The following is a 72,089-nucleotide window of genomic DNA, read 5'->3' on the forward strand; positions in this document are numbered from 1 at the left end:
AGTATGAGGTTTTGTGTTGAGTGTAGTATAGTGGCAATGTTGATGCTATACTTGGGACAGATAGGAAATTAAACTGATCCCAGGGATAGCAGTAAAGAACTTGGTAGTAGTTCTGTCACCAAATAAAATCAAGAATTTTATTTTGTCTGACATCTCCTTTAACCTTTCTGTGAATGCTGTAGAGCTCAGTCTGTAAATCACACCTACTTTTTAAAAAATCATCCTTTAACTGCAACAGTATAGTTTTCAAAATGAAAAGATGAAGAGGTGTGACCCTGTAAACACAGTTGATTTTGTTTAAGGTTTTGACAACAATACTATCAACAGCCATTCTAAGGTGTTATAGTGGCCTTCAGCACTTTAACAGTCACACTTACACAGATCACTGAATAAAGGGTGGTGGGTTCTGTTTATATCATTGTCCTGTGTGGTTTCTGTCATTATCGCTATTCAATTCAATTCAATTCAAAAGTAATCTTGGGATCATAAGATAGTAAGATCAAGATCTCATCATATCAAGTAATAACCGAACCAATTTCATTAGAACAAGCATGTGGCGACTGCAGGGACAAACACTCCCATTAAATAAATAGAAACCTCCAACAGAACCTGGCTTTGTGTGGGTGGCCAGTTGGACCACGGGGAGAGCAGAGGGTGAAACATGCACCTCTGGATTCAGAAAATATACATGAAGAGAGGACTGGGAGGAAAAGAGAAAAAGAGAGAAAACACAATGTTACTCACAGGCAATGGAGAATAGAAATTCATGGGTAAAAAGAGGAGAGGTGAGGAACAGGACTCACCTATGGTTCTTTGGCTGCCTGGCCTTAGGCAGTGCAACTAAGGGATAGTCCTGGATTACCTAAACCAGTCATAACTATAAGCTTTGTCAGAAAGGAAAGTTTGCAGACTAGTCTTAAAAATAGAAGGGCCTCTCCTTCTCAAACCTAAAGCTGGTAGCTGGTTGCATTGTAAGAGTACAGGCTGAAGGTTACTTTTGGGGGCAGTAGGTGCCACATGTAAATGTGCAGTCTGAGAGCAATGTGTTCTATTCACACAATATAGTCATAGGTGGTATTATCATGGAGCTTAGTCATTAATGGCTATTGAGAAGAATTATTAAATTACACTGTGGATTTTATGAGAACCAAGCGAAGAGAAGATAATATGGTAAAAAGTCAATTAAATTAAGCAAATTAAAATGCCTTTATTGCATGATGAAGCCACTTTCCGAATGTACTGATAATATGAAATTGTTAAAACTTATAGTGACCAGCAGAGGGCAGTAAAGCAGCATTTAACGGGAAATAACACCGGTAATCTCGCGTTACTTACGCCATCACGTCAGTCCATGATGGCAGAAGATCCTGGCGGAACAATTTTCAATTTGTCTGTTATTTTTCTTTCTTTCTCTCTACCTCAGCTTGCCATAGAGACATGGCAGGACTCACTGCCCTGCTAAGCGTCCGCAGATCACTTGTGTCGACATGCCCAAGAAAGGGAACCGAAAACGGCTGAAATTTAAGGCCGGGGACGTTTGTTCGGAATCAGGTAGGTTGCCTTACGTTAGCATTCATGCTAGCCAACTAGCTAGCCCACCCACTGTTCTTTAGTAGCCTGTTTCAATATTGTGCTGGAATTTAATTAATTTACAGCCTAAATCACTATCATCAAGTATGAGTTGTGTCGTTAAGGAAATGATTGCGTTTGCGGCCATGCTCAGTTTTTGGTTCGGTTTGTATGTGTCGTTTTTTCTTGCAGTAACTGTTGCTGATTATGCTGACGCCGACCCAGCCGTTGTGAAGTCAGGGAGGGTAAAAAAGGCAGTTGTAAATGCAGTGGAAAAAGAAGGTAAATTAATGATTACACACACCCTTCCTGCATGTTGAACGACTCGTTTGACCTTGTCTGAAAAGGTCACCGAAGGACTTCACTCTGTGTTCCAGTAAAATTGCTTTGCGGCTTGGAAGCCTCTCAGGGTGCGGTGGAAGAGGTGCTCTCATCTGCACTTAGTGTCCAAGGTGAAGCCCTGGACAGCAGTGATGAGCTGGAACCTGAAGAAGATGGAGAAAATGAAACTAAAGTAGCCCGCAAGAAGAAAAACAAAAGAAGAAAGGGTACTGCTTTTAATTTTTCACTAAGAATATATTAAATAAATTGAGTTAGGTGTATTGGCTTGTTCAGTTTTGGAATATATTTATCTTTTTGTGTTATGTTTGAATTGACCCTCACAGAAAACAGTGAGAGCAGTGATGGTGAGGATTATCCTGTAGACATCTGGTTGGTGCTTTCCTCCTATATTCGACCTGAAGATGTTTGCAGGTTTGCATTGATTTGTAGGAATGCCTGGACTGTCACCTGCACTGCAGCATTTTGGACCAGGCTCTATAGAAGGTAAGAGGACTTTATAAAGGCTTGTTTTCATTCAAAGATGGAAATATTGATGCAGCAGAATTAGTGGCGTTGCTTAGCATAGCATTGGACTGACTCAATTCATGATGTGTCATCAATTTCAGATAAAAGCTTTTGTTAAGCAGAGGAATAGGAGAAAATGTCATGTGATCCAATAAATATACTAAAAAGTGTAAGCTTACAGATTGTATAGTAAATATAGCTTATTTTCACCTTCCTTTTGTCTCATCCAAAGGCACTACAAGATCGACACTGATCTACCATTTCGTCTACAGCCTGACTCTGTTGAAAAGATGCGCTGTCTACGGGCTTGTGTAATTCGCTCCCTTTTCCATTTGTATGAGCCATTCAGCTTGCGTGTCTCAAAACTCCCTGCCCTTCCAGAATCTACACCCACAACTTTGTTGAACTCCAAGGTAAAGTTAGTCACCAGCTACAGTGTTTCAAGGCTTAAGTTATCTTTTATTATCTCAGACTTTTTTAATGGTTCAGGTGAATTAGAGGTAAAAAAAAGAAAAAAAAGAAATAAGTAGAAGTTTTTATTATGTTGAACTTTTTTGCTACCTTGAAATCAAAGAAATGCAGTTATATACAGGTACATTGTCATTTTTATCCTGTGACATGTTACAGTATAATTATTATTTTTATTATAATTTTTTTTTTCTGTTGTGTCTACAGTGTTTACTGTTCTGGGTCAAAAAGGTGTCAGGGACTCGACCAGAGCCTTTGTGGGAGTTTAACTTTAAATTTTTAAAGCAGGTAAAAAGGGGTATTTTTACCCCCCACACATGAGTCTTACAAAATTACTAATGGATTGTTTTAGCTGCTTTAATGACTATCTTGGTGATTATTTCCTCTCCAGCAGGGACATACAAAGAATGGTAGTGCCAAACCCTTGTGCATGCCCAGGCAATACGAAGACGTTCACAAAAACCCAGACTCTGACTGCTACATGCTTCAAGTCACCACCCTCAACTTCATCTTCATTCCTGTGGTCATGGGCATGACACTTGCACTGGTTCGTACCTTTATTCATTTATTTATTTATTCAGGAAGATCTTGTTGAGATACAGGATCTCTTCTTCTAGAAAGTCCTTGTTGGCTGCTATTACATGTCACAGAGAACAGTGTCCTTAAAAGTGCTTGCATATGCTAAGGCCTTTACACTTGGGGGGGCATGATGCATAAATGACAAAAAAATGTGAAATGGAGCTTGTAAATATTTTGCATCAAAACTATTTATGCCAGTAGTTATTTAGCAAAACCAGCTCATTCTTGAGAAAAATGATGGCATCAGCATCTCCAGTGATTATTTTCTCCTCCTTTAATGTACGTTAGTAGAATCTGCTTCGACACTGTTGCCTTACTGCCAACTCTTTCTTCCAAACTAAAACATATGTAAGATGCTCACTGTCTAGATAGTCTAGTTGTTTGCTGATGCTTCTCCACTTTATCCTTCCCTTTATAATTGTCATGTTTTTGGCCTTATAATCAGATAGGTTAAAATGAAAAGTGAAAGAAAAGAGCAGTAGGTTAGCTCTTTTTTTTGATGTGATGTCTGTTCTGCACAACTTAATTGGTTTGTGTTTTATTTGCAGTGTGAAAGCAAAAAAATGAAGAAAAAAAAGTTGGATACAAAAAATATATGCTTATGTCTTTGACATGAAAGTACTCGTGACATAAAGAACAGTTCTGAAAGTATTGTTAATTACATGAAATAATTCCTTTAATTTAATATAACTGTTTCTGTTTCTAACTGGGCATCTGTTTCGGATGCCTCCTGGACGCCTCCCTGGGGAGGTGTTCTGGGCATGTCCCACCGGGAGGAGACCTCGGGGAAGACCCAGGACACGTTGGAGAGACTATGTCTCTCAGGTGGCCTGGGAACGCCTCGGGGTCCCCCCGGAAGAGCTGGAGGAGGTGTTGGGGAGAGGGAAGTCTGGGCATCCCTGGTTAGACTGTTACCCCCGCGACCCGGCCCGGATAAGTGGTGGATAATGGATGGATGGATTAATATAACTTTACTGTGTAGAGCTCTACTCTCTGTGGATATTTATTGTTGGTTATTCTAATTACTGTTGAGCTTTGCCTGTGTTCTGTCTTCTGTGCCAAATAACTTGGTTTCAGTTTTGGTCTGATTGGAGTTTGTCTTCACTCTTTTTCCTCATAGTTCACAATCAACGTTAGCACAGACATGCGTCACCACCGTGTTCGCCTAGTGTTCCAGGACTCACCGCTCCAGCGGGGGAAGAAGAGAGGGGATCAAGTTGGAACTCAAGTGGTGCTGGATCCTGTTCAGAGTGTACGACTTATGGACTGGTGGCATCCACAGTACCCCTCCTCTCCCTGCACATGAGAGCCCCCTATAGCCGAACATCACTTCAAAAGTCCTGCTGTAATTTCATCATTTCACTCAAACAAAAGTATGATGTTGGATATTTCTGCACAACTTATGAGAACATGCAGTATTTTTGCAAACATTTGTGCTCACTTATCTGGTTAATGTTTGCTTGAAGGAGGAGAAAGTTAGGGAAGATAGGACTTTTTCAAGAAGAACACAAACTGAACATCATAATTCCTCCTGCATTGACATTAAATTTATGTTGTGTACTGCAGAATTGTCCAACATGACTGTTTTCTCTATAGATCTGCTGATGTCAAAAGTACCTCCTCATCCCTCTGAGAGACCTGTAGTCCATTCACTCGTGCAACACGTTTCAGCTTCAGCAGTTCCTCACTGTTTATGAACACATGCAGAAGCAGGGCTGGGTTATATATCAACCACACACATAAAAGTTTCATGATTACTCCATGGTCATTTGAAACCTGTTCAGTGTGTAACATTTAGGGAGATTCAAGCTGTAAATGCAGAAATGGAAAAATATTCACAACAATGTTTAATCTATAATGAGAAAATAATTGTTTATTTTCTTTTTACCTTTAGACTGAGCCTTTTTAAATCTAGCCCGATTCCTCTGAATCGGGCTGCTTCACTGGAATCAACCATTTTACACCACCATATTTCTACAGTAGCTCAGAACAGACTACTTATGTTTTGTAGTAGGTTGCATTACCCGCATCTATTATCCTTTAATGTAGACTGGAAGGGCATTTGTGGTATTTGCAGCCACTGTATGGGAGAGTGACTTGCATATTCACTAGGTTGTAATCTGGAACTTCACATCTAGATGGCTCGAAATTTTACTGTATTAAAATTAATTGTCAAATTTAGATATCTGGGAAAAATTCTACCCTAGATTTGATTGGCAGAAGTACATTACAAGAAAAAAACACTAAACATTGAAATCATTATAGCTGGGCTAATTTCATGACCTTTGTTGCAGTCCACAGTGTACAAAAATATTGTGATAGTTAATTTTAATAAATGCTGATATATTACCCAGCCCTTATAGCTCTCACGGAGTTAATAGTATTGTATGTTCAACCTACATGTGACAAAAGTTTCTGGAAAGTCAAGGATTAACAGGGTGGATCATTTGTGTTATCCTCTACTTCTTTGAAGATTTTTTTTTTTTTAATTTGTCCTTTGACAATGTTTCATCAACAGACTGGCATTATCCTGTTAAAACAGCATTTTTCTTTTGTGTGTTAAGGCAGCCTCTCATAGTATTGTGTGGTTATCAATAACACTGCTGTAGACTGAAGGGGCCAAAGAGGCGATTTACCTCAGATGTCATCCACTCAACTGCCGCTTTGGGTAGTATTTATTTTCTGTCAAATGTTTCTTGGAACAAAAACACCTTGTCTTGCTGATTATGTGACTGGTGCCTCCCACTGCAACCTGTTCCTGAATGGCTAAACATGATTTATGTGATCTGTCTAAAGGCAAAATGGTTGTTGGGAAAATTGCACAAGTCGCTTGCTTGATTAGGATGTGCTATGGAAGGAGAGTGACAGTATAACTGAAACTAGTTTATTCTCCTTCCATCATGCACAGTAAAAATGACAAAACCTGATTTGGTGTGCACATATACATATTATGTAACTACATATTCTTCTGTTCACAAGACGGACTCAAAAGTTTAGTCTAGAGAGTAAAAGCTAGTTGACTGCAGTCCCTTTCCACAGAGGACAATTGGATGTTTACATTAGCAGCAGTTGATTGTGTAAGTGGGTGGTCTAGTTTCATCAGACAAGAGATGCAGTGATGCACTTGTGCACTGAAATAAAAACTAAAACTGCCCATTCACAAGTCTCCAGTCAGTTGTTTTAAGTGTGTGTATAATTTAAGATACAGAATACTTTTGTTTTAGGTAAGGCACATTTATTTATGTAGCACATTTCATGTACAAGACAATTCAAAGTGCTTTACATAAAGCATTACAGCAGGGAAGCAATAAAAACTATAGGCATGAGAAAAACAAAAGAAATAGATAAAACATAAAAACTTTAAGCTTAAAAGAAAGTGCAGATCTGAACTGATGAATAAAAACTATTTGAATGCAGCTGAAAACAGGTGGGTCTTTAACCTGGATTTAGATAAACAGTGTTTCAGCTGATGTGAGGCTTTCTGGGAGTTTGTTCCAGACGTGTGGAGCATAGAAGCTGAACGGAGCTTCTCCATGTCTGGTTCTGACTCTAGGAACTGACAACAGACCGGATCCAGATGACCTGAGGGGTCCGGTGGGTTCGTACTGGGTCAGGAGGTCACTGATGTATTTTGGTCCTAAACCATTCAGCGCTTTATAGACCAGCAACAGAACTTTAAAGTCTATCCTCTGACGGACAGGTAGCCAGTGTAAGGACCTCAGAGTTAGACTAATTTGGTCCGCTTTTTTGTTTTAAATAGAAGGAGCAACTATCAGGTGCAGGCTATTTTTAAACTGGTGATAAAAATTGTATGGCCCTATGCAAATTTTTTCAGGAGTGTATGTATCTCCAAAATAGTTTGGTATAGTTACATATACTAAATTCACAAATATTTAAACTTACCAAGTCCTGGGTATTGTTCTTTAGTACATCCATAGGTTAAAATATAATTTTAAAAATTTGTTTTGTGTATATATATATATATATATATATATATATATATATATATATATATATATATATATATATATATATATACACACACACATATATATACATATATACATATATACATATATATACACATATATACATATATATATGTATGTATGTACACTCACACACACACACACATATATATATATATATATATATATATTTTTTTTTTTTTTTTTTTTTTTTTTTTTAAATTATTATACCTTTGTGCATATCAGTGTTGTTAACTGGGATCACAATGGGCTCTATGCACAGCCCCACTACTTCCTGAACTTCAGGTGGCTCCTTTATTTCCTGTCTTTCATTATTGGACACACTCATTAGTCCAGGTGTGTCTGCTACTTCTTGTTGTAACTACTGATTAATTAGGCACACTTAGATTAATCAGTGTGTCCAATTATGAAAGACAGGAAATAAAGGAGCCACTTGAAGTTCAGGAAGTAGTGGGGCTGTGTAAAGAGCCCATTAAAGTAGAATACAAAAAATAAAAATAAAAAAGCAGAATTAGGTGTTGAGTGAGTACAAATTTCTCGCTCATTTCCCATCTTGTCCAATTTATCAAGATTAGATTTTTTCCCACTGAAACTGCATTGAATTAGTAACTAATTGGAATGTTTCAAGTTAATATGTGTATTAGTCTATTTTTATTATGTAAATGTTTCTTTTATGTATCGACTTACCATGACTTTACGGTGTTTCTTTTCACAGTTCTTATCCTGTACAGACACATATCTCCAAACAGTAGGCTTTGTGCCTCCCTCTTGTGGCCATTGTCGGTACTACCTTAACACGCAACGCTCTACGTGATTGAGTGTAAACCAGAGAAAACAGGTTTTCCTTCTCTTTTGGTGCATGTTGCTTGTCATGTTGCTCGTGTGGTTGACCCAGTGAACAGGCTGTGCAGAGACTCGACACCAGGCAGAACAAACACACAAGCTAAAGCTCCGCTGTTTGTCTTCACTGTATTTTGGCCAAATAAGTTAAAGGACCTTCTCAAACTCAGCAGTCAACATGCATCACGTCATCTCCTCAAAATAGTGGCGGGACGTGTTTTGAGGACACGAAACTACACTACCCACAAGCCCCTGTGCGCTTTTCCATTGGTGGTGGCACAGGTGACCGCAGACGCTCAGAGTTGTGACAACATCTCGACGGTCAAAACGAAAACAAATTTGCCAGCAGAGTATCTGCGGTTTTACGTCCTGTTGCTTGTTTGTGGAAATAATAAAAAAAACTTACTTCCAGTTCTTCTTCACTCGGTTTTTGACTTTGACAACACAGCTTTGGTTTTGTTTTTTTGTTTTTTTACCAGATCGGTTCAGAGAAGTGGGCACGCACTTTTCCTCAACCTGACTCTTCACTTCGCTCTGTCTGACCTTCACAGCGGGTAAGTGATATTTCCCCACCGCCACTGAACTACACATTCTGCAAAAACACCACCGCTTCTGGAAAACCCACCAAGTTAACATTTTTTCTGCAAGTTTAGCTCTTTACACTGCTGTTAGTTTGTTATATATTTGAAGTCAAAACGCACATGTCAAGAGCAGAACATTCGCCATTTGTCTTTTAAAATACATAAAACATAAGCTGCACTTGAATTCAGATAAATTGCTGCAATTAAAGCAAAAATATTTCTGCATTTCTGTGCATTCATTCTAAAGTTTTAATGCAAGCTGCTCAAGCATCACAAGCAACACATGGCAGTTTGGTGTAAAAACACAGAGAGGATGATGAACAGAAAAGAAAACATGGTTGACACACTATTGCTGTTTCTATTTGACAGAACATGGATTTGCACAGAAAAGTGTAAACGAAGGGCATTTGACTGCTATTTTGGATTTAAAGTCTGCTGCTGTTGTTGCCTGGGTACCACTTTGGGTCTCTGAGCACCACTCCCCCTCTTTTACTGTCATCAGTGAGTGTCTGCACAGACCTGCCCCTTCTGCCATTTATAAGCAGTGGCCAGGCTGGTGTCAGTAACAACACCTCAGCCTTGGGGTATGCTGCTATGTATAAGCTGGGGCTGTATAAACTGAACCCACTGTAACACTGATTATTCAGATACCGCGTGGTGCCAACACAAAAATAATGAACACACAGCTGGCCATTTATGTTCCTTTTGTCCCTGTAATGGCACAGTGGACTTTATTTACATACCGTCATATTATTAATAGTGCGTACGTGTAGAGTGGAAAATGCACGTTTTCATTCTAATAATAGGATATATCTGTAGGGTTTTGCTGTGAGTTTAATTCCGTCTTGTTTTTCTGACTCCACTGATGAAAATAACTTATTCTAACCATATTTTTGCTTTTGTGAGAGTAACAGCGGTGCTTAAACTTTACATTCTTGACTGTGATTGTCATTTGAAGTGCGGATTATTCCCTTCTAGTCTAGTGCAGATACAGTATGTGCACGATCTTAGATCAAACATCTGACATTTGGCCCTGAGTCCTGACCCATGATCTCACCGCCTTCGCCACGGTGATTATCCACACCATTTCCCTCAGAAACAGTAGGGTTCAAAGGTTATATCAGGAAGGTCTGGTAGCTTATAGTCAGTGAGTACCCATGTGTAATCCTGTGATCATGACTCACCAGAATCAGAGAATAGAACAACTTCTGTTATGATACAGATTTGTGATGATTAGGGAAAATCCTAAAGGAGAAATATTGGCTCAACTGGCACTTCTACTAACCCTCTAACTTCTAATAAATCATATGATGGTATATATGTGGGTGTTCTAAATTCTGTTTTGCTTTCGATCACTTCTCGTAAAACACGGTTATTTAGGGAAGTGACAGAAGATCGCTGAGGTCACCCAACTATTCTGACAGCCTTGTGTTTGTGTTTTTAGCCATTATAGCAGTGTGGCTCGAGGAATTGCAAGTGCATTGGAGGGACAGCCTGATCAGTACGATTGATTACATATACAGTCAGTCAGCCAATACTGAATCATCAACATATTTCCTATAGAAGTTTATGCCTCTTAGTTCTATAGGTTGCAATCGTAAGATCAAATTTAATCGCCTGGCAAAGCTTCTTCCATTGCTGTAGTGGCTTTGTCGTTTTAGTCATATATTGATTAAAAACAGAAATGTGATACTAACGGGCTGTAGAAGGTCCACCTCTTTGTTGTGACTGAGACACTGATGAACACAGATGGACATGAACATGCATGGGAGTGGAGTGAGCTACAGCTGTGACGAAACCGTGTTTTCATACGTCAGAGTAATTGGTCAGTCCTGTTGGTTATATTCAGCGTGAACATATTCACACTTTTCTATTCATGTAAACATGCATAAACCCAGAGGGTATTGTTATTGTACTGTGGTTTAGAGTTGTATATCGTCACACCTTTGTCTCAGTGCCTCAGTAACTCTGTCACATATTCATTTGCTGTCTGTCTCTGCCTCATTTCTTTGACTCCGACAATAAAAAAACATTTCCATTGTGTAGTCAGATTAGATAGATATAGCTCCAGCACTGGCACACAGCAGTAACTACAAAACAGAGGCCCTGGCACCACATGTCCATAAATGCATTTATTGAATTATTGTCTTGTAGTTGGGTCATGTGCCTCTTGGAGAGTTGATACAATTTCCTAAGAATGCCTTTGAACTGAAATTCTGTCAGAGGAAGAGAGAACTGAGAGAAGGCACCAAACAGGATTTCACAAATATGCCACTACTGACATGACACACTGTCAGATAATTTGAACCGATAAGGCCGACGAAAGTTGTTTTGACCAGTTGTGTAAGAAAGGAATAAATGAAAGGTGTGTGTTTTGCTGTGCTAGGACTTCACTTTCACCTAGGTGCACTGACTACCCTCTCGAAACAAGCATATGTGCGACGCAAAAGCTCAGTGTAGAAGGGGACACATGCACACGGAGGAGTCAGCGGGGTTATGAAGTGCAAACACTATGCAAGGTCAGAGGTTAGTGAGCACACTGTGCAGTGAGGTCACTGTCACCAAGGTCAAAGGTCGCTGGACAGAATGCAGAGCAGCAGTGATGCCTGGCAGACAGATCACTCTCTTTCCAATAGCACAGCTGCACTGACAAGATCAGGGCAAGTAAAAAACACTGAGAATGAAGCACTGAAACCTCTGAGGAGAGGTGATTGTAGTGACCGATTGTTCTAAAATCTGCCTTTGTGTGTTTCTGTTCTCTTACTTGGGTTTTTTGTCTCTGTGTGTTTCAGTGTTGGACACAACTGTTCATCTTGCCACAGTGCACAAATTAGATCTAACATTACATCCTGGATGCTGTGTATAAGGAAAAATGTGTGTGTTTGTGTGCAGAGGTCATATTTTCAGCCTCATTGGATTCATGTCCGCTTGTAAGTGTCGGTGATGGGGTTAATTTTCTGTAGGTAAACAGAGGTGGAGGTGCACGCTCACGCACGCACACACCAACACACACAAGTAAAGTGGCCTAGATCCATGGATGTACTCTAGTGTGAAAGAGCATCAGGTGTGTGTAAACAAAGATTCATCCGTTTGCCATATGGACTGATCTCCTAGGAAGGCTTTCTGTCCCCTTCGTGACTGGAACAGGTAAACATATATGAGGAACTGTCTCTATAATATACTGAATTTCCTTTAAAACTAAATAAAACTGTAAACACACAACCCACAATATATTTGGTCACTAAAAACTGGAGTTTTTCTTGAAAATCACAAGCGTGACATCTTGGCATGTGATTTGTGACAACATGACCCATGATACATCAGAGGCGAGTGTGGGTGGGCCATGTAGAGTATATGCTGAATGTGTGACTCCACTTCCTCATCTTAGCTTCATTCCACTGTTTCATATCCTCTTTTGACAGACAATAGCGGGGATCTTATGCAGCCTTTTTTATATGTAAGAATGGCGTCCAGCTGTATCTTTAAAGCACACACTGCAGCTGTTGGATCAGTTTGCTTGTTAGTCTAAACCTCAGGGGTCGTCTGTTTTCTGCAAGTTTAGCCCTCACAAGATGATCAGTCACTTCTACTGTAAAATGAAAATAACTGTTCGCAAACACTACTGTAGAACACTTAGGGAACAAGAGCATCATTCTACCAATTTACCAGTGTGTCAGACCTCAGTTTGAGGCTTAAAAGATGATAATTTTAATGAATTAAAAACAACATTTAAGTAGCAAGTATGTAGTTAAGAAGTCCTTTCCTCCAAGTCTGCTGTAAGATGCACTGAAATACTTTGTAATATGGGTTTAATCCAGACTGACCAACGTTATGTGTCCATAAAATGAGGTCAGCTGACCTCACTTGGCATTTCTCTAGTGGATTGTTTTGTTGTTGCTGATGACACAGACATATGCCATGATGACCACGCATAGATTAATCAGACTCAGATGGTGAAATAGTGGTTCAGGAGCATGAGACATCATTTTCACACATGGATTGGCCACCACAGAGTCCAGACCTGAACCACATTGAGAATCTTTGGGATGTGATGGAGAAGACTTTACACATCATTAATATAGGATCTTGGCCAAAAAAAGTTATCCAACTATGGGTGGAATTTAATGTAATGACATTTATTCTGCTATTGCTTAAGTGTTGCATGGCATAAATGATGTTAGCATGTGTCAAGATGAAAGCTAAAAGTAGTTCAAAGAAATACTGAGTATATGGTGCAGTTTTGCTTTTTTTTTTTTTTTTTTTTTTAGGTTGTGTAACAATGTAAGTGTTGTCACTGAATGTTTAACATTTCCTAATTTATTGTCTGGAGCTGTGAGGCCCTTAATATGTTGCTCTCTATACTCCTCAGACAGGTTTACTGAAGTGTTGGCTCTAGTGTTCAGCACTTCCAGAATACTGTCAATGGAAAGAAAAACAGACATAATTTTTACCAAATGGCTCCTGCAGTTTCAATCAATTAATGTTTGGTTGTATAACTTTGTACACATCAAACTCAGTTGTTTGGGAGCATTTAAATGACCTGCTGTTGACTTGGATATCATGGCTACATTTGATTTAAGTTGTTTTAACTCTCCAATGGCACAAAAATATTTTTCCACCCATGTATAAATAACATTTATTTAATTCCATATTAATGTTTCAAGTAACATTTTTCTACTTGCTTATCCATTTATGAACTTCAGATGCTAGTAGTAGTGGTAGTAATAGTTTTGGCAGTTTACCATGTTCCAAAATATTAAAAGAATTAGAAGAGAAGTGTCTGCATCCACATCTGTTATGTGTTTGGTTATTTTCTCTTCAGACTGATGTTCATTAAAGTGGGATTAAAGGTGAAGTGACACGAGATCAGCATTGTGTATTGTAAGAATATTGTGGTATCGTAATTGCTTTAAGGTGAGATTTTTTTTGTATTTAACCCTTTGTGATATCACTGCCCAGCTGTGGTTTTGTCCTGTCAATAGTATTCTTATCTCTTTGTGTACTTTTGCAAGGGTTTTCATTTGTTGGTAACAGTAACGTTAAAAATCAAGTTGTATAATTATTAATCTGTCCCAGTTTAGTGGTATATTAAAAAAGTCCCTTCCTCGTAATTGTTTCATAGTCTAGGGATGAACAGTTTTTGCTGGAAATTCAGTAATATACAGTACATGAGTGATTGTTGAACACATCTTTCCAAATCACTAGAATTTAATTGCTGTTATTTAAAGTTCCTCATTTCTGGTTCTAGGTTTTTGGCCAGATTTCACCCATTTTAACCACAGATGCTTATGAAAAGTCTTGGCTTCCTGTGAGCATTCTAGTTCATTCCAAAGGTGATGGATGAAGGTGAAGACAGTTCACTTGTTCTTCTTCAGACATAACTGAGAAAACAATTTCCCTGTGCACAGAGGCAATGCCATGTTGAACAAGAACAATATTTTTGTTAAAATGTTGGAGAAAAATTGGAGGCATACTGTTGTCAATACACACTACAGCATTCAGACTCCTCTAAAATTAAACTAAGTGATCCAGAGTTGGCAATATTTTGTATAAAACTTTGTTGGCGCTGTGTATAAAGACACAGGATTCCTTTGTCTGCACTGTTTAATCAAAGAATGCCCCCATATTTGGTCAGAGGACGAGAAATGGATGTTGGCACATGAATATAAACACACACACTCACAGAGAAGGTTCACTTGTAATTGTATCTTACTATCAGCCTCTTAACCCCAATGTGACCTCTGCCGTGGTTTTCAGATGTTTCTGTCCTCCCTTTTTTAACCCTTCCCCTGCCTTTACTCTATATGTGTCTTTTTTCCCCTCCTTTTCCCCTTAAGTGTCTGAAGGGGCCAAAAGCAGCTACATTTTTCATCCCAATGGGAGTGGAGGTGGTGGAAAGCTTCATCCAGGATTGGGTTTTAGTGTCTGATCACCATATTTAAATTACTTTTGTGTAAGCGCGTACTTTATCTGCTAAAACATCTCCAAATTCCTTCCATTCTATCTCACTGAACATGGTGACTCTCACCCATGCAAAAAGAAATGCTGTACAGCTGGTTACTGCACACAGACCACTCTGTCTTGCAGAAAAAACACCCATTATAGATGCCCTGCTTTTGTTTACTCAGTATTAATAACTGGGAAATTCTGCCCTAAATAGAAAAAGGGTGCGCTGCCAAAGGAAATGCGGCCTAATTGGGTTATGATCAGGAAATCCAGCTGTAGCAGATCATGTAATATGACCTGCAGACAATAATGCACGTAAGATAATTCCTTTTATTTATTATCTAATGATGACATGTACTCATGCTTTTAAAGTTAACAGAAAGGTTATATGTCATCAAACCTCATAAGCAGGATTGCAATGCACACAATGTTAGTTCATTTCAGGTCATATGAGGTAGCATGTATGATAGCATGGAGAAGGAAACAACTAAAAACAAGCCTAAATTGTTTGATGAACAAAGAACATATTTCAGCTTCTGTCATACTGGTTTATCCCTCATATACTTCAGAGGTATGTTACTTGGCATCAGATGTGTCAGAGTTAGTGTTTTGTCACATATGATGGAAGGACCTCATATTGTTGTAAAAGTGGCCTTGTCATTGTACTGCTGGATATTGACAACACTGTCCTGACTATCCGAGGAGGGTAGCCTTAGGCAAGCCAATCTAGGTCAAACTTCACTTCGACATATCATTGCAATCAACCAACGCTTTCAATAGACTACAAAGCTGGGTAGTGTATGTAGTTAGCAACATTTTTGCAACCATGGTGACTGAGGGAGTAAATAATGGGAAGCTTGCCCGCCAGTCAAGTATAGAGGGGCAAGAGTGGTGGTGTATATGTGTGTGTGGGTACTGCGTCTCTACTGGCTATTGTTAAAAGAGTACAAGGCTGTCTTGGTCAATGATTTCCCCTCCTACATGAATCCCTTATGATTGGCCAGACTTGACAGGAACGCTGCTTTCCTGACCAATAAGCCGAGGGCCTGGAGGGGTCCTGCCCCAGGACCAAAATAACCCAGTAAATACACTGCAGGCACTATGAGAAGTGGAGCTGGCCCACTGGTGAATGCTTTGTGTACAAACAAGGCATGCTTGTCAGACGGGTACTGCTGAACCACGCCGGCCAGTGTTCTCCTCTGTTGTGATAGGCACAACTAGCCGAGTGGCACTTTGATACCGATGTTTGTGTTCCTACATTCAGAGACATGAGATCGAGGAGTATGAATAGTGTATAGAAATAATTGTCAGACTCTCGGGCTGACTGATAAATCATATTTTCGTTGTCATCACAATGTCAATACTCGCAATAAATGTATCACAAACGTCTGACTGAAACATGATTTATAACAGAAATCATTTTATCCACTCACAAATAAAGCCACAGCTAGATGTCAGCTATCCTCAGAATGACTAGTGTCGGTTTTTAGTGGCAACTGTGTGGTTAGTTTACTTTTCAAGTCATATAAATAGATACTTAATCTCAGTGAGTCATTTTTCATGGTTAAATAAAGGTCAAGTAAAATAAACAAAAAGTATCATATTTAAAAACTTGGACAATATAGCACTGCAGATTTTCATGATCCACATAAATAAAAGCCCGATAAACTTATTATTTACCACTTAACCTTCTTGCATATGGTCTTGCTTATGTCATAATTATGTCAGTGACCTGCATTTTACTTCACCAAAGCAAATGCATATTAAGTTCCTCATTTTAATCAAGGTTTGTTGTGGTTTGGTGAGTTGAGCTTATGATGTTGTCACTTGACTGACCTTTTTCAGGTTTTGTCCTCTTAAATTTTTGGTGTGTCTGTTGTGAAAAACAAGTGTCTACATTAACAGCATGTACATATTCAGTAGCCTAAAGCAGGGTACACACATAGAGATAATCGGGCTGTTTTTGTCCCGATTTTCCCCCTTCCCGGCCAAGGACGGCAAATGCCATTTTATCTTATGTCTTATATGATTATCCTATGGTCTGAGGTGTGTTAAGAGTGAATTTGTCCTGACAATCGGCTCCGAAACGGGTCAGGGCCAACAATCATAAATATTAAACTTGTTCAATATTAACAACCAAAAATGTTCATGTGAATTGTGACGTGAAACAGAATGTAGCCAATCAAGAAGTGAGCTGACTGCGGAACAATGAAGCAGGTGTTAATGGTCAAAAATAATCCCAATAACACCATCATTCGCCTCTCTTGCATGTCCTCTTCCATGTTGCGTGTTCCAGGTGTTGTTATGTTTCTTCTTCAGTTTTGTTAGATCACGTTTGATTAAGCAAGATTTCTGGCTTGGAGGACTAGAATCTAGATCAGTGGTGGGACAGAATGGTTATGTGTGTGGTGTGTTGAGATTACTAGAGCACACCACACACAGTACGATCAAAACTGTTCAGTGCCTGATTTTTTATCTTAATGCGTGGGGTCTGTAACAGATAAAAAATCCCTCCAGATTTAGAAAATCCTTATGTGTGTACCCCGCTTAACATGATACAGAGTGACATTACAATGTGTTTCTGCACAAATTCACTACTAGGAGGCTCCTTGAATGGTTCTACCTGCAAATATTTGACATCCAGGTGCTTGCTTTGTTGTTCCATATGTTGTTGGAGTTTGTTGGCGTATGATATTAATCTGTGTGCTTGTCAGAGTGAATGCACAAGTATGGAGTTAGGAGAAGCAGAAGTGGTTCAAGATCACTGTTTCTTGTAAACAAATCTCTTTCAGGGCTCACACCGGTGTTTATGATTAGCTATAACTGGAGTACAGCTATTGTGACCATTGCAAAGATTTAGAGTTTTCTAGGTCACTGTAAGGCCTCATTGACTTATGATTTACTATGTAACTCATAATGTAACTCTCACCTCTTAAATGTTATGCTAGTTTCATTTTTGACCTTGATCTTCTACTATGCAGTATGTCAGAAGGCATTTGCGATTCTCAGTGATATCCTTGAAAGCTGTTTAGTGATTTGCATTGTTTGTTATTAGCTGTCTGTTGTCATTCAATCACTGTGTGGGTTCACCTTTCAACAAGGACCATTTTTTACTATTACACATTAAATCAGCCATTAATGATGCACATTCAGTAATAAAAAAACTATTTATAGCATAGAAACACTACATTTTATTATGGTAAAGCAAAAGTAGGTGATCATTCAGTTAACCTATGATATGATGATTGTGTAGTTGTTGTTGTTTTTTTATTTAATCATCTAACCAGGCAGGTTTATGTGCATATTTGTGTGTGTGTGGCAGGGGGTCAGTGCATGAGTGTAATTAAAGAAGTAAATTTGCTTATTCACTGCCTCCTGTTTCTCACATTCACAATGATCTGGCAGATGACTTGCGTCAACGGGTTGTGTGTTTGCAGGCACACACATGTGTTGGTGTTGTGCATATGCTGCGCTTTGCTCTAGGAAGGAGGCTGGGCTGAAGGAGGAGGAGTTCCACATGAGAAAGAAACAGAGAAGAAGTGAGAGATGAGTTTAGTGGACACAGGGCTCTCCTTGTTGTTGAACCAGACTACAGCATTCAGACTAATTTAGGGGAAGAGGCGGAGTGGAGGAAGAGGAGGAGGACAAATAGAGGCAGAGCTGCTGGTTAGAGAGACGGAGGCAGGAATAGTGACTAATAGTGACAGTTACTCACCCTAATGTAACTCGGCTGGTGGAGGAAGAGTGGTGTCACATCCAGTGAACCGGCATATGTATACAGCAGTTGGTCGGGCCCAGCCAACGATCGCAGATTTCACTTGGATACACTATGTTGTCTTTGGGATAGCTGGAGAGTTGCTGGTAAGAACCTTGAGTTTATAAAGGCTGCATTACTTGAAAATCCGTTTATTTTTTTTTATCAGGTTGGCATCATTGTCAGTTCTCAGTACATGCTGATTTGCTGTTGAATTAGAAATGAAACTGAGTGAATTGTAATACAGTGTGTTTGTGCGCACTAAGTATCTATGTGCAATTCCCTGTAAACCTGAGGTTATGATAATAAACTATATGTATGGCAACTTCCTTGTACAAATGCAGCTTTAGAAAAAGAAAAAAGATTATATACACAAATGTTTATATGTATATGTAAAGTGTCATGAGATAACTTTTGCTATGATCTGGTACTGCATAAATAAAATGTGATTGATTAATTGATTGATTGCTTCACATGAAATAGACACAAGTAGAACATACAAAACATCATAATTAAACATAACATGAAGTTAAATAAAACCCATTATATATCTATATCTGAAATTCACAACATGAGACCACTATTAAAAAAAACTTCATGAAATCAATCAGCTTATGCAACAGAAGCCAGAGTTTACACACATTAAACTGATTGTCATGTGTTGTATTTTAGGAATTAAGTAGCATTATTTAGCAGTGGTTGTAAATATTGAAGTGAAACAAACACTGACAAATATAGACTGTCTGCCAGTGAAGAAGATAAATTTGACTATTTTATTTTTGAGCAAAAATGTGTGCAAGAAATGAAAAGGCTAAACTGAGGCCACATAGTTTAGTTGTGGTGTGTTTGGACCACTCCTACCCTAGATGATAAGAAACCAGCTCTACACCTGCACTCTAACTTGTTGGGTGTACAGTATCTCTAGATCAGAATGTGAATATGTGTTTGTGTCACCACATATTCTGCGTAGGACTTCTGTAGTGATTTTGCTCATGTCTAACCAGTTTGGTTAGACACGGAACAGCTTTACTGACATCATACAAGACAAGTTCACTTTAAGGTTTTTTTTTAATTGTTATTTATTGTGGACTTGTACATGAGTTCTACTATCACCTGGTTACAATGCCCTCAGTTAAAGGAAATGTGGTACAAAAACAGCTTCTGTTCGTTCCCTGGGTTGCCTGCACAGGAAGTTGCACCACTGACAAAAGTAGGAGTTGTGAAAACCAATGGAGTAAAAAGGGAAGTGATGCATTGTGGTTATTATCGATGATGCAGCTCTGTTGTCCTTGGTGTGTGGTGCTTTGATTAGATATGGCTGATAACTTCGTGTTGTCCTCACTATTTTCACATCTATCTTCTCTATTTGATCTGTGTAGCTATTTTTAGACTCTATTTAGAAGGTGATAAGCTTTGTGATTCACACATTGAACAGGAGTTACCGTGATTCATTTCACTGACCTTCAAAAGTTGGTTACAGAACAGAAAATTGCATAATGATTGTAATTCACGTCAAAGAATTTTTCAACATAGAGGGCAGTTCCTCACTGTCTGTAAATCACAGTGAAGCTTCTGTCCACCTACAGCTGACAACAGTCCAAGGACACTGACTAACACTAACTCCATCCATGATAAAATGTGCAACAGGAGGTGGAAGATGCTTGTTGTGAATAACTCCATCAGTCACGACTCTCATCACTTAAAAAACAGGGTTAAAAGGTACATGTGAGAAGCAGTGAGGGCTGAGCAATATATTTAATCAGTTCAGTAAATTTAGTTTAAGTCTTTTTATTGCTCAACATCACTGAATCAATTTGTTATAATGGATTCAATGTTATGTTTAAGTCATCGTTCATCTGTGTTTTTATATTAATATTTTCATTCTTTAACTAATATTGTATACTCACAACTTCATTGATATTACATATATATAACAAACAGTTTTAGTAAAGAAAACATGTTTTGTTTTGTGTTGATGATGACAAAAAAAAATTTAAATCATGAATCATCCATATTACTGAAGATAAAATGAGAACTGCTCACTGAATCATTAGTGTTTCTTGCAACAGAATCAGAATTAAAGTATAATAAAACCGTTAATTATAGCCTGCATAGACCTTTTAATATATTTACATTTTCAAAGCATCTTTTACACGTATGTACACACACACGCACACACGCACACACTCACCAAGTTTAACCACGGTCTATTGCTTCTTCTTGCTTCCGCTGTGGAAAGTCTTCACTTTTCTTAGTTTTGATGTTTGTGAGTGTGTGTTGCACACCTGCTGCTCACCACTTCACTGCCTCCTCTGCTGCATTTTCACATCTATCACAGAGGCACATTATGTGTTATAACTATTTAATCTCTTCACTTGTGCAGTTTAACATTTTATAACTAATGAATCATCTTCATTTCTGTTCTCTTTTGTTTGTTTGTTTCTTTCATCACGCTCAATCCCTGCAGATTTCCATCCATTTCCTCCAGTTTCCAGACATGTAGTCAGAAGCATAAGGAGAACCTCTTCGCCTTTGTGATCATTTTCCTCTCTAACAGGTAATTTTATGTCTTCAAGTGTCTTACTGTGCGTGCTGATGTGCTTCTCTGTATTTGTTACAGGAGGCCTTCACACTTGAAATGGTTGTGCATCTTCTCCATGTTTTACAAGGACTTTTCTGACTAAGAGGGCTGAAGTAAATCATTATTAGTAGCATCCTAAGGTAGCGTCATCCCTAGCAGCGTGCATCCTACACAGCCCTGTGTGCTGTAACATAATCCCCACTGTCAGTTGTAAGCCTTACAGATGTGAGGTGGTAACAGGGAAGTTTTTCTTGCTAAAAGTGGCATTGGTTCCCTCAACAGAATACCAGTGTTTAATGTTTGAAAATGATCTGTCTGTTGGCCGCGCTGCCAGTCTCTCTGTCTGCGTTTCCACACCGAACAGTTCGGAGTGTTCTGTCGCTAAGGGATACAGCTGTTTATGTATGTGTGAGACCAAAGAGGAAGGGGTAAGGACCCCATACTTGCCATGCCAGCCTTGTCACATAATCCTACTAACTTTACTCGTTCAGTATGTGCGGGGTGATTTTGACACTATGTGTCTTTTTACATGTGCTGAAAGAGTCGACTCAAGCTAACAGAGCGTCCCTCTCAAATATTGTCACCTACATGTACCCGTGCCTGTACACATGTTAACAAACAAAACATAAAACACACCGGGCTCAGGGGAACAGTGTGTTCCTGAAAAGGAGAACAGAGAGCAGGGGGGTTATTTTAGTCATTAGAGCAGGCAGGCAGACAGATAGCTTAATGTGGAAAGGGCGTGTATCTGTGTTGGTGTGTGAATGTGTAGTGATGGACAGGTTGATGTAAGGTGAACACAGTGGTATCATATGTAGGACCTTTGTGTTGTTTATTTGGACAAAGCTCTTATTAACAATAAATGTATCAGTAATAAAAACTACCAAAAATAAATGCTGGATCACTGACTCTGGAAAGACCACAAAATAAAACTTTTTACATAAATAATCTGAATTAAATGCCTCTGATTTATGAGTTTGAAAAGGGTTAAAACATTAACAGTAGCAGTACTTTTAATACATTTGTGTGTTGGAGCCTGACCTACCCAGCACAGTGCTGTTAAGAAATGATCATTCATTAGAAGCATTTCCATAAATGTAATTAATGCGCATTTTTAAATGGTGCTGTGGAAAATTTCGGAAACAGCAAAAAATTTTGAAAACCTCCTGAATTTTTTTCACAGGTTTAATTTTTTTGTTATTGTTGCCCAGATATTAATGTACACAGAGGAAATAAAATCAACCTTTTTTGAATAAATTCAGAAGTAGCAAACATTAAGGTCATGTGACAGATAATCATTTGCTGTGTATTTCCAGATACTCAGGTAAAGTGCAATTACATGTCTAGCACAACAAGTTGTGTGTGCACTGGTCAGGAAACCAGATTATTCCTCTTTCTCATCTCTGAAAAAAGACATCACAGCTATTTAAGATGAAGAAACAACAACAGAATGCTCTGCTTCATCCACTCTGTTTATCACAGCTATGTGTAACTTAACCTACAGCACCGCCTGCTCACAACACAATACAGCCTAATGGATTGGGCCCTAAACCAGTTTGTTGAAATGCACATAATTAGCATTTTCATTTTTAAGACTTTCCAAAAGTTTGCTTGAAATTCTCTTGACAACACAGCTGTTGTGAGATTTTAGGAGAGCATCCCTTTTAATACTATATATAACAACCATGACTGTAAATTATGTTTGAGTTTCACTGTTCAGCTCCAGCTGCATATGTGTGAATGTGCATTCTTTGTTATTAGAAGGCAGCTCAGTGTATTTGTGTGTCTTCACATCCCACATTTAGTGTTGGCTGTTGAAAAGGCCTTCATAGCATTGCACAGTGATTTCCAAAAATACACACACCAACAAATTAACAGCACATCTCTGACCACAGGTGCCATGTTCCCATACTGCCCCCAAGTGTGTATATGCTTGTGTGTAAATTTCTATTAGTGTGTATGTATTGTACACTTGTGCATGTGTGTAAAAAAAACTAAGCTGTCAGCACAGTGTCATAACTGATGTACTGTGCTATATATTGTGTGGTTATAGTTGGCACATACATTTGTGACTAATCTGTGGCACAATCCAGAGTTGACCTCTGAACTGGGCTTCCTCCGCTCGACATCCTCCCACTGGCTGTCAGTGTTTGAAGTGAAGGGTCTGTGACATCACAGCGTTTAACATACAATGGTTGCAGTGTGTTTCTACTGCGTCACAGATGCCTGCTTACCCCAGTGGATGCCAGGCAATGGGAAGGCCCATGTGGGAGATCATGCTGCCTGGTAGCTGTGTGTCACCATATGACAGCAGGAAGTTGCATCTTATCACTGTGTGTGTACATGTGTGTGTATGTGTGTTATGTATGCATTATGTATCATGTCTGAGTCATAGTTGGAGGCTATGTGATGCATACATAATTCTCATACGCTGAAAAGTAAGGCAGTGGTATGTTACATGTGGCATCATCAGGAGTTTGTGCAGAGTTTAGAGGAATTGCATTAATGATTATGATGCCAGTTTTTCATGCATTCTGAAAGTAGTTATACTTTAAGGGGAACTGAAATCTACAAGAAAATGAGGAGTAGAACAAACATAAAAAGCCAGTCTATCTCTGTTAGAAGGGTGCATCTGTGGAATAATCTGGATCAAAACTTAAAAATGTCTTCTTTAATTTGTGCATTTAAAAGGATGTATAAATCCACTATAACAAAATATAGAACATTATCTGAGTAAGTGTATATCTAGTTATAACATAGAAGTATGCATAAAATAAGATACTATTGTAATTAATTATCATGATTAGGAGATATTATCACATAAATCGATCATTGTATTTGAAGTAAATATTTAAAGTGCATATAAATATTATACTTTATATTAAAAACGGTTGATTATGCAAATCTGATTGTGTGTGAGGTGACCAAATAAAGTGTATGTGAAGGGTTTGTATGTTTGTTTTGTGTTATTGTAAAAATATACAGGGAAAAAAAGTGTGTTAACAAAGCAAAGGAAGCGGAATTAATTTAATTATTAGTTTGTAAAAAGGGGTGGGAGTCTATAAATTATACTTCTTCTCGCTCCTTTTCAAGCACTTTGTGATCTGATGATTCTTTGTGCTCGAAATAAAACTACACTAACACTAAACTAAACCTTTCACACACATACATATTCAAACTCATACATAGGAGATACAAATTTAAGGGCCATCCTGTGCCATGATGACATAATGCACATTCCTATTCCCATTTGGTCATATTTTGTTATGTGCATTGTGCTCTTGTTCCCACTTTGTTTTGTCAGTTAAAGCAATATATCAGATTTTTAATGCTAATGGTGTGTTGTGAACTTGAGTATATATTGTGTTATGTTGCAGTATGTTATGGTTTTTTGGTGACACTGGGCAAAAATTATAACAGCATCTATGTAATTCAATTGGTCCGAGAGGAAAAAAAGAAATCTGTCCTTTCCTGTGGATGGATATCCTCTGTGATACAGACTTTTGGTGGTCACACAAGGTGATTTCAGACAGGTATGGCATAACAACCTTGATCAGCACTTGTTTTCAGAGCTGCAGAAGGAAGGTGTGTGTTTATAAATTCTGTAAAAAAAAAAAAAAAAAAAAAAAAAAAACAACTATCCATTATAAATTCCAAATCTATAGGAACTGACTGCTGAGACCTGTAGTGCACCTGATAAACTTTGGCGTATGTATATAGTGACTGAATGCATGGCACAGCTCATGTCCTTCTCTGGTTTGTAGATTGAGATTGAGATGTGATCACCCCATTTGTCAGACTCTAAAAATACCCTGTGCAACATTCCACCAATGCATCTCTGTGTGCACAAATGTTTGTTTGTGTATCTGTACCTTGAAATAAACTCCTTCCTCTGATACTAGAAAGGGACCTGCCTCTAAAGACCGTGATGCTGCTAAGCCATTATTCATGCTTATTCTCACGCACACCATCGTTCTTTTTCACTTTAACCACTATATATACTCTTTGGCAAACACACACGCACACACACTAGTAAATGCACTTCCTTTATTTACTAATACTCTGACACATGCAAGATATCCCTTTTATACTGTGGTGTTGTTTTACAGTCACATATTCTTATCCATGTCATGTTTTATAAAACCGTGACTGTGTGGTAATTTGAGTAAAAACATTTGATAATAAATGCAAGTGAGGAGAACTATGTGAAACTGAAATAAACTACATAAGAGGGAGTAACATTTTTTAACAAAATAATCACTTATGTACGTCAATAATCCATGTGAATGGCATTAGTGCAATGATGTTACGCATTTGGGAGTGGTTATTTGTGTGGAGAATCGGACTAAAATTGAGCTGTGTTCAGTTTCTTGGCTTGTTATTGGCTGATTAATACAGGAAGAGGAGATATGTTACTGCGTCGCTCTGCTTACCCAGCATGACTGAAATATGTGATTATGGTAAACAGGGAGTGACTCACCGAAAGCATTAGGCTTTTAAGTAACGTTTCGTCATTGCAACATGAGAGCTGTTGCATCAAAGCGTGACAGTGTTTCCTGTTAACAAGAATTTGTATCTTCAGAGTTGGATCAGGTGTGTCTTGGAGTGGTAACGGTATGACGGGAGCTTTAATGTTAACCAAACAAGAATCTGATCATAGAAAACAGATAAAATAATGTATGCGTAGGTCACCTGACATGTATAAGCAGGCTTTAGGGCTAAATGTTGATACCAGTGCTGATCCTGATACCTTGGCTTTGATATCAGTTCATAAAGCATACTGTTTTCAATACCAATTCCCCATTTTTTAAAATTTTATTTATTTGTTGTTGTTTTTTTTACAGTTTTTATTTATTTCTCATTTTTATCAGTATCAGTATAATACAATCCAATCTCCTCAGGTTGAGGAGCAGCCTGTGTTTGTGTCAGAATATGTTTAGGTCCCTTAACAGACACATTTGTCCCTGAATGTCAGCCATTACCAATTCCCCCAATTTAACAAAAACAGAAATCTCATCTACATTTTCTTCATGTTCAGAACTATTATTTTTCCCACCCATGGCAGTTTTACAACATAAACGTAATGTATTTACCATGACTTGAGGTTGTCTGGCAATTGCTGATTTAAATGTATTGACATATTCGATGCCAGGTCTTAACTGGGCTACATTAGTTTGTGCAGTTTTGAGAGAGTTCTCACAGTTAACGTTCACACAGATTCATGCGAGTTTTAGATGCTGGCGGACGGCAGGGTCATTTCAGTTTTCTATGTTTAGGAAAAAGTAAAAAAGAAAGATAAACCCTTTGAAAAGACAGTATTTGACGCAGTTGTATTTAATATTCTGCTATCACAAGGCTTTTATTAGTGCACCACTGGACCATGTTATCACAAATACCAAGCCATGATCAGTTTCTTGGAGTTCTGGTTCATATGGATATAGGAATGTGAGTATTTCAACGTGTATCGCAGCATGGGTGTGTGTTTTTCATGTGGGCCATCCAATGGGCACAAAGCGCGCAGTGTGCCCCCTCGGGTGCTGAAATGTACACTTCGGACAACAGGCGGCTTCAGTCCTTCTCAATAGGAGCTGCCCTTCTTATTGTACCTCATGCACAATGAGCTTTTCTCTCTCTCTGTCTTTCTCTCTTTATGACCATATACAGACAGTGTTTCTGATGAGAGCTCGGAGAAGTCAGATTCTGATTGGTTGCTTAAACCTTGATGTCCCTGTCACTGTGTTAGTTTTGTCATGAAACACCATCAGTAAATACAGTGGGTCACAGTCGACACCTGGCCACGTCTAGGATCAGATATCAGTTTTTTATTGAAATCCAGACAAGCTTAGTCACGCAGGGGATGAACACTTGTCATTACAGAAGGGGAACTATGAATCTTGGGAGTCCCCGTGGCGTGTGTTGCCTGTATGCATGTTTGTTAGTGTGTGTGTGCTTCAGGGTAAACAGGAGGACGTGGTGTAAAGGGTTAGGGGTGTTCCCCATCATCCCTCTGCTCACATGGGTATCCACAAAAACCAAGACCACATGACTCCCACATGACCTATCCATCATCAAAGGAATACCAGCCTTTACAGTTTTTAGAGGTTATGACTGAAAACTTCCTTTATCTTAGTACCCTTAACCATGATGTAACACATGTTGTCAAAACTGCACTCAGCATGCACACATGGTACACTGGAGATGGTAGCTGTTTTACCATTTTAGTTGTAGTTACTACGAAAAGGGCATTGGGATTTTCGAGACATAGTCAGTCACATTCATCAATTTTAAATGTTGTAATAATGAATTGTTATTTTCAGTTCACTTCATGGCCTTAACATAGTGTAAGCCTTTATACATATATAGTATGTTTAAGGAATAAAAAGCCATTTATTAGCATCAAATGCAGCATCACATAAATAAAAGCTAAATTTCTGTTTGCCTTGCCTGTACAAAAAAAAATGTTCTTGGCATATTTGACATATTAACATAAATATAATATACATAATAAGTCTACAAGTTTCTAGAAGTCTTTTTTTGAATTTCTGAAATATAAAAGAAATTTACTGATAAAGAAAGATATTAAAAGAAGTGAAGTACCTTGAGATAAAGAAGCACAATGAAATGACATCCTCAAAAGACGTAGTCAGGTCACACATGATGGAAATCCTTGTGGCAATAATGAAGAAATATGACATTTCTGTTTCATATCACTATTTTCATACAGGTAAATAGAGATCATTTTCATGATTTTGCAAAACAATGGAAGTTAGATGAAATAACTGAAATAAGCAGTGGCAGTGACTGATCAGTGCTCAGTGTAAATATATATTTAATTAAAAAGATATAAATATAAATTACATTTTTTAGTATATACAAATAAAGTTAAACGGTAATTGTTTAAAGGTCACTCTGTATTTTATTTGATAGGTGTTCATAAATGTCCGTGTGAGTATTCATTGTGCATATACAAAAATCTGATCTTGTTTTGTTGACTTGAAAATAGTTTTCTGTAAAATGATATAGTCAGGATATGACTCGTCTCCATGTTTGCGTTTCATACACTGAAATATCACATAACCTGAACACAGCTTTTTTAAACAACTTCCTTTTTTGTGGAAAGAGTTTTGAGGTCTGATGTGGACCAAAAGAGACACTGAATGCCACTAGACATGTGAAATGAAATAGGACAACCGTTTGTTAAACTGCATAAAAACAGGTTTATTCTCCTGTTGGCGAAGATCTGGAATTGGTCCTAGAGCACCGTCAATTGTAGCTCACTGCTCCAAATGTGTGTTCTATGTGCTAATGCTATTGTTAGATGCTGTTTGTATAATAAGAGGGGTAAAATACAGAGTGGGTTTTCTTACAGAGATAAAACAAGTGAATTAAAAAAGTGAAGCCATTCTGTAACTGGTGCATTAAGGTAAAGGTTTCAAGTCTGCTGCACCCATGAAACAACACATAATTTGTCCTATCCAAATGTCATCAGCATCTACGGCTGTTAAGGGCTTGGACCCCTTCCTATTGCAATAAAGAACGGAATCAGAATCTCACTAACAAAAGTCAAAAATATTCTTTTGTTTGAGTGATTTTGCACCTGTTGGTTAATTTTTATTGTGACTTTTAATGATCTGATTACCCAGCTAATAGCTGACAGGCACGTATGGAACATCCACAGCTGCTTGGTTTAATAGCCCTGCATTAGTCAACCTATTGTGCCACTTATAGTTATTTTGAAACAGAGATGGGGATGCCCAGACTACAGTTTAGTTCAGAAAAGATGAAACTGGTCCTCCTCTCCTTCTTAATGACCTACAGACCTATTTACATGTTGAATACAGCTTCTGTAGGAAAAGACAGTGGTGCTTACACTGCTTCTGCTTCTGTTATTTGTGTTTCTAGATAACATACTGTAACATCCACACTCCTATTCACCTTGTTTTTCCACCTGTCCCTTTTCCTTTTTCAGCATCCTCTACCTCTCGGGCTGGACTGTGGTGCACTGACGGCGGCTCGCCCTCCCCTGCCCCCTCGCCCCCCAGCAATGGCCTCACGCATTGGCTTGCGGATGCAGGTAAAACACATACTTTCCACTGTCCAACTTAAAGTGCATGGGAGGCTTTTATGAGCCATGCATATCACAGTTACACACAAAGATCACATGGGGACAGGAGTCCTTTATTCTGTGCCAGAGCATTTGGGATGTTCCATTTATTTGAAGGTCATCTATGTGCACCCATATTTTCCACCGATAAATCTGGCCATGCTATTTGGTCCTATGTTATTTGGATATACATTGTTTACTCTATGTATTTAAAGGATGATTTAACACATGGGATTCACCAGTCTGCAGACAAGCTACCAGCTCTTCTTGTCCACCCCTAGAAGAACAAAGAGAAAAAGTTAAGTGGCAAGGCACTGGACGTCTCAGTCAGTTTATAGACCACAATATATTTGTGTCACCAGCTGATGCGAGACCAGCTGCAGCAGGAGGAGCAGCGTGAGCGGCAGCACCAACAGCAGCAGAATGCAGCCCTGCAGTACATGCAGCAGCGCATGGCTGGGACACCAGCACCCACCCCGGCCATCAGCACTCCACAGCACTACCAAAGCATGCAGGTCCCCGTGGAGGTTCTCAAGGTCAGTCAGTACTGATTGTCTTAATACAAAACAATGAACATATAGAACACCACAAAGGTGAACAAACACACATTCTTTCTGTTCTTTCTCTCTTTAACAAAACCTAGCAATAATAAAAATGACAATAAAAGTTACTTTAAACTTTTGGCATGCACATATGTAAGTGTGAGCGTTATGTGTGTATTCATTTTTGCTTTATGTATGCAGTTAGTTATATAGTAGAAAAGGTTAGAAACAGCAAAAAAACCCATTAATTTTAAACAAATTTTACAAATTAAATCAAGTTGTTGTCCAAAGATTCTCCTTTCATTGATTATTCGATTAATAGTTTGCCTGAACTGTCCCTGTAGTGAATGCCTTTTTAGTATTTTATCAGGACTGAAGGATGTGGGCATGAATGAAAAAATATGATAGGGTTTGTGGTTTGATCTTTTGAGGAAGAGAAAGAAATCATTGCTAGAAGATGAATGGGGGTGACGGGGTGGTCAGGGTTCATGATCTCTGCCACACAGGGAAAAAAAAATCATGGGGAGATTTGAAAATGGCAGCAAGAGAAAAATGTGGTGGTGGAACAGCAGCAGCAGTGAGCAGGTAGGGAAGCAGAGGGGGAGGAAGGCAGCAGATAAGAGAGGTTTGACATGTTTGGTGATAGCACAGACAGGAGCGATGTAGATAGTCTGACTCAGACAGGGACAGATAAAGCTGAAGTGACATTTTGCCCGATTCCAAAGATGCCTGTGTGTGTCCTTATCTTTGACACAGTGTGTTTGTGTGTGTATTGGTTTGTGCAATACTCCATTATGTCTACCTTATGCTGTTTTAATCTTTAAATCAGTACAGTGAGTGCACAGTTTTACCACTATAGGGCATTTTGCTCTATCATCAGTTTTCTCTGAGTATGTATAGCATGTGTGTGTGGTCTAATGTTTATGAAACCTCTGCTGTCAGTGTCTCTTTTTATGTTGTAGATAAGGTAAGTTTGTGTGGCTGTTGCAACAGCTGTCTGTCCGTCAATCCCGCCGGGCTTTTCATTCCTCCTGTGCTGTTTTTCTTTGGACTTGATCCGCACTGACAGGGCATGGCCAGATAAATTAAGCAATTATGACTCAATAAAAATATTCTGGCTCATGAGATCAAGCCACATTTAAAGCTGACAGCCAATCATCTGTTTTTATTTCAACTGTCGAGATATGGGTAAAGACAAACAAGCAAGAATGAATGGAAACATGTATTTTTTTCGAATTGTTTCTGGTTCATTTGATTTAATCCATCTGGTATTTATAAAACCGAGGAGGAGAATCCTTCTCTGTAAAATTGGGGAGCAAGGCCAGGCTCTCTGCTACAGAGAGGGCGACTACAAAGAGCCCTTTTCTCTTTGTAGCTAGAGCAAAGGATTTAGCATGGCTTTACTCCTGTAGGTATTTCTACTAAATTAATGTCGGTGTCATCACTGTGTTGTGTGACTGGGATAATGGGTTGTATGTTTGAGGCACACACTCCACAGGCAGTGTGTTCATTGTAATCAATTATAAACAATGATTTGAATCTGCTCCACATAGGGTTACTGTATATTTTCAGACTGTAAAGGTTCTGGTGGTGGTCTGTTGAAGTAACATACGGTTATTGCAATGATTTCAAACAGTAGCAATGTTTATATGTTAAATAAATTATACAGTACAAATGTGGATTGATGCTTACACAACCTTTACTGTTGTACTGCACATGACAAAATACTTATTTAGTGTTCTATTGAGATGAGAAATGGTGTAATGGTGTAATTGTTTAGACTCTGTTGAAGCAAGTGTCTATAATAAATTACCACTATATTAGACCACTATATTAGGTACACCTCACAAGGACCAGGTGTGCCTAATAAAGTGGCCTGTCAGTGTATATTCTGCTGCTGTAGCCCATCTGTTCAATGTGTTGTGTGTTCAGAGATGCTCTTCTGAATACCTCCAAGGTTATTTGAGTTACTCCTTCTATTAGATTGAACCAGTCTGGCCATTTTCCTCTGACCCGTGGCATCAACAAGGCATTTTGCCAGAGCTGCCACTTACTAGATATTTTCTCTTTTAGGGGCCATTCTCTGTAAAACCTCTCTTTTCTGAAATACTTTCTAAAATATTGACATGACACATTAAAAGTCACTTAAATCACCCTTCTTCTCTATTGTGATGCTTTGTTTGAACTTCTGTAGATCATCTTGACCATGTCTACGCAGCTAAATGCACTGATTTGTTGCCATGTGTTTTAGATTTGTTAGACATTTTGTTTTAAAGTACAGCTGAAAAGATTTATCTAATAAAGTGGTAATGGAACTAGAACTGATAATATCATTTCAATGTCTGTTCCTCACACAGGTACAGACCCACCTGGAGAATCCTACAGACTATCACATCCGTCAGTCTCGGAGACAACAGGTGAAGGAATACCTGTCCACCACCTATGCCACCAAACAGGTATCTTTCTGCTGAAACTCTTTTTTTCATATTAAATCAGTCTCATTAACAGCATCTTACTCCATCCTTTAGGCAAACAAATGGCATTTCTTTCTCTCTTTTCGGTCCTAGACGGTCCATTCGACAGCAGGGTTGATACCCCCCTCTCCTCCTACACCCATAGGACCCACAGGGGGCTCGTCATCTGCACCCCCTCCACTCCACTCCCCACACATGCGCACTGAGCAGCTCATATCTGGCAACAGTGCCCCCAACAGCCCCATGGCCATGCTCAACATTGGCTCCAGCCATGAAACAGAGGTAGACACCCGCAAACTTAAACCGACAAGCACATAAACATAAACCGATAAACATTTATTCCAGGTCATGTCTTCTAGTAGCACAGTTTATAAGTATAAGATTGAGCAAATATCTCTAAATATGACTTAATTATAGTCCTATATAAAATTATGAGGATTAAATATTACACTCAAAGTGACATTATCACCACATTTTATGAAAGCACCATAATGATTTAATTGGTCTTTGGTAAGCTAGAGCAGCATGCGTGACCGTACGGGTGTTAATGTGTCGTGCGTACAGTCAGTGTGTGGATGAAGGTATTGACTAACTGACAATAACTCACACTTGCTATCATTGGAATTTAAATGCTCCATTATGGCCTTGCAACAGTAATTACAACTTAACAAGTGACAGAGAATGTCACAGCCCTTTTGAACTTACCAGACTTTGACCATCAGTCCTCCAGCTATCTGCATCTCTTTTTTTTAGTCTGTCTTTGTCAAAACAGTCTTACGTGTCCCGTCACACATGAGTCTTTTCTTGATTGAGATATGTACCTGCAGGCCCACATGTCAGGTCGCAGACTCTTTGATAAATATATGATTAGTGAGTGTTTTTAATGTCACTCCTGCTAAACATTACAATGCAGTTTGGTTGCAGTCTTAACACTCTTTTACCGTCTTCTCTACAGATGGATGAGGTCATTGATGACATTATCAGCATGCAGTCAAATTATGATGATATCCAGGCATATATTGACCCCATCCAGATGCCAAACACAGTAAGTACCCATTTTTCTGACTAATGTACCTCATATTCGTCTACTTAATTTCTACTTCTGGTATAATCATAATCTTAAAGAATATTATAAAAGATTTGGGAGATTTCAAGACCTCTTTCAGCAGCCTTATCTCTTTCACAGGACAAAAAGCAACATGCATTAAAAATAATGGTGTGTCTATTTGCTCAGGGAGTAAAAGCCATATAGCACTTTTTTCAGCTGTTTACAACCACAAGCACACAGAGTACATATTGTTGTAACACAGGTCTGCATGGAGAGGAGGTTTATATAGGATGAATGGGTTTGTCACAGAACTTACTGTTCAGATACTGCCAGTTAATGAAAAGATCATGTTTTGGTCCTGAAAGAAGACAGAAAATAGTATCTGCCTAAAATTAGCTTTTTTTTGGACTCATGTCATCATTTTCAAGAGAAAATAATCACACCTTTTTTTTATAAGTAGACATAAATTCCCTATTTAATGGCCAAATTTTGCTTGCTCCTGCAAGAGCCTGGGTCTGTCTACATATGTTCCTGTCTGTCTACACCTGTAATCCAAAATTTACTGCACAGTTTGACTTGAAATTTTACATATGAAGAACTTCTCTACCATATCATGGTTCTCCCCGAAGATGACACACATCTAGAATTATTCAGCATTGGGAGATGGGGTACACTTTTGGACATTTTTATTATTTTCCCTCAAATGAAGGTAGTGGAAAAAAATCATAAACATGCTGCTCACCAGTATCTATCAACAGAATCCATTTTTCGCTGATCTGCACCCAAGAGCTATATTTTACTTTTAAGTCTCCCTTTTTATGGACGGATGTTCATAGTTCTAACAGTATTGATAGTGATATGGTCTCCTTCAAGTAACTTCAAAATAATTGGTAATAACTTGTATCCAGACCCTGAGAGTATGCATTACAGTTTATGGAACTGATTTCCAACATATACAGCTCTGTGCAAAAGTCCTAGGCTGATATTAGTTTGTTTAGTAAAGTTATAATGACCACACATATAAGTCTCAGTTTCTGTATTAAGATACCATCTGGTTTCATGGCCAGTATGTACAACAGTGTAAACAATAGTTTCAGGGAAAAAACAGCCTCTATGAACCAAAATGGTTGTATTTAGTGTGACCTCCCTTTGCACTTAACATGTCTTTATAACTTTTGTATTTTGCGATGTTTTATACCAGGTTTCATTCAACACACGTCAGATGTTTCTGTTTGTGCTACTCCTTGTCATGAGGTCTGAGGTCATAATAATTAGAGACTTTAAATTTACAACTCATTTAGTACAGTTTTTTATGTGTCTTCGTGCACATTTTGTGTATTTTCTTGTATATGAAGAAAATAGAATGAGAAATAAATATGTTTGCTCATTTCAACCTTGCAAAAACATGTGGCATAAGACTTTTGCACATCACTGTGTAGATTTTAGCATATGTTTTTGCATATTCACAATAAGGTGGAATTATTCAGCATGGTGGATATGATGTAAACGAACATGGGCCTGCAGTCTCTGACTGATTCATGTATCACATCAATACCATAGTGATATCTTGTATATGTTCACATGATTCATATACCTGGAACATATCGTATTGAAATGCCACATAAGAATTCCCAGTGAATGTGCAGAAACGCTTTAGGGGTTATTTTAGGCCTAGTCTGCCCTAAATGAGTCAGACAGCTGGATATGCCAAGTCATCAGTACTGAGAAGTTGGCTTTTCAGTAGTTCCTGTAATCACTGCTCCTGCTTTTCATGCAGTTTTTCTTTTTGTCTTTGTCACTGCATTTGTTTGTGTCCTTAATCTTAATAAAGTTTGTAATTGTGTCTGTGCAAAGAGAACAAAAGGTTAGTGTTGCAGGGAAACTGCTGTAGTTTGTGTTAAACTTTGTTATCAGTCTGCTACTGCATGCTTATATAGGAGTGAGCAGGTTTTGTAATTTTGCATGCACACAAACTGATACTACACACAGATTAGCTTAATGGTATAATTGATTTAAGCAGTAAAAATTCCATCCTAAACCATGTCAGACTGTGGCTAAAAACTGTAGGAGAGACATATCAGAGGAAGACTATACTGCGCTTTGTGCTTGAGCCAACAGACTCAGAAAATTAACAATTAAACTGCCAGTAGTTAGAGTTCAACTTGTTTACAAGACATTTGGAGGAAGGCGGTGTGGAGACAGAGGGTGGGAGGGAAGCAAGGGAGGAGGGAAGAGGGGGAGATGAGGGCAATTTGTGCGAGGAGAAAACAGGCTGAAAGTCCAGTTGGGGGAAAGTTCACTTCTGTGTGGTGGAGACGGGAGGTAGAAGAAAGACAGGAGCAGTGTTGCTGAGGTCAGTCTCTCAGGACAGGAACGGCAAAGTGAGAAAGAGCGGTGTGTGTGCTGCTTATGCCTGATAGAAGAGGAAAAAGAGCCCCGGCCTAAAGAAAGAAGGAGTGGATGATGAAGGAGATGAGTAAGACGTTTGCCATTGTGGAAGTTATCGAAGGAGAACAGATTCAGCTGGTAAGACATGGAAGTGCTCATGGGTATAAGATTGTTTGCGAGGTGTGGTTTGGATCTGTGGGATTTGGTTGTTGGTTTCCGTTGTCAGAGTGCAGCACACTTTGATGCAGCTGTAGCTGTAACTTGCAGCCTCGGGTCTCTGATTATAAAATGAGTGACAGCAGGGGCAGTTACATGAGGCAAGTTAGTTTGTGTGTGTGTGTGAATTATTGTAATGGTGGTCTGGAGTCAGGATTGTGAATAGGTTTGAGTTGTTAAAAGCTTCAAGTTAGGGGTCCATGATGCAGTTGACAAGTTTTGATTAATATAGATTCAGACACATTAGGTGGTCGTCTACCACTCCCTCCATAGAGTTATCTAATAGGATGACCTCTCTGGTTGATTAGTTTAATCAGTGTGAGTGTGCTTACATGTATGCCATTGTGTGCACATACAATCCTTTATCATGTTGATTGATTAGATTACGTGATTGATTAACCCCAATGTTGAGCAGTGAGGCTGGAAAAATAACAAGCTCAAAATACACAGCATTGTGTCGATGCTGCATTTTCAGACGGTATTATCACAGCGGATAAGGAGATAACTGTATGAAGAAAAGGCTCTTTTTTTGTTTTACAATACAGTGAAGCTGAAAATTCCAGTTTTATTCCCAACTGTCTGACCAAAGTGAAACTCATCTGCTAATCCTGATGAGGATTAAAATGGCAAATTCCATGGAATTCTTGGAATTTCAAAGTTTAGTAAAAGCCGGGAACACCACTGAATACCAGGCACAAGTGAACAGTTTGACTTGAGATAAAGAACATTTATCTTTGTGTGTCTGTCTGTTTTCCTATTTGGTTTTTAACTGTCACTGTGAGGGCGATTTGGTCTGTCTTTATAATTTGAAGTGGCTTTTTTAGAGTTAGATCTCATCTTTAGATTAAGTATCATTTAGTTGTAAGGGTTGAGGTTTGGGTAAGTGGTGAGGGATTATATTATATATTGATGTTTTTTTCTGTCAAAGATAGAAAAACAAAAGTTGTCTGCACATGAATAAATGCTTACACTGAACCAGTCTGACTCTCAGTTACTCTTACATGTTCAATCAAGTAACATGTGTCCTTATTAGAGTGGGACATGGAGGGGGGTGGGCTCCTCAGCCAAGACACTGAAGGACATTAATGGAGACAGAATGAAAGCGAGGTTTTGACTCTTATACTGTCTGCTGAAAACTAAAACAAACTATTGTTATTTTAGCTGCAATTTGCCTTTATCAAGTATCCTGATACACTACTTAATTTTTGGACTATTTATGTTTCCTTTTTTCCGTGAAGTCTAGAATAATCAAGATACCAGACAAGTTAAGATGAGATTATCCACACAAACTCCTTACCGTACAGTAGCAACATGAATCAGCTGTGAATGAAGGACCTTTTAATTTTTTTGTCCAATTAGCACAACCCTAAAACATAACAAAATAATTGTGAATAATACACTTCAGCTCTGCACTCTTCAGATCTTTCGTGAAATGTTAAACAGAGCATGTAATTTATATTGAAGTGAACCTCTGAAGAGCTGTGTGTATGTATTTATGTGTCAGCGTGTTTGATCTCACAGCTCACACAGTAGCCAGCAGATAAGGTATCTCTTCCTTTGAGTTCTTTATCTTTCAGGCCTCATTAGCAGCCTCACATTTGCCCTCACTTCAGGCAACGGGATACGATTGTTAACAAGTCCATCGTACTCATTAAACTATACAATTAAAAGGAAATCATGTCTTTTGTAGGAGTCCATACAAAACTAAAACATAGGTGTTGCACAATGTCTAAAGGGCAAGAGTGAGAAAAAGGGCTCCACAAGTGTTTGAGAGCTGGAGGAGGCAGATGAGAGAATCAAGTCATAAAGAGAGATAAGATATACAGGATGATAGTCAATCATTGCTGTGTGGTTGGCAGGTTATTCTCAGGTGTGATATTATTGCATTATCTCCTGCTATTTGCTGTTTACGACACACTAAAATTGAACACCAACTTTATAAAGATTTGCAGCTGTAAATGAGTCAGCGAGGAAACTGTGAAATGATTTAACACTGGTTTGACGAGTTGCTGTTTTTTCAGTTCATTTTGACTTTCACTCTTCTTCTTTTAGAAGCTATTTTGGATTTATTTTATGTGAAACACTGCAAAATGTAGGATTTTATTCTTTATCAGTGGAGCTCATGAAAGCTCATTGAAATGAGAAATGAGAGCTCATTTCAGTGCTTTTCAGTTCAGTTCAGTGATTACATGAACAAACAAGAAAAGCACTCTGCCAAGGCAGATCAGTGCCCCCCCCCAACCCCGATCACCACCAAAATTTAATCATTTCTTCCTTGTGTCAGTATCAACATTTCCTGAAAATTTCATGAAATCCGCCCATAACTTTTTGAGTTATCTTGCTAACAAACAAACAAACAAACACGTACGCACGCAAACACACAAAGCAAAGCGATCACAGTACCTCCTGGCGGAGGTAAAAACGTATACATTTTGGATTTCTTTCTCTGCTCAAACATACGTTAAGTTCACAAATGACATAACTGCAATCCTATAACAGCAAATGGGTTAATTGGGTTTTCCCTCCTGCTTTCTCTAATTTCGACACCATGAGGCCACATTAACTTTGGTGGGCTGAATCTTGCATTGGTTGTGTGCATGTCTTTATAAATCCATCTGTCCTCCTCAGCTCCCCTTGTCGAGCAGTCACCTGGATGTGTACACGGGTCCTGGGATGAAAGGACCAGCTATTGCTATGACCAGTAACTCCTGTCCTGCCAACCTGACCATCAAACGAGAACTGTCAGGTGCGAGAATCAAAGTTTTGTACAGTTTTTGCAGCAGATGTTGGCTGCAGTAGCTTAAAAATAATATCAAAGAAAATTACAAAAGATATTGGTGCTTCCTCTCCAGTGTACAGGGTGGGGAAGCAAAATTTACAATATTTTGAGGCAGGGATTGAAAGACAGTGTATGACCAATTAGTTTAATGAAAGTCATGAGAATTTATTTGCCACAAGAAAATTGACATAATAGAAAATGTTTTTATTCTATGTGTCCTCCTTCTTTCTCAATAACTGCCTTCACACACTTCCTGAAACTTGCGCAAGTGTTCCTCAAATATTCGGGTGACAACTTCTCCCATTCTTCTTTAATAGTATCTTCCAGACTTTCTCGTAATAGTTTTGCTCATAGTCATTCTCTTCTTTACATTATAAACAGTCTTTATGGACACTCCAACTATTTTTGAAATCTCCTTTGGTGTGACGAGTGCATTCAGCAAATCACACACTCTTTGACGTTTGCTTTCCTGATTACTCATATGGGCAAAAGTTTCTGAAAAGGAATGGATAATAGTGTTAGGTATGATTATGACATCAATATATGTTTGGTTTCAAAACAATTGACGTAGTGCCTGCTGAGAAAAAAACAACTAAATGTTCATTGTAAATTTTGCTTCCCCACCCTGTATAATGTTATAAGAGTGTAAAATGCTGCTTTTTATGCCCTCTAACGCTCTTTTTGGCATTTAAGACAACAGTATTTATGTTGAGATGACACATTCCGAGCCTTTAGTTGATCGCTTTTTGTTTTTGCAAAGATGCAGAAGCCCGTGCGTTGGCCAAAGAGAGACAGAAAAAAGACAACCACAATCTGAGTAAGTCCTTCTATCAGCATGCTATTTACCTAAATTACTCAACCTCTTTTTCTTTTCTCTGTTCCTTATGCTGTACATACCCTGTGAATCGCACACGTACACGCACACACCATAATCCATCTCCTACAAAACCAGTTTTATACTACCTTGCACTGATTTAGCTGACACAGTGCAACTAGTGGGTGGATGGTTAACCTGCTAATTTCTGCTGTTCTGGCACTTAGGCGTAATTGCCTGTAACTGTGTGTGCTTGAGTGTGTGCATTTGTGCATAAACATATGTCAGTTTCTCCTCTTACCTATACATTCCTGCACACATTAATACTTATAGCATATTTATTACAGTGTTAACACATTAAGCTTAATTGTTTTATGCTGTTTTTGTTCAGTCTTATGTGTTTTTGATTCTTCTGTTCAGTGTCATCTTATTTTTCTGTCTATTTTATCTTCCCTCTGTCTCTATAGTTGAAAGGAGAAGGAGATTCAACATCAATGACCGTATTAAAGAGCTGGGCACCATGATCCCTAAAACCAATGACCTGTAGGTTGCCTTTTCTATGCTGCATTTTAAGTGTGAATAAAATTAATTTGTTAATTAAAATCAGTGAGTGCAGTTGCTTAGGTTTCTAAATTGCCTTCCTGTCTTCTCGTCTAATCTACTGTTTGCATAGTGATGTGCGCTGGAATAAAGGCACTATATTGAGAGCATCAGTCGAATACATCAAACGCATGCAGAAGGATGTGCAGAGGACCAGAGAGGTCGAAAACAACTTCAAAAGGATGGAAATGGCTAACAAACAGCTGTTGCTACGCATCCAGGTAATCACCTACAGACTCAGATGCTATGATACAAGAATATGCAGAAGAAAATAGAGAATAACAACCCCCCTCAATGTGTTTTCTGTTCAGGAGTTGGAGATGCAGGCTCGTCTGCATGGCCTGCCCAGCACCTCTCCCTCTGGCATGAACCCCGCTGATCTGATGGCTTATATAAAACAAGAGACCAGCCCAGAAGAGAGCCTTTCTCACCAAGCACAAGCCCACCACCAGCCCCAGCACCTTCCGCAGAACCAGGTTCAGCCCCAGGCCCAGCAGCATCACTTCCTCCCTCAGACCCATCTCCACCCCCAGGGCCAGCCTCAGCCTCAGCCCAGGCATTTGCCACCTCTTCCGCAGCACCTCCAGCCTCAGCCACCCATCCAGTTCCCAGCTGTAGGCAGCTCCCAGCCCTTTGACTTTGGTCAGTCACTGGACTTGTGTGACGGGATTCCCGGTTTCTCAGATGGCATGTCGGGGCTGGGTGATATGGGTGGCGTTGATGTCCATGGGAGGAGGGGCGATCTGGGCTTCCTGTTGATGGACGAGCCCCTGTCCCCGATGGGGGGAGACCCGCTGCTCTCCGCAATGTCCCCTGAAGCCTCGGTGGACTCCAGCCGCAGATCCAGCTTCAGCATAGAGGATGGAGACATAATGTAGACGCATGAATCCGCACTGTACACACACGCACTCACACAAATAAATGTGATGGTTCATCAACTTAAACTACATTACAGTTACAGCACATACGCACGGAAGGGTACCGACCACATTCTCCCACTACACACATCACATACAAATTAAACAAAAACAGTGACATTCACTTGTGGTACAATTATTCCTTCTTAATGGCACAAGCAAAATATGGCACATGCTCTCACAGTTAGAAACATTCTTAATATTGCAAATGTTTGCATACACACACAAACACATGTGAGGAAACACACAAATACACAAGCATGTGAGGCAAATTAAGCAGCTTGAAACCTTGCCCAACTGACTGAGGATTTACATAAGGGTGAACCAGTACTGCCAGGTCAAGAGTTCTATAGCACAGTTAGCCTCAGCTCCATAAAGGTGGCTCTGAATCATAATTGAAAAAGGGACAAAACCAGCTGTTAATTAGTTTGAACTTATCAGATACAAGGACAACCAAGTGTGTGGTCTCTATTGAGGACAAGTTATTTTCTCCTTCCATCAGCCTCTCTTAGTAACCATAAATTATTGAAGGAGTGATAGTGAATAAAATGGCCCTTTATGGTCCTGCATGCATAATTTAACTTAAGGGGAACCCAGTCACATAGTTCCGTTTCTCAGTCTGTTATTCTCCAGTTTGCCTTTGCTTTAAGCACAAGCTGCTTAGTGTTTGACAGAGATCTGTACTAGCCTTCTAAGCTTAAGTGTCTTTGAGTGTCCACTCATAATTCAGCTTTCAGTAGAGCCATTTTTATTTTATTGCATCTGCCCCAATTCTAGCTGTAGTTGGTACTTAACACACATGTGCACACATTGCTGTCTACTGGTTTCTACATTTTGACGCTGTCACAGCTTTTACACAAAGACACCATAAACTGTGTTGACTCCAAAGAGAGGCCAGAGAAAACCATTTGGTGGTCTTCAAAGACAATTTGCCATCCAAATCTGTGACATTTTACAAAACTCAGGTACCGTAACAGAACACACATGTATGGACATTTACAACTACAAGCAGATGTTAATCTGACCCAGCGCACTCCTATCAATGTGCCTTTTCTTTTGAAGGACAGAGGTCATGGCCAGGTTTAGATGTAATATCTTCAGTTACGCCTGTAAATGCATTAGAGACGGTTTCTGAGCTGAGGACACATTTTGCTGCACAGAAGATAAATTCACTTTTCCCTCACTAACTGGACCCGTGTTGTTCTAGAGGCTGAGGTCAAACACATGAAGTATGAATGTAGTAGCGGTTTAGTCTTCACTGTAACTGCCCTTACCTGCATGCATTCACACTCACACTCCACTCACAAACAAGCATGCAGTAAATCCACAGACGCTCACTTAATCCACACATTCGCATGATTGTGCACATACACATACAAACAGTGCACTGTGCCTTGAGGCTGTTTTCAAATCAGCATGTTAACAAGTCTCCTGTGCTTCAGTCTCTCCCCTGTTGAGGCGAGCGAAGCTGCCAGTGTTAGAGGTAAATCTCAGCCCCTCAAACTGCCACCTAAAGGGAATCCGTTACCCAGTTGGCCATGCGTCTTACCGACTAGACCAGAATGAGGTGGACCTGAGTTGTATCTCTGCTGTACACCTGAGACTTGGCTTTGATTTGATATAGCTTGTGATCAGTACTGATTAAGGTAATTTAATGGTGAACTTTGATTAAAATAAGTGTTTGTTTTCTTTATTATAGTTTATTGTTTATCTCCCAAAGCACTGGAAACTATATTATTATTATTATTTTGACTTTGTACATGGAAGAACTATGGAATAAGATTTATTTCAGATATTTTATGCCACAAAGCCACTTAAGTGTATTTTATTTGTATTTGTTGTTTTAGTTCTGTTTCAATTTTATTCCTTCATTGCCCTTTTTTCTCAGAGCCATTTTCAGTATGTACACTGTAAATGCATCAATGCCACCAAGTTTTCATTGGGGAAAGAGGTGGGAGCCATTTATAAATTCCCAGATTTCAACTGACTTAAGAGAGATGATGAGATTATGTACATTTATATTGACATTTTTATATGATTTGGAATTGTATTTTTCTCTCTGTTTTAACTTTGAAATCTGGAGTCCAAAGATGAAGTGTGATTATTAGACCTGATTGATACAAATTGCTTATTTTATGAATGTAAGGTTTAGTCGTGCTTCTGGTCAGACTGAAGTGTCTTTAGTGTCTTTGCCACGTTTTCTTCCACCCTGAATTTGGTTTCCATGGACACAGGAAGATGACTGATTTTTGCATAAACTCTGAGCCCAGTTGGTTTCCATGGCATCCTGTCACTGTGCGTTTGTCTCTGACTGTTTGCCAGAGTTGTGCCTTTTACCTGTCAGCCGCAGTTTGACTGTTGTACTGTCACCCAGCCAACACTCCAAAGACCTGCTCAGGCCTCCTCTGATTTGCCGGGAGAGGGCACTCTGCAGAGCAGCACAGGGAAAAGTGGTAATGATTTTACTGAGAATATAAAATGTTTTACCAGAATCTATCTGCTGTCTTTATGTGTGTTCTTTATCGAGTAAAATGTGTTTTAATATCTTGCCAAAAATAAGAATATAGTATTGGGAACAAAAATTGTGGCTTTTCTTATCAGAAGACAAAATAAAATAAAAACGAATGATTATAGCTAGAAATACAGTTAGTTTTCACAGGTTCAATTACAAATCATTTCAGTGTTCTTAGTGTAAAACTGTGACGAAGGATGATGCTTAGATTAAAGATAAAATGGCTAATTCAAGGATAAACATTTCAAGTTACATTTTGTTAAAGTAAACATGCATTTACAGGTTTGGAGATTATATATATATTTTTGACCACTGTGATAAAGCGCTACATTTAACATTTGTGATAAACATGACTTACAAAGCCATTAGGCTCTTGCCAAAAACTGAGCAAAAGACAATATGTGTTTTACAAATTAAATAAGTTATATTAAAATCAGTGACAAGAAAATCCAAGTTTTCTTAACAATAACTAATTAAGAACATCTAATGTAGAATCTAATATTCAAAGGGCAGATTATTAAGGTGTCATGACTCTTGTATTAAATTTACATTGAAAGTCACAGGTGGCTAATTATTTCTAAAGACACCTCTGAGATGATATGTAGAAATACACCTAAATATAGACATACAGCAGAAAAAAACATGGTGTTGATATAATTTACATATCGTTACTCTCATAGCATTAGTCATACACTATATGGACAAAAGTTGATTTCAGGTGTTTCTTTTCTAACGGGTCTGGGCTATGAAACAATAATGACAAATGTCATAATATAGTTTTATATTGTGATAAATATCATATTGAGTATTCATATTGGTGTGTATATCTCAATTCAGCATGAACAGGACATCTTACAGTTGTAGCCATGATGTGTCCCAATATTTTTGTCCATATAGTTTATAAAAATATATCTCCTTAAAGTTTAATGGGAGATTTTTTTTCCTAAGTGAGATGTGAAGAAAGTAGATAATTAGTTGTGGTAGAAAATTATTACTTACTGTCAGAGCACAAAAATATTGTAGAAATTTAGAGATAGAACATTTAAAATCATTGTCATGGATGAAAAAACAAAAACAAAACCAATGTTGAGTGAAAACATCCACCCAAGTAAAAACCACCTCTGAGGCATTTTGGAAGCAAAAATGACAATTTAAACAAAACTAACCAGTGAAATGTATTCCAATATAACACTATTATGGCTTTTGTTGTTATTGTTTTGTATCCCAGACCCATTAGAAAAGAAACACCTGAATTCAATACTTTTGTCCATATAGTGTATGATTGGGCAGTTATGCTATGAGGCTAACAATATGTATCATATAAATATTTACAAATATAAGAGATATGTAGCAGTTAAATATGTAAGAAATTTTGCTCATCCATGTCTAATATATATATATATATATATATATATATATATATATATATATATATATATATATATGACAATAAGTTTATAGACACGTCATAAAAATAAAAATGGACATCCCTAGAATTCGCAGAAACATGATTTATTTGAAAATGTTCAGTCCATTAAGTGTTGCAACATGCAAATACTTTTTTTCCCAGTTTATTTATCGACATTTTCCATATACAGATCACAGCATCAGTAACAGCAATAAGGTGTCTGATATGTTTATTCTAAGGCAGAGGGTTAGAGGAAAAACTCAGCATTACCACATTTGTCCACTAGGGAGCACTAGAGATCTGCAGCACTGAGTAACACCTTCAATACTAATCTCTGATATTTTGGTCGCAGATGCCACAGAGAATTCAGTGACAGTGAAATTAACCTTTCTCTTACTTCCATTTAAGGACATATACTCATTTTTTGCTTGTTCACATATGCCAATGAGATGATGGCTTTTTTATTAGTGAATCAGTGCCTACTACTGAGGCTGTAGCAGATTTTGATGGATATATTGTTTCTGCCAGCTGAATTAAAACCTTTTCATAAAATCCCAGCTAGCAGGAATGTATACTCACTCCATACCCTCAGCTGAAAAATAAAATTTGGCCAGCTCAGCCTATTTTCTGAGAGGTGGCAGTCTTCACATTTAACTTGCCTCCTTCTTTTGTGGCCTCTTTTGCCCTAATTTCCAGCTCTTTCCATCTTCTCTTGATGTATTAGTCCAGTGCTGCTTCAGGATGATCCATAAACCTTTTAACAGCCTTTCTTAAGTTAAATCGCGGTAATCTTGTTCCTTATCTACACACATACACACTCACTCTCACACACACTGACTGATGCCGCAGAGCATGTTAAAGTGTAGTGGTGGTGTCTTCAGCCCATCCACCGGCCCATTCTCTTGGGTCTTTATGATGCTAATGTACTCCCCAGTCTAATAAATCCCTGTAGAGCTGCAAAGAGTAGATCTTATGGCTCACTCCGATCACCACCTTTTCGCCCATCTCTCCCAACACACATACACGCACCGCTATTACCGCAGCAGAAGTGCCTGCCTTGCACTTCCACAGATACTTGGGTGGCTGTTTAGCAAGAGGGAAAGAGGGTAAAGGTTGAGACAAATCAAACATGAAGGTGCAATTTAAGAGATGTTGGCACAGTAACGCAGAGTTCTGAGCTGGCATCGTGCGCTTGGGGCGGCAGGGGAGGGTGAAATAAGGGGAGATACACAGAGAAACACTCAGCACCTCTTTTTTTCCCTGATGGTTAGGCCTCTTGAAGTGGGTTTGGCACAGAACCTTGCACCATGCCTGATGTAGAGGAGGAGGACGAGTGAGAGAGGGAAAAGTAAAATAATCACTGAGGTTTTTCTACATGTTGAACAAGCAGTGAACAAGCAGCTCCATTCAGAGCTAAGGATGGATGAGGCGAAAATGAGGCTTCATTCTCTTCTCCAGTCAGTCCCCCCTTTTATCCATCCTCCTCACTCCAACTTCCCAGTCTTTTCCTGCCCCCCCCTCCCCTCCCTCTGTCGTCTTCTATCTATCCGCTGGGCTTGGAGTGTGTATGAGTCCTCCTTCCCTCCCTCCCTTCCTCTTTCCCTCCCTCCTTCCCAGGGGAGCAGTGTGTCACTCAGCTTGAAGCCCACGGAAGAAAGGTGAAAGGGGGTTGATTGAGCTAATTTAGCCCCTGGATGTGAGAGCAGGAAAGGCCTCACCCTCTGCTAATAGACAGACATCAAAATGGAGATGAGGGGGGGTAAAAAGAGAGGAAGAAGAGATGAGGAGGGAGGACCATAAAACTGAGACGACTTTTTGATGGATTTATCTCTTTTTGTCCAAGGGGATGTGGAGAAAACTTTTATGAACACTGAGTGACATTGTGAAGTTGGTAAAGGTTTATGGTTGTTTCCTTGAATTAAAACCTGCTGATATTACTTATTGATCCATCCTCCTCCATTAAGATACCGTCAATCATAGTCTGCTTTATGATCTCTTCTACCCGGACCACACATCGTACATCCTCCCTGACAGGCGGACTGGAAGTCATACCAAAAATGCTGGCTTTTACCACAGGGATGGAGATTGGAGACACTTTTTATAGCTTTTGCAGGCTTGCATACTCTTGTAGGACCTGATGGCCCACTATCAAAAGCCTCTAATGAAGATGGCATGATGACACAACATTGATTTTAGCCCCATAATTCAATAGTACTGCAGAGTTAATCTTGTCCTAAAGTTTTTCAGGCACCTTTGGGCATTGACATTGACATCTCTTTTCCTTCCCAGTTTTACATTATAACAGTGTTTTTCAACCTTGGGGTCGGGACCCTGTGTGAGGTCGCCTGGAATTCAAATGGGGTCGCCTGAAATTTCTAGTAATTGATTAAAAAAAAAAAAAAAAAAAAAAAAAACGTACTATAAAAAATATATGGTGAGTTGACAGAGACAATCACAATACATAAAAGACATGACAAACTCCGAAGCTGAAACTGAAGCACTGTGGTACTGTTTATCTTTCAAATGTTCACTGCGGCCGGTTTAAGATGCTGCAGCTCTTTCATAATTCATAGTTTGACTTATTGTTTGTTCAGTATTAATTTGCAGCCTTGTAAATACAAGCTCAACTGGCTGTACATATCCTGACCAAGAAAAATAAAATTCTCACTTTGCACAGCAATCTCACCCTGGCTTTTCTTTAAGTAAGTAAGTAAGTAAGTACGTAACTAAGTAATTTATTCATCTATTTAACAAAACATGATACATACATACATACAGTTTGTATTTCTATATTAAACATGGGTGAAAAGGTGTCGGCAGAAGCAACAGCTTATTTATGCCTACCGTATTTACAAGTAGGAAAGTTGCAGAAACAAAACAAGATAACAAGATGGCACAGTTTTAAACAATAATATTGATAAACAAATAATATAATCTAAGCAAAATCTTAGATTCATACTGATAATTGGCTTACTTTATCCTAATATTTTTTATTTATTGAATACCTTAGTTTTAAACATCCTTTTAAATGTAGTGACTCATGTGCATGTCATTCTTTATCAAGGTTGTTCCATAATTTTACTCCAATTACAGATATACATGTGCCTTTTGTGTTGTGTCCTTGCCTTTATTTCCTTGAACATACAAGTCCCCCTTAGATTGTACTGGGACTCTCTGGCAGAGAACAGCTCCTGTATGCAGGGTGGAAGTAGGTTGTTGTGTGCCTTATAGATGAATGCCTCCATCCATAAAATTAACATTTATCTGCAACATAGTACAGCAAACTATTACATGATCAAAAACAAATTAATTTGAGCAAAAAAAGAGGTCTCTGTTTCGAATGTCTGGGGTCACCAGAAATTTGTGAAGGTTAGGAACCACTGCATTATAATTTTACATTTTACTGATTTTACATTATTTTGCCTCTGTGGGTGTTTGCATTTTGTTTCAAACCAGGATCTAATTCAGTCTTGGAAGGGACTCAGTATTTCTTTCAGGGTAAAAGTGGATTCTCTTTTAAAAGTCAAACCTAAGCGCTCACAAACACTCATCTGACAGACAAGGCGACTGCTTTTTCACCTGTCTTTCCCTTACTTTCTCACACTAACTCCATCGTCACCAAGCACACCCTGTCCTTCTTCATTCCCACCTTTCCTGCCCCTCTTTATTCTGCCAGTCCTTTGTCCATCTTCCTCTACATATTTAATACTCTTCGCTGACTCCTCTCAACCCCTCGTGCCTCTATTCCTGAAAGAAAAGAAGCTCAAATTGGCTAGAGAGATGAATAATGTCCCCGCCATTAACAGTGGCATGGAAGGATCTGTCTTTTCATGTGTGTGGAGGTGAAGAGATGAGCTGCAAGGAGGTGAAGACTGTGTGGTGGTGGTGGTGGAGTGGGCTTTAGTCTGGGTCTTTATCGTTTTTTCCAACTTTGCTCTGACTGCAGCAGAAGAAACTGCAGAGGAGAAAGGAGGTGTGACTTATATAGTGATTTATAAAGCCCATGGAGGTTACGGTAGTTGAGAGGTGTGTGTGTCTGTGTGTGTGTGTGTGTGTGTGTGTGCTGGTCACAGTCACAAATTTACACAAGTCTACTGCCGCAAGTTCAGCGGGTAAAATCAAAAACTTCCTGGCAGTTTAGATTCTTCTGACAGAGCCGTGAAAAGTTAATTTTGTAAAAGCTATGATTAAGGTTTTTCACCCAACCTTATGAAGTATGAATCAGTGTTGGTGCTTTACTGATGAAATTAAATTTTGCACCAAAATGAAGTCTATGTATCTGCGTCTTACAGTAATGTCTCCCAAGGTGCTATAAATTAATGCTTCCTCATACCAATGGCCAGTAGGGGGAGTTAGTGGTCCACTGCACAGTTTGAGCACCATTTAAAAGCAGAAGACAAACAAGGCCTGACTGATTAGACTCAAAATGAATATGTTGTTTGGAATTGCAGTGAATGTCATCCATTGACAGTGGGAGCATCTGGTGCAACCTCTGTAAAATTAAGACATGGTGTCATTGCTGAAATCCACAGGCAGACTGCCCGTGAAACATAAAGTAGTGAGCTGTTTGAACTAAGAACTCAAATACATCCTTTACTTTTGTTGGCTGGTTGGAAGGCTGCTAAATTAAGCTTATCATTATTAAGATAAATAAGACTTTGGACGCAGAATATGTCACATTTTGAAGGTTAACCGCTCCATCCTTTTCTTCCGCAGTTGAGTGACTATGACGAATCCGACATCACATTCATGGAATTTATCTTTGGGACGACAACCTGAAATGATGGACAGCATTATTGTCCTTGACGGCCAAAAAACCATGAAGATTACCGACAAACTAATGGTCTGCTGCGTAGGGTTCAATCTAACCTAAGCTCACAATATCTATTTGTTCTTTTGCTGTGTTTGTTTCTCTATCTGCCAATCCAGTCATCCAGCCATCCACTCATCCATTCATCCATCCATCTTGCAAATCCTCTTCTGTTCGTTCTGCCTTGTTGTGAGTCACAGTCTGACTGGGGTTTGTTTCGGTGAACTTACAATGTGAAGGTCATAAAGATTCATCTATTTTCCCCTACCTCCATGAAAAGCAGCGTAGATTATACAGCCTACAACTGTTATCACATTTATGCCCTTCTTCTAGCTTCTTTTCATTCTCATCCTCTCGTCTCTTGCCTTTCAGAGACCTGAAGATAGCAGCACGCCACATGACGCCATTGTCCTCCCTCTTTCTCGTAGGTGGAGATTTAAAGTTCTGTTTTAAAACTGCCACTGTTCCAATCCTACTTAACCCCCCCTCCTCCTCCTTTTCGTCTTGTCTTCCTCCTTCCTCCTGAGTATACTACCTAACCCCTCTGAACTTCAGTCAGAGTTACTGAAGACCCAGAGTACACTAGGGAGTCAGCTACACCGCTGAGAGAGAGACAGAGATAGACAGAGACTTAGCTGCCTGCTATTCTACCACTCTCTCTGGTAATAAGAAAAGTTTCTGTTCTTTTCTGTGTTACAGCAGGGAGATAAAACTAGGGATCACTCTCACACTCTCATGCACACACACACACACACACACACACACGTTCACACTCACACAAAATGACATATATGTATACACCCAGAGGCACATTCTCACACTGCTTCGGAAATGCATAGAGCAAATACGTGCAAATTTAAAGGAGTGTGTGTGGAGACACAAATCTAAAAGAAAAATTGTACATTTACACACACAAGCATCACCCTCCCATATGAAGGTTTTAAAATTCGTAGCACAATATTGTTCGGATAAAGAAAAGCAAAAGACGGAAAGAGAAAAAGAAACAAGTTTAGTCTGTAAACGGCTTTAAAATCTGATTCGAATTAGAGGGCGATTTCCACAAAGGTCAATGTATTCAGCTGATATCCTAAGAGGGAGGAAATTTAATACCCCTTTTTGGTTGAATTAATTAATTATAATATTAGGCTAGCTCTAGGGGCCCTTTTCTTCAGTGATTAAGTGAGCACATATCTTTAAAAGACTATGTTGGTCTCTGGGGCTCTGGGCTTCTGAACCTTGGGGTGAAACAGAGAGATATATATTATACATGAGAGGACAGAGAAACACAGACTGGTCCGCTCACCTCCGTGGTGAGACACACCATGCCTCTTATTTGGACCTTCAATAACGTTTGTCTTTTTTCTGCAGCGGTGCTTCTCCATTGCCCCTCTGCTCTCCTCTGGCCCCTTTGGCGTTCAGCTCGATGTTACTCTCCCCCCGCTGTCTGTATCTTTGCCTTTGTAAACGCATTTGTAAGTGATCATTTATGATGGAAATATGCAGGTTCCTAAAACAGAAATACATCAAAGTGTAGGATTTAACACTACATGCAAAAATACCTTAGAAACATTTTGTACTTTAATATAGTATAGTTTAATTATTGATGTGCTGTGACATGTGACAGTATTTTAATATTAAGTTGATTTATTTGTCTGTATTTTCCTGTATATTTTGCTCTTTACTTTTTTGTATTATTACTCTTATTAATTTGTCAGTCACCTTTAAATCACTGTGTAATATATTATATTCTAAAGTCGAATACACCAGAAATTAACATGTTGCATTTTAATTTGCAATATGTTATAACTACAGGCTTACAATAGATATAGACATTAATTAAAGAAACATTTATGTTTGGTTTGTGTTTAGTAAAAGCATTAAAATGTAACGTAAATCATAAAAATTCAAGTGTATTTTAGGAATCATATTTGAGTTAATATACTTGTGTCTCTCTGTGAATATCCCTGTGCTGACCGAGCGAGGACCCCTAGGTGTCAATCATGTTGAGTTTGCGTGTGCTTGCATGTGTGTGTGAGTGACAGGTCTTTGACATCATGTCTAAATCATGGCTACTTAACGGCTGTTCCCCTTTCCAACAAAGGTTGATGATGAAGACAAAGAGGAAGGGCAGTGGTGACAAGAAGGTGATGACAGGTTGGTAGGGAAAATGAATGCAGTTAGAGGGCTGTGTATACATGTGTGTGTGTGTGTGTGTGTGTGTGTGTGTGTGTGTGTGTGTGTGTGCGCGCACACACGCGTGTGGAATGAACTGAACAAACCCACATGGAATAAAGTGAACCTGGCTTTCTGTGTACTCCATCCACCTCCATGCAAATGTTATGGTGCAACAACTGCATGTGATGACTAACATGCTCCTTCTTCTCTACACACGTACACACACATATACACACATGCACACACAACCGTAGGCATCCTGCCCCCACTCCCTGACCCCACTAAACATTCAGGTACAATTAATTATTCCTTCCTGATCTAACGAACGCACTGCACTGATTGGACACCCTGAGGGTACAAGGGCACTATTTTAAAAACACTTTCTGGTCATGAATTTTAATCACTTCAAATGTATTGATAAATTATTAATTAAGTGACTTTAAGTGATGCCAGGTGGGCATAATTTCAGAAGGAGTAGTAAAATGCTTTTGGGGGTAAAGTGCTGTGATGTGAAAGCAGAGCGAAGGAGCTTGTTATTTTTCTCTTAAAGCAGCTGTTTTATTTAAAAAGGATTTCTCACAAAGTGTTCAACAGTCTACAGGGCTTATTTGGTCAGGCAGAAAAGGTCCGCCATTTTGCAAAAATTAACGCCACTTTTCATTCTTTGTTTTATTTCAGCTTTAGGGCTGCAGTGGTAGTAGTAGTAATCCTCCCCAAATCATTTTTTTCCTGGAATTAAAATGTTATATTTAGTTAGTGTGGCCTTGATCCATGAGAGTAATACAATACAGAATTTTGGAATTAGAATGTAATACATCAGCATTTTCAGCTGCATCAGAAGTTTTTAAAGAACGCATTAGGCAATGGCTCAAAGACACAAGACTCATGCTGCATGATGCTTTGTTGGGGTGACATCCAGGGTAAATTCCTCATAATATTACTAATATTAGATTAATGTTCAAAAACTGAGACTGAATATGTACATGGATCCTGCTGGCACCTGGCAGGTACGGAGTAAAAATACAGTATGTTTAAGTGTGGGTTCTAGTGTGTCTGTGCTGGTGTCTGTTCACATGCTGCTGCCTGTTCTATAGGTTAACCTGCCGAACAAGACCCGAGTGGGAACAGCGCAAATTACAAATTGCCTCCCTTATTAGGCCTGACCCCAAATTTCCTCTCATGAATATTCATTATGGAGGCCGCTCGGCGCGCCAAGAAATGAATTTGCCCTCTCCTCGGAGTGGACTGTGAATAAGGAATGATTAATGGAATTCTGCGTGGTATGAATCCATCATTCCTAGGATAGAGGCTGGCCTGGTAATAAGGATCCAATTAGAGCCACAGTGGGTGGGACACAGCAGGAGCTATGGCCAAACACACCCTGCAACACCTACACACACATGCATTATATGTGTAATGTATGTATACACTATATTTGCATTAAAATCTAGACACTGATCTTGTGGTGAATTTCCATATTTTTATTTTTATATTAGAGCAAATTTATAAATTCACTGTGAGCAGAGCTAACTTTTGACAGTATCACTTTCTCTTTGCTGCAGTGATCTCTTGCCCTGCAGCAGAGTTTTTGGTGGTGGGTTTCCTCCAACTCTTCCTCCTCTCAGCAGGGCTGTTTTAGCTCTGCAGACACCTCCACCTTTCCTGGTTAATTTCATGTTCGGGTGCATCCTGACACAGTTCATCCTGCTGCCAAATATTTGTGTTGGGGGACCAGCTAATCTGGAGCTGGGTACACGGTCCTACCCACATGCACACACTCTGGTGCAGAGTTATCGGTGCACAAGTCGGTTTTCGGATAGTACGAAGGTGCATGTGTGTGTATTTGCGTATGTGAATGAAAGCTGGTGCTGATACTGGTGTGTATCTTCCACACTCTTGACCAGTGTATCAACCTTTTGGCCAAGTTAGAGAAGATTACTGGTGCAGACATGTTTACTGCTGAAGTGCAACTGCTGTGTTTACAGATGAATGGATGAATGAGGAGATGGAGGGATGAACTTACTGAAAGGAACAGACACATCAGATTTCCAGTCTCTGTCTACCTTACAGAAATTGTCCGAGTTAGCCCTCACTTACTTTGGGTTTGTGTAAGAGTACTGTGTAAATGAAATTTATTGTTCTCCTAAGTCCATCTTAATTGAAAATAACCCCTGTTTCACCTGTGGCCAATGTAAATTCCACTTCCTGGAACATCTTTATTGTCCGTTCATCTATTTTCCTGTGTCCTCTCTCCTCTCCCTGGCTTTAATGAGGTGTTCTGTTCCTCTGCCTCATAAACTAAAACCTTTTAGATGAATTACATCTCCTTAAGATTCATCTCCAGCACCGTGGCTTCTTTTCCCCTTTTATGATTGTATTTAATCCACATCACATCTTTATACAGAACAAATACCCCGTATGACACCTCGCAGAGCGCAGGCGGAGAAGAGGAATGTTCGGCAAAGGTAGAGACATGGAGATGTGCCAGCACAGCTCAGCCCGCTCTCTGATGATATCCTCGATAAGACTTTTAGCTAATTACTGACGGCTGCCTGTGAATGCAGCTTCAGTGAAGAGAAAGGCAATGAACCTGCCTGCTAGCTCAATAGAGAGGGAGCAAGAAAAAAGAAAGAGCATACGGCTGTTGAAAGAGAGACAGATTAACATTTGTTCTTTTACATGCCTCCCTCTGCCACACACACAATAACTTTGCTTATACTAATTAACAATTAGCAAAGACTGGTTGGCTAATTGTGTTATTGCTCCTAATCAAGAGGCTAATTACCAGAATGTCAATTTAGATTTAATTACTAAGTGCTTTGTTAATTCCCACTGAGCATAAGTTACCCTTTCTCTCTCTCTTCCTCTCCCCCTCCCCACCTCTCTCCTCCTGCCTTCCTTTTTCGCCTCGTTCCAAGTTGAACCTTTGCTGTGTTCTGAGGTCCTGTGTTGGGATTGGGGGGAGTGGGTAAATACAGAGATAAATGAGGCAAGGTGTTTGAGCAGGGGGACCAAGAGGCAGAGGCATTAATGAACAGCTTTTACCGCTGGGCCTCCAATTAGCCAGCTCTCTCCCGCCAACATCACAGAGAGGAGAGATCCACCAAGATCCACTCAACCAGCCCACCTCCCACCGCTACCACCACCTCCCGACATCCCCAACAGCCCCTCGCAGCTGTCCCTGTGTCTCCTTAGCCCTCCGCAGACATCCACTGCACTAAACCCTTAACCCACTAACACTGACTGTGAATTTACAGCTGCCACTCCCCAGGAAAAGAATAAAACACATAGGAGCCTTATTATATTTCTTGTGGTGCTAAAATATCTGGTGACAATCATTTCAAGTACAGCAAAGCATGTTTATTCATTCCTTCATAGGGGGGTAAACAGCATTAGACAAATACATTATTAATTAATTCTATCCTCATTTGAATACACTAAAAACCATGAAAGATTACACAAATATGAAGCATCTTTTCAATGTCTTGTTAAAATAAAAATGGATTTGTCCTCATTTCCCCATCCTTTTTTTTTTTTTATAATAATGATGATTTTTTTTTTTCTTTTTACTCTTATCTTTTATTGTGTTTATTGTGCAGCTCTTCTTTGCAGCTTAGGCCTGTAACATGGATTTAATGGTCACTACTTGTCTCCTTTCCCTCAGACAAAGCACACAAACCACAATACATCACAGACACAAACACAAACTTAATCACTTTCTCACTATGCACTACACTTGTTCTTTCACAGAAATCCATTTATCTCTTTTTTTGTTCAATTCATTCAGCACCTCGGGACTGTATACAGTGTTCAGTGACGACGAACAGCACATTGTTGCACATAGCAAAACGTTTCACCACAGAATTTGTTGTGAATGTTGCTTATCTCGTGCTTGTCTCTCATTCAGCCACTGTTTGGTGCTGTTGTCTTACTATTATTCATCCCCTGGACCATTGCTGAAGATGGTGGCAAAAACACATGCATGTGCGCACACACACAAACACATGCTCACATCTCTGTATCAAAAAGAGCAAGCGCTTTCACTCTCCTCTTTAACTGCCTTGCTCCTCATACTCCTGCCAAAATACCATAAGACAGGGTATAATATATATAATTATCCCCACTTACATTAGCCATTATGCCAGTGGAGCATTGCCTGCAGAATGACACACGACCTGTCAAGACTTCATTCACGCCATTAATAAGCGTCATTAGTGTCTGCTTTGAATACCCCTCTTGCACACTGCAGTCATTTCAACATGTCATAGATTTTAATTTGAGGGTAAAAATAGCTGTGAGGATATTATGCACTCTCCCAGCCAGTCTTTGTGGTCTTCTGATGGGGAGGAAGTTCACAGTGTGACCTTGGATTTTCTCTTTATTGGAATTAGAACCATTACAGTTCTTTAGTGCTGTGGGCCAGCTACGAACACCGAGGCTGCTATGCTCCGTGTGCCCCTTTGTAATGTCCATCAACAGCATTCACAATCAGAATTTTAAACCATTAGTTTGTCACAAATGACACTGAAACAATTGACCAACATCTTATGCTGCCTTATACGATCTGGGTTAACTGCCCTGAAATATTTCACAAAACAGGCTGCATGAAAGACACTAATGCTGTGGTGGCATGCTAAGAAATGTCACCTGCTCATCAACTGTTCCCACTCCACATAATGACTACCTTCATAAGTAAGGGTTTGGGATCTAATGGTCAGTGTACTTTTCTAACAGGTAACAACAGGTTCTACAAACATGGAATATGTACTTAATTTAAGAAGAAAATATAACATCCATGCATGCAGTATGAATCAATCTGGATACGGCTGCATATATGCTGTGACTGTATATGAACCAAACTGCGCTTTAGGGGGTTCCGAATGTGTAAGACATTCAAGACATTCACTCACACTTATACTTATGCTTCACTTCCCTACAAGAATTATAGCACAAAACTGTTGCACCATTTTTTTGATGTGAAATATCATTTAGTTTTGCTTCATTTAAGTGGACTCTGAAATAGTTCAACCTTATTGTCGAAAAATGCATTATGCATTTTAAATAGCAAAGTAAGTTCCACCTGCTACAGTCAGCTTGTTAATGGTTAATAAAAAATGTAGATGGAAAGTAATTTACGCTAGTTTCATATTCATGTGTGCAATGTGCATTTTATGTAAAATAAAAGCAAATTGGAATCATCAGCTGTTATTCCTCTTTTTGAATCTGTCGGTGTATCTGAAAGTGCACACATTGTATATATTACTGAATAATTACCCAGGTTTTTACCAGGTTTCCTCTAAGTGTTGAGCCAAATTAAATGTTTTGTATGTTTGTTTAAAGCGTAATTCAGTGTATTTGTTTTACTCTTCTGTCTTATTCAAATTAAAAGATTTAAGACATACTCAACATGTAACATAATGGTTAGTATTATACAAAATGTAACTTTTACAAGTTTTTTTTTTTTTCTTTTTCCATTTTTAATATTTTATCTTATATATCTTTCTGTCACTAATCCCATTATATACTTGTGTGTATGTATGTGAAAATGTCCTCAGGTATTTTGTTTTTTTTGGGAGAAAATCTTAAAATCCTAAATTAAGAACTATACTTAGAATTTTTTTTTTTCCAACAAAACAGGTCCTTACCTAACTAGAAGCTAATTTTTGTAAAAAGTCAACCATGTATGAGTTATCACAATAGACAAACGGAGTGATTTCTTTCCTTGCTTTGGAATAAATAAGTTCCACCACAAGAAACAAACTTGACAAGGACATATGGAACACTTCCAAAAACTTTCTGGATAATTACAATGCACAAGATGAATCTTTTTCTTTTTCATGGTGTGTATCTTCTTTTGTATTTTATTTCCTTTTTCTTTCTTTCTCGTTGTATTTCTGATCAAATGTATAAAAAGATGTTTTAATTTGTGTCATTTCTTTAGTTCAATAATGTAATTCACTTAAAAATCTAAATATAAAATGCTTCTGAAAATCTATAGTCTCTTGGGGAGACACAGTAGGATAACAAATAGGTCTTTCTCTTCTTCTGTTTTCCATTCTCTCTTTCACTGATGTTTAGAGACAGTACGTGCCTTCGTGTGACAGCTTCTTAGTTTGTGATTTTGTCCCCACGCGTATGTGTAACATTTTAACTCCAGAATAAGACACAGGGGAATCTCCCACAGGTATCCGAGTGAACGTGTGTGTGTATGTATGTCTATGTGTATGTGTCTGTATGTGCGTGAGACAGAGGGAGAGTGACTGTCCCACAGGTACGAGTGCATGTGTGTGTCTCTGTGTGACTGTCCCACAGGTACAGAGAGTGTTTGAGCCTCCTGACAGGCTGTGTCTTTGATCATTTGGTGAGTCGGCCCTTGTTTGCCTCGCCTGTGTGCAACTGCTGTAGGGGCTAATTAACCAATGAAAAGACTTAATCACTAGAGCCTGCTGTCAACTGTACACCTTGGCTTGCTTTCAGGAATCTTTGAAAAGGGAGGTTGAAGGGGAGGGGGGAAGAGGAGTTAACAGCGCAGGAAGAAGAATGGAGCGGATTTTAGGATGATGTTGCTGCATCATGCATTGAGTTTAAAAGAGGTGTTTGCTTTTTTACTTTAGGCGCTCTAATAACATCATCAAAATGAACAATCACTTGTACATTAAAGGCTCTGTTTGCACGATTTGGCAGATTTAAGAGGATCTAATTGCAGAGATTTAGTATAATTATTCATCATTTGTGTATAATCATAAGAAAAGGAGGACTGGTCTGTTTTCTTTACCTTAGAACAGACCATTTACAACTACACAGGAAACAGGACATCTTTCTACAGTAACTCAGAACCAGTGGTGGCTGGTCAAATTATTTTTTGGTGGGGCGCAGAATCCAAGTCAGTTTTCAGCTGCACTCTTACCACATACCACCACTAGGATACAACAAAGTACATGCACCACTATTTTAAAATGTTAATTTAAATAAAAAATAAAAAAAAAATACACAGTATCTGTTTTCAGTTATGTAATTTTATATATATGTAATTTCACCTGTTTTCCTTCAAACATGCACATTTTTCTATGACTGTTGTTAAAGTCAGGCATCTATCTGACAAGTGTCTCTTCCACTGATAGTATGGCCAATGCATGTAGACCAGGGGTGAAGGCATGGCATTGAAAAAATTGAAAATCAACATAAGGATTAAAACCTGTAAGTGACACCTCTGGTGCTGGGAACTAAGGTGGCTGACAAGGGCATTGGCCCAGGCTCATTTAGAGAAAACAGCTGCAAATACAGAAACGATGTAAATTCACAAACTCAAACACAAGTCTAAACGAGGTACAAAAGGAGAAATGTGGTGTGAATGAAAAAATGCACCACAAGACACAAAAACACATGCATAATCATCAAATGCTCTGCAAATAGAGAAACGATACGAAGCACAAAATGATTCAAACCAAGAAAACATCTACAAACAAAAAACACTGCATAATCAGTCACTACAACGGAAGTGCTCCAAACCTGTAGGGTGCGCTGTCAGCAGAACAGCTCAATGTAGAGACAAACGGGATGAATAGAGAGACGGAGAACAGCTGACTGACAGTGTTTCAAACTACAGTGGGAACAAATTGAAGTTACGGCGCAGCGCGGTAATGTGACTTTTATTTAATTATATTTGACACTAGTCTGTTGTTTGTAAACGCTGGCTGGCTGCAGGTTTGGAGCACTTTCGTTGTAGTGACCAGTTATGCAGCGTTTTCGTTTGCAGATGTTTTCTTGGTTTGCATCATTTCTTTATTTGCAGAGCATTTGATGATTATCCATTTTTTCAGTTGCACCACATTCCTCTTTTTGTACCTCATTTAGACTTGTGTTTGAGTTTGTGAATTTGCATCGTTTCTGTACTTGCAGCTGTTTTCTCTTAACTGAGACACATTGGGCCGTTGCAATGTGTTTGGCCCAATCACACACCTCCCAGCACCAAAGTCCATTGTGAAAACCACTAAGCTGTACAGCCTTTTAGTCTTAACTCAGTAGTAGCCTATTACTTAGGGACTTAGTCACTGATTCCATTTCTTAGAAAGGTCTTGATTCTTTTCGGGATGTGACGTCTACGCCTGTGGGTGGAGCTTGAACGCAATTCTTTGCACCCCGGTACTCTTGTATAGAGGGAATGCAGATATGTCACTTCCCCCGTGGGCCACGCCCCTGTAAGTCAGACTGAGTGGCAAAAAAAACTGGCTCAACATGGCGGAGCGTAGCAGTAACTACAGCGAGACGGGGAAAAATGTGGAATATAACATGAAATTAAAGACAATTGGACTGGACATGGATCCATACAACTACCAAACAACAAGTGGTCTACGAACATTGATATGTGGCCGGAAATCACCTATCCTGACATTTATATGAACCTGATTTCAACGCTGGGAAAATACACAATGCAAAGCCTGAATGCATACAAAAGACAAAGAGTTGTTGACATCCTCGTCATCGTTAATTAGAGGATTACAGCTGGTGAGTGCTTTCAATTCAACATACTATTATTTTGGAGGTTTTATGTCAGTGCAGACGTATTTTCTTGGCGGTGATAGCCAAGGTAAAGGCCCAGCAGTAGTGCTCACAGTTCACTACTGATTTACTGGAGTTGAACCCTTAGTATTGACCCAAGTGAGTGGATGATCTACTGGTACTGTGGATATTTAAGTAGAGTTAACATCAAATACTTGATACAACGCAGCTACAACAGCTTTGTGCCAGAGTACCCCCTTATTTGGAAAACTAGGTTAGCCTCAGTTTAAGCTAGTTTACAATCATGTAGAGCACAAGGTTCAGAATCACACAATTGAAGACAAAAATGTTTCATTTATGAAATATAGAACTAAATGACAGATGCTAACATTAAGAGCTTTACTAAGAAGTAACGTTAGCCAAAACGATATGTAATTTAAGGTATGATTTTACGCAAGAACACAGCATAAATTAACATTACCTGACACGAAATGGCAACCACAAATCCAGGTTTCATTGCCTGGATTCCAGTTATTTCTACAAATTGCAGCGATCCATCTGCTTCTTCTGTCTTTGGCTTTAGGTAGCCGCTAAAACGATAGCTCCGAGTGCTTTTTAAACCTGTTTGTGCAATCAATGGCACAACAGCTCTTCCCCATTTTTTAGACTGTTCTAAAGTTTTCACAGTATTCAAGCCAAAGCTGCTACTCGTCTCCCTCTTTCGGCCACTCAGTGGACGGAAGCGCGGTGACTTCCGCTAGCGGTGACGTCACGTGCATACCCTCTATTGAAGGGGTTCCACTGGGCGCGCGCTACTTAAAAGGAGAGGTTATGGAGTTCTCGTGCGGTGCGCCAAACAGGAAGCACGTGACCTGGCTGCTCATTAAACAACTGAAAACATTTTAAAACTACACTTCAATGCAGATTCTACACAGTACTCACTGGCTGTGTCGTGTATAGCTTGTTGATTTAAATATTAATGTTTTTGTAAAATTACTTTAGGTGATTCCTATCGACTGATGTAAGTCAGATGTGGTGGTGCCTTAGCGCCCTCTATTGACGAGCCACCACTGCTCAGAACACATTACCTCCGCCAAGGAGGTTCTGTTTTTGCTGGTGTTGGTTTGTCTGTTTGTCTGTGTGCAAGATAACTCAAAAAGTTATAGATGGATTTGGATGAAAATTTCAGGAAATTGATACTGGCACAAGGAACAAATGATTACATTTTGGTGGTGATTGGGTGTGTGTGTGTGTGTGTGTGTGTGTGTGTGTGTGCGTGGAGGGGGGGCGGCGGCACTGATCTGCCTTGGTGGAGGTCTGCACTCTCCAAGTGCTTTTCTAGTTTCATCTTTTTTTTTTTTCTCCTGTAGCTAGAGAGTATGGCATTCAGCATTTCACCTACTATGTTGGAATGTGTATCGAATGTGTGTTATCTTCTTATTGCCCCTAAAAAATAAAAAATGAAGAAAACAAACTCTAGTTCTGGAGAGGGGAATTCCATGTTTTGTGACCACTGTTAGAGTAAAATGACATACTATTCTTTTAGTGCTGAAAAGGAATGGGGAATTTTATATGTTAATGTTCAGAGAAAGAATCAAACATGTTCAGAATTATTGGCAAACCTTGATGTGAGGATGGCAATTAAAGCCATGTTGACAATGTTGATTAGTGTGGCCTTTATACTCACCTGATCTCAATCCAGATAAACATTGACATGTTAGATAGCTCTTTCCATCCAAAAAATACAGCAAATACTTTTGTGAGGAAATTGTTCATCCCTCTGGTGGAATTAAGTCAGATTTGTAGAATCAATACCAATGAGCACTGAAGCTGTTATGGAAACATATGGTGGCTACTGCATGTTGGTTTTTCTTTTAATTTGTCACCTGGAGAGGAGAGGAGAGGAGAGGAGAGGAGAGGAGAGGAGAAGGGGATGGGGGAGGACGATTGACACACTGTGAACCTCTCCTCCATGTAAAGAGCCAATTAAAGCCAGTAGAAGCCTCTCCTGTTGTCCCAGCCAGTTCCAACACAGTGGCCCCGTCTCCCTTAACCTCCCCCCTTCACTCACCTCCCATCATCAAGCTGACTGTCTGGCCTTTCCGCTGTCACGTCTGCTTACCTCTGGCCTCCAGTAAACATGCATTATGTAACATACACAAACTAATGTGTCTGTATGTGTAGGAGTGATGATGACCAGCAAGCGGCCACTAAAGTTTACTTTCTATCCAACAAGACCTTGTAATTAGAGAAACAACGTCAAGCACAGAGATGAGTATTTTCACCCTAGATTCAACCCTGCTGTTCAGCTCCATGGAGTGTGTGTGTGTGTGTGTGTGTGTGTGTGTGTGTGTGTGTGTGTGTGTGTGTGTGTGTGTTTTAATTGGTTTATGTTGTCAGTTTAGCTGCAGTGTGATCTTGTCATCATGTCTTCATGCAGATCACTCTGCCCTTACAGTAACAGGCCATGCTGTCATATGAGGGTGCTACTGTTATTGCTTTTTGTAGTATGATTTATTTGTTTGAGTAAGGAGACGACTTTTTTATGTTTATATTTTATATTTTACACTCCACCGTGGAATCAGCTTATGTACAGCTGAACAGAGGGATGTGAAAAACTGTCCATCCAATCCAATTCTGGTGTTTTTTCACAAGAGTATTTTTCCCTATAATGGACTATGTTAAAATGAAATAATTACATAAAGAAATGTAGAGAAAAGTACAAGGTAACCTAGAGAAGGCACACTTTAAATGTAATCTGCATGCCTTTTAGAAAGGCAACAGTATTAACATATAAGGAATCTTCTTGCACAAAGACAGCCTCATACCTAGGACCAGAAATCCATCATCAGAAAGACCTCAGAGAGAAGAGTAAAACACCTATTAAATAAATTTAAAAAATGTTCCAGCTTGAAGGGAAAATCTTGAACCATCAACATTCATGGCCATAAATATGACTAAATTTGATACAGAGAGAAATAAGAGGAAAAAGAAACCTTGTGAACCTGTTTTATTTTTCCAGTGGCAGAAAAATTCTTTGCATACCTCCGCCAGAGATGAAAAGGGATTGAAAAGATTTTTTTCACTGCAGAGATTCTGACCTGTCACAGCAGGAAAAGCGCAGATGTAACCAGTAACTTTAATGATGTCCCTATTCCAGTAAGTCCAGTGAGTCAAAATACAGGACGTCAGTGTCTTGAAAGTGCCATTACTGAACAGAATGCAACTGTTAATGTTGAGCTTTAAACCTGAGTTCGACAGATCAAAATATTCAGTATGTGAATAGTGTAGAGATTATAAGGCAGAGCTACAACTTGTGGACTAAATGCTATTGATTTTTGAGCATCCATACTCACGCCTGTACCAAAAGACAAGCTTAACTGCATTCAGTGAGTTTGGAGGAAAAAAAAAGAGGAAGAAATGTGGGTGGCAAGGCTTCAAATGAGAAATAAGGGACCTATTTAGGAGGTAGTCTGATAAGAACAGATGGTAAAGAGGAGAGGACTAAGTGCTGGTGTGGGAAAGTGATGAGAAATGAGTTGCAGGCTAAATACCCCCCGCATCATTTCGCTCCCTCGTTCTCTCCTTCAGCTCTCCTCTGAATATGTGTGACTGACAGGGATGTTAAGTGCCGTTTGACACCAAAGACCGAGGTGACTATGTGAAGGTAGCTATCTGACTGAGAGGTTTTCAGTGTGTGTGAGTGTGTGCATGTGTCAGGATGGGGTTGTGTAATGAATTACAGACGCACGGGTCCGATTAAAATGACTGGTAATTTCTCCGGGGAGATGAGAGCCTGGAGCAGCATGAATCAAACGACTGCCAAGATGACTCACCAACACCATCTTCTATCCTCAGGCATGGGAGAAGGATAGACAGAGAGCGCATGGAGCAGAAAAAGACTGGACAGTGGTTTTGGAAAGGGGAGATGGGTGAGGAACAGTTGACGGGGACACAGCCAGAGAGCATGCTGGGAATCTAGGATAAAAGAGGGTGAGAAGGATGCAAGATAAGTGCAATCCAACAAGAAGGAGAGCTTGAATAAGAGCTTGAATGAGAGCTATTAGCGTTTATGAAGAAATATAGAGAGATAGAGGTGACAAGACGACAGGCGTGGAGGGGAGGGGGATGACCAGAATGGAAGGAAAAGGTCTCAAGCATCACTAGTTTCAGTCTGTTCCCATTGCAGGTGACAGCAGCATGGTTAAATTACCTCCCGCTGGCACTCAAATTAAACAGGGCACATAGTGGAAGTGAGAGACAGTACCAGAGGAAGGGCCAGCAAGAGAGAGAGAGAGCATGGAGATGCTTATGAAAAGAGTGTCCATGGTCACATTAATGCAATTTCCCTCTCGATCCCTCCGTTCCCTCAGCCCAGGCCTGGATAATGAGCTAGTGAACACTCTCCCACCCCCCCCACTGGGCCTACCTGCTATGCACAAAAGGCTCTGAACGCTATTTTTGGAGCCCCTCTTCTCATTTATTTCCTTGATTTGGTGATGATAATAATCATTGTGGCTTGAGGTGCCATATTCAAATTAACTGCCATTCCTCCAGTGCTATCGGCCCAGCATCACCCCGCCTGCAAAAGTGTCCCTGCACCTCCTCTGTCTGCTCCCCTCCCTCACTTCTCCTGGAAGCAATACAAAGACCACTGAAGCAGCGCCGCCTGATATGTTTCCTTGTTGAGCTTATTCAAATCAGGTGTTTGAAAACTAACCTTGTTTGCATTGTAATGTCGCGTGGCAGAGCATCTACAATTGACAATTTACTGATACACGCTTGTAAGAGGGCTGGGTGCGGCAGTGCTGTGAATATGAAATGATTTCAATTCCTGCCTGTAGTTATTCAGATCAGAGTGTAACATGATAGCTTACATGAGTGGGTTTGAATGGAGGTCTAACTAAATAAATTTGATTTGGAAAGGGTGTGTTTGGCAGATTGTGCTACTCACCAGGTGCTGCTCTGGATAAAGCAAGCAGTTTATTGTACATAATAGGATGCAAGAATCTTTACATATACATGAATTCTATTAGGCATCAGTGGCACTGGAGGGAGGCACAAAAGGCAGCAGCGCTCACTGAGAGGAAGTGAGGGAGCTGCACACATCCATCAGTCTGATAAAGAGATTTGTATTCGTCAGTCTGTGCGTGTGTGTATGTTTGTGCGTATGTGTGTGTTCTGTAAAAAAGGCCATCGTGCTGTCACTCCCACTTTGCACTTTTTTAGGAACAAAGAAAATAAAGTGTTTCTGTGAAACAAAACACCTGGGGGATACCTGTCACAGCAGAGATTCTTCTCAGTACAAAAACTGATTATGTGTGTGTGCATGTGCGTGTGCATGTGCGTGTGCATGTGTGTGTGTGTGTGCGTGCGTGTGTGCATGCATGCTGTCAAGTGTGTGTATATGTGTAGGTTTAACCTAGGGCTGGTTGAAACCTTGGCTGGTGGAAAAACTTTTTTATCAAAATATTTGTGCAGGCTCCTACAGTAGTGGTAGAGTCTTAAATTTTTCAAACAGCTAAAGTTTTCAGAAGAAGTAGAACAGGAGTGATTTCTCTTATTTTTCATAGTTCCATATGCAACCCAATCACCAGGAAAAAGATACTCTCAGTGTTTGTGAAGCAAAAATATGTTTGATGCTAAAATTTCCAGATACATGCATATTCATGCAGTTTGAGCTATACTGATACTCTGCCTTTTATTTTTTTTGAATGTTTAGTCAACTTTAGGCCTCAGGGGTGGTTGACAGACTTTGCATTATTATTATTATTATTATTATTATTATTATTATTATTATTATTATTAATAACAATAATAATATTAATATTAATAATAATAACAACAACAATAATAATAATAATAATAATAATAATAACAACAACAACAACAACAGCAACAATGCTAATAATTTCCCAGACTTTACTTAATATATGCAGGCTTGAAACAGTGACATAAATGTTGGTTTCACTTCTATGACATTAAACGTAACTTATTCTACTCCCATCCCCACCCACAATCTAAACAAAAATAAAAATAAATCGTCAACTTTTTAAACAGTTGACTATGCTTACCATTTTTCTGATCAATGAAACACTTATCTGTGCACATTCATTTCACTAAATACATTGTGATTCATTAGTCTTGTCTTTGCTGGCTTTTGCTGCGTCTTTCGCGACTCCTTGTTTGTATAAGTTATATTTTGAATTATTTCTTTCTGTTAAGCTTGACTTGTTTGATTACATTCATATGCATTATTGGCCAAGTTACCCTTGCAAATAAATTTTAATTTTGTATGGTTATTGGATGCCTTGGTTAAATAATAGTTAAGTAAATAAACATAAAATAACCATATAACTCCAGATGACCATAAACATCATCAGTGAAGTGTGAACAGAATTTCCAAAAGACCTGATTGAATAGGGGTTTAAACACTATTATCTATTTTTTCCTACACAAATACAGATAATATTCATATCCATGTTTGGCAGAAATGCCCACTGGCAACATTTGACTCTGTCCACTGGTTTGCCAGATGTGGGCATCTGTGTGTTAGGTCTAATTCAGTTTAGCATCTGCTGCGGGTAATCTGGTCTGGATGGCACTAATGGCTGACTTGTTTTCTGGTCCAGCTGAGCTCTTAATTACATGATTGAACTTGTTATGGCCTAATTAAAATGGTAAAACACAGAGCAGAGCCACAGAGTGAATGAGTGAAAAAGCTGGAATTGAGAAAAGTGAAGGAGAGCGAGTGTTAGACTAGTTGCATTCAATCCCTCCCTCTCTCTCCCTCTTATTAAACTATTAACCCAGAAGGTCCCTATCTCTCCCCATCTGCCTCTGGCTATTTGGAATGGGCCACGAACTGCAGCCATAATCACCAGGCCTACATTTCAATAACACATTTTATCATTTAACCTCTAGTTATACGCATCAAGGTGGCAGAGCATGTTCCATTTGGGGAATTGAGGGGGGAATTTGTGTCGATAAGAAAGTTAAACACAAACACAAAATCACCAGCGAGTTATTATAAGAGCCTGAGGATGGAAAAAAAGTTGACTGTTTCTAAGTTTGCACGAGAAACTAAGACACAAGAGGGAGGGGAGGAGGGGACGGCGAGAAGAGGCGATGAACAATGTTTTTGTTGTTCAGTTTTGAAGAGTATACTTTTGGGTCAATTAACAATAAAGATCAATTGATATCTCGTTATCCTTTCTTCTGTGATTTTTAGCCTGGAGTAATGAGATAAATATTTATGAAGGCTGAAAGTCCCATGCCTCTCCTCCTTGTGTCAAATGCTCAGTGTGATCAAAGGCTCAGCCCAAAAACACACGACACACTAAAAGCATCAAGGCTCTATTGGCATTGTTTTTCTACTGTCCCACAGCTCAAACATAGAAAACTGCACATCACCCCCCCCAACACAACCACCCCCCTCTCCCCTCCTCTCCTTCCCATACCCTCCATATGAGGAAAAAAAAAATCACAGATAGGTTTGGGACCAGTGCACTGTCGCTTTAAGATAAAATATTCTATCTTCTACATCATAATTATCTCCTTAAGGTAGAAATATTAGCATATCCACCAATCTTATTATCTGAGAAATTGGCTCATTAAGTCGGCTGGCTCCCCTTGCGCCCACCTTGTTCTCCATTGTCCATACTTCATCAGTGAGGGAGGCTGCTGAGGGGCATTCTGACTGACAGGAGGCACCCAGCACTTGGAGCAGGCCTCTGTGGGGACCAGCCTGGGCCACTGCAGGCTGACGGGACAGCGCTCTAATGTTCAGCCAAGGAAGATAGCATCCTCCTGCTGCTGAAGTCAGATCCCAGCACAAGCACTCCCTCGAGACCAGAAGAGACTGAGATGGGCTGTGACCTAGTACAGCTGCTTTTAGGCTTCAGTACTGCTATGCGATTACAGAATTTGACAGCATTTAGGTGGTAATTTAATGAAAATTGGTCAACATTGCTTGCAGCAAGATAAAACTTGCTAGTTTGACCTTCCTGAGTTGTGCTTCATGCATCTGGCTGTGAGGGAGACTGTCAGTGCGACCCCGCCTAGGGATGAAGGCTAAACCCTGGACAGAGACAGTGTTCAAAGCCCAATTTACGGTCTTAAAGAGCAAAGCATACATTTGCTTAGTAATCAGAAAGAAAGGCTTTCCAAATTACATTTCCTCTGCTATTAGATATTAATGAGATGCTGGAGAATAGCTTTGGCCTCTAATCTGCAGGATTTAATCCCTAGAATGAAACCTGACACCCATGGAGGCTAATGAAATCATCCTTTTAATCCAGAGAAATGTCCCCCATAAGCCTAGAGCTTTAGAGAACCACAGGACATGCAGGAGACTGTGGAGCCGACAACAGAGCGCAGGATAAGTTCGGCCAAAGGTACAGGATTGGAAGGAGAGATGTAGAGCACGTATGAAAGTGGAAGATATATGGATATATTTTTTTTAAGAATCACAGATAAATAGATAAGAAATACGTATTGCAAAGGATAAAATGGAGCTGAGGTTTTCAAAATTATATGGTAGCAACTGTGTGTAATTAAAGATGAAGCAATCTTTTTGACATTTCTCCAGAACAGAAAGATGGTTCCTCACAATACAGGAGCTCCCACTCCCACTCCCTCTCCGTCTGTGTGTCTGTCTGTCTTTCTCTCTGTGTGGCTGTGTGGGATTGAGTTGTTAATTAGAATCGTGGCCAGGCCAAATGAATTCAGACCTTCTTCCTTCTGTAATGGTGCTGCAGACCCCAAGCTGTGGGCTTTAATTCTCCTCTCATCAGTATGATGGAAAAATCACCTCACTGCCATTCAGCTCTGCCACTCATTAACCAAGCCAAGAAAAGGTGATCGACACAATGGACAATTTTATTATGATTTCTTCTTTTCATTCCATTCTTCTTTTTTTTGATGCCACCCATATGCATATACATTATGCTGTAACTAAAATGTGTGCACATGTGTGCCATTGAAAAGGGAAAAGATTAAAAAATATATCACACATGCAGAGAATGTAATGGCATTTGTGAGATAAGAGACTGAATTACCATAAGAATAATTTTCTGAGAATTAAATGGATTAATGACAAACACAGGATCCATAGGCACGTATCAACAAAAAAAAGTGTGTATGTCTTTCTGTATAACTGTACCCAAGTCCCTAAATACTTATAGGATTGCAGCTGCTCAGCTTGTGTGTATTAACAATCTATGTGTGAGGCATGAGGGTCGAGTTGCGATATGCTTAACAGCCAATTTACAAAGGTCAGGTGAGTGGGATCAAACGGGTGGGGAGATCACACCTCACACTCCTAAGTGAGAAACAATCATCCCTCCAAAGGTCACCCAGACACAACCAAGGATTAGAATAATAGAGCAGGCCTTCTGCTCCCCTTTCTCCTTCGGCTCACCGTCCTCCTCTTGGTAGGGGGCGAGGAGGAAACTGAACAAGACACCTCTCTTCATTTATTTCTGGGCTGCCCTCCTTCATCCTAATTTTATAATATAATTTGCTTTATTGAGTAAAAATCCCAGATAAGTCCTCAAATTGTATTTAGATTTAAAATGCATTTATAATGTGAATTTAATTTTAATACATTTACGCTATATATACTGTTACATGTTTTGCCGAATATAGTGTTTGGGAAGACCTGATAGAAAAGTAGTTGGGGCACATACCGATCATTCCTGTACACGTCTTTCCCACTTTCCCAAGAAAGGTACCCCCCCCCCCCCCAAAAAAAACTGTTTATTTATTTTTTATCTTCATTTTCAGCATTTTTTTTTTTTTTAATGCAAAATGATCTCACGGAGCACTAAAATCTGCACGCTTAATTCTTATGATACTTGTTGTTTTTAGTTAGTTTAGGAAATCTTGCAATATAAGTAAAGTATTCCACTATCATGCTTTTATTCTGCATTATTTGTTTTCATAATTGCACAGCTGCTTTGTATACTAGCTGGTCTCACATTATTTGGACAGTTTTGGGAGAAAAGAAACATTTTATTAACATTTGGGTTTTTTGGTTTTTTTTTTTACCTTCATTCTGTATTTTTATACAAATATTTATTCTATAGGTCGTGAGAGCAAAGGACAAGCTTAGTCAAATTCCTTGCCTGTATGCATAAACTTGGCCAATAAAGCTGATTCTGACTGTAATTCTGATTAATTAAAATCCTAAATATGTCAAAATGTAAAACAGAAGTATCGAAAATTCACCTTTTGACCAACCTGAACTTGGTTGAAGTGGATGCAGAGCAGCACCAGTGGCAGCAGCAGTAGCATCATCCTCCCTACTGAGAGACCAGAGCATATAAAAGCACCAACAGGGGGCAGTGTTGAGTCATACTAAACACCAGACTCTCTGTCAACGTCTCCCTCTTTTCCTCACTGGCCAGAGTCCAGTCTCGCCACCTCTCAGGATTAATTACACTTTTTCAATTAATGTTCTAATGAGAGCTGGTGGTGCAGAAGTCTGATAAGGCAGTTAGGGACTGAATGAAACAGAGAGAGAGAGAGAGAGAGAGACATAGAGACATACAGAGAGAGAGATGTGCTAACTCCAAAAATTGATGGGAAATGAGAGCAGCTGATGACGTTGATACAGTGTAGGTAGAGCACAGGTCAGCTTGAGAAAAAGTGGACTGAGACGGACAACATGAACACAAAAAAAGCAAAAATATCAATATGCTAATGTATAAATAGTAGTAAGTGCACAAGCATGATATTGTGATGTGGACACTTGGTTTGGTGACAGACCCTGCACATCTGCAAACTGGGTTTCCATGGTAATGAGCTCAACTGGTGCAGAAGGGGACCTTGCACACATACACACATGTGCAAACTTTGCTGCACGCACCAGGGGACCTGTCAAGTATAAATTAGTGCCGTTGATGTGTCACAAGATGCCCCCGAAGGTCATTAATTGGTCAGTGATTGGAGGTTGGCATGTCATTTATATGAAGATAATTTGCATAAGGCACCAGAGTACTTTTCCTCTCAAAAGCATTTTACAGATTCTATATGGTGGAGCCCACACTAACTAGGGCTTCCTCTTCTTTTCCCAGTGAGACCATCTGCTTCTGAGTGACTGCAGCTTTATCTTTCAATGCACTGGTGGACTCCTTTTCGATTTAATACACCAAATGTAATAATTTCAATCTGATTTTAATCAATTTGAGCCCATTATATATATATATATATATATATTTTTTTTTTTTTTTTTTTTTTTTTTTGAAGCGTTCAAGGCCACAGCGATCCAATATAATTTGTTACTGTTAGAATGATTGTAGATATTCACAGAAAAACATCTTGAATTTTAGAAAGCTTTACACTACGGACAAAATGATTATGAATATGCATGGTTATGCTGTTAATAAATAAATTCATGTCATAATTTTTTTCATAAGCTGCAGAAAGAATAAGTACAATTTGAATGGATGGAAGGAAACTCAGTGAAGATCTGATGAGTTTTAAAGGGGCTCATTGTTCAAGAACCAGAACCAGATTGAAGGTCAAGTGAAAAAAAGGAAAATCCCCGACTTTTTGACATCCTTTTGAGACTGTGGAGGCTGACTGTTCTTAGAGGACAAAGGAGAAGATACTGTGTGGAGGCTGTGTGTGAGAGAGACAGAAAGAG

The 72,089-nt window shown here is 39.2% G+C and overlaps 2 protein-coding genes across 7 annotated transcripts; both read left to right on the forward strand.

Annotated features, from left to right (window-relative positions):
• The first annotated feature begins 1,348 nt into the window (after window positions 1-1,348).
• Window positions 1,349-6,622, forward strand: tmem183a (transmembrane protein 183A). Of its 2 annotated transcripts, none has more exons than XM_030134730.1 (8): window positions 1,349-1,551; window positions 1,762-1,851; window positions 1,947-2,117; window positions 2,235-2,394; window positions 2,648-2,828; window positions 3,091-3,171; window positions 3,275-3,430; window positions 4,583-6,622. In XM_030134730.1, the coding sequence occupies exons 1-8, from the start codon at window positions 1,488-1,490 to the stop codon at window positions 4,766-4,768; spliced, it is 1,089 nt and encodes a 362-aa protein (XP_029990590.1). In that variant the 5' UTR covers window positions 1,349-1,487; the 3' UTR covers window positions 4,769-6,622. The 2 variants fall into 2 exon arrangements, with proteins under 2 accessions (XP_029990590.1, XP_029990591.1); XM_030134731.1 differs by having other exon boundaries at window positions 3,278-3,430.
• Window positions 6,623-8,472: 1,850 nt separating this feature from the next.
• tfeb (transcription factor EB) lies at window positions 8,473-43,532 on the forward strand. Of its 5 annotated transcripts, none has more exons than XM_030135043.1 (12): window positions 8,474-8,845; window positions 21,040-21,129; window positions 29,123-29,227; window positions 29,620-29,793; window positions 32,157-32,255; window positions 32,367-32,555; window positions 33,229-33,318; window positions 38,554-38,671; window positions 39,465-39,521; window positions 39,986-40,061; window positions 40,192-40,339; window positions 40,430-40,996. In XM_030135043.1, the coding sequence occupies exons 3-12, from the start codon at window positions 29,198-29,200 to the stop codon at window positions 40,994-40,996; spliced, it is 1,548 nt and encodes a 515-aa protein (XP_029990903.1). In that variant the 5' UTR covers window positions 8,474-8,845; window positions 21,040-21,129; window positions 29,123-29,197. The 5 variants fall into 5 exon arrangements, with proteins under 5 accessions (XP_029990904.1, XP_029990903.1, XP_029990900.1 ...); XM_030135042.1 differs by lacking the exon at window positions 8,474-8,845 and adding an exon at window positions 18,392-18,679; XM_030135044.1 differs by lacking the exon at window positions 21,040-21,129 and having other exon boundaries at window positions 8,473-8,845.
• The last annotated feature ends 28,557 nt before the right edge of the window (window positions 43,533-72,089 follow it).

The sequence above is a fragment of the Sphaeramia orbicularis genome, chromosome 5 (assembly GCF_902148855.1).
Source record: "Sphaeramia orbicularis chromosome 5, fSphaOr1.1, whole genome shotgun sequence".
In the NCBI taxonomy this organism is placed as follows: Eukaryota; Metazoa; Chordata; class Actinopteri; order Kurtiformes; family Apogonidae; genus Sphaeramia; species Sphaeramia orbicularis.

Bases quoted from the DNA above. Each gene is read 5' to 3' on its own strand.
- tmem183a (XM_030134730.1), top strand. From the start codon at position 1,488: ATGCCCAAGAAAGGGAACCGAAAACGGCTGAAATTTAAGGCCGGGGAC. The intron at 1,552-1,761 runs GTAGGTTGCCTT...TTTTTCTTGCAG, and splicing joins GGACGTTTGTTCGGAATCAG to TAACTGTTGCTGATTATGCT. The intron at 3,172-3,274 runs GTAAAAAGGGGT...TTTCCTCTCCAG, and splicing joins ACTTTAAATTTTTAAAGCAG to CAGGGACATACAAAGAATGG.
- tfeb (XM_030135040.1), top strand. From the start codon at position 18,590: ATGTATACAGCAGTTGGTCGGGCCCAGCCAACGATCGCAGATTTCACT. The intron at 18,680-29,122 runs GTAAGAACCTTG...TTCCTTTTTCAG, and splicing joins GGATAGCTGGAGAGTTGCTG to CATCCTCTACCTCTCGGGCT. The intron at 29,794-32,156 runs GTCAGTCAGTAC...TTCCTCACACAG, and splicing joins TCCCCGTGGAGGTTCTCAAG to GTACAGACCCACCTGGAGAA.